We start from the raw sequence: 72,089 nt of genomic DNA, 5'->3' as shown, positions 1-72,089 counted from the left end.
CTTTTTTTCTCTCCTTTCATTGCCTTCCTATAACTGTGACTACACTAATCGTAAGATGTTACAGATTTTATAATTAATAAAATTCACACGGTTTCCTCTTAAAATATTTAATAATTAATACCGTTTTAATATCCTCTCATAATTTTTCTTATTATGAAAGAATACACATGATAATTTAATTACTCATACTAATAGGCATTACGGAAAATATCTTGCAAATAATACAAAATATTAATCTCCTCGTTCTTACAGTTGTAAAATATTTCTTATCGAATTATGTGTATTTCAAAACATTAACAACATCAAATGGGATAAACATAGAAGTACGTACACGGGATGTCACGCGATCTACGAGCGATGTGCTTTAATTAGTGCCGCCGCCGCGATCGTGCCGGATTTGACTGGGCGACGTATTTACGCGCAAGCACGGACGTCGGACGGCGAAGAAAAAAAGAAAAAGAAAAAGAAAAGAAATATTAAAAATAAAGGAAACATCCCGTCAGCCGGCGTGCCAAACGAGTCGCGAGTGCGGCCAGCTCCGTGTAACATGTCCTACGACTTTACAACTTTGTGTAATGCCCGCGTCACCGCAGCGATATTTACGATCGTCCGCGGGATTATAATATCTTATTTCTGCGTGACGCGCCTCGAATACGTATCCGGTTCTCCTAGAGCGCGCATGCGTGGGCTAGCGCAAAATATTTTTCAAATTACGCGCGGTTGTTCTGCCCGCCGCGCCGTGTCGTGCCGCATCGCGCCTGCGAGAGCACGTGCAACGCCTCAAAGGAATCGCTGAACAGGACGATGCTCGTCTGTGGGACGTATCGATTTAACAGTATTGCTATCTTCCTTATTACCTCCGGTAAGGTAATCCGTTGATATCGCGCTGGATTCGAAGGGGGGGGGGAGGGTTTTACAGCAGGGCGGCAAAGGAAAGCGAAGGGGGACGGTAAGGGCGGAGGGAAAAGGAGGGGAGAAGATATCGGCAGGGAGTTAGGATAGGATATTCGAGAATCGAGCGAGACGATCTAGCGTCGTCGTTCACTTGCAAACTTAGATACGCACATACCAGATCCCGAAAGAGAGAGAGAGAGAGGGAGAGATGCTGTCGGAGTGGGCTCGTTATTTACAGCTCACATGAATCACGGATACGCCGAGATAAAGTTTAATGCAACGCTCGAATATTTGTTCACGGATCTCTTGTTTTTTTTCTATAACGAGCACCTTCCACTTAACTCTACTTAACGTAACTGCGTGGTTCATGATCGACGCGTGATCATTCATTGCATGCTACATGATCACGTATGATAGTCGCTGTGAAAGTACAGCATTTCATTAAGATTACACGATTTATTTTGTTTTTATATTTCGCTACGTAGCTTTTCATAACCGCTGTCACTCACAAGACGTAAGTTATTATAAATGCATCGGTATAAACGGCGAGGATAAAATTTTAATTCAAGAAAAAAGACGAATGACGAAAGATCATACTTGAATCCTTTAAATAACGACGACATTTAATAATCATCACTTAAAAATGATCGAACGTCACGATATAATTTTTTTCTTACTCTCTTACTTTAATAAATTTCATACTTGATCTTTAATATCTGAACCCATTTATTTGCCCGTTCTTTTCCCGCTTCCGCATTATTTTTCCCTGCATCACAAAAGAACGTATACGCTCCTCTTCACACGCTCTTCCACTTATAACCTTTATTCCAATAAAACTTCCCCATACTGAAAGTGGAAAGGGGAGAAAGGAGGGCTATACCCTCTGCCATACTCTGGACTGCGTACGGGGCTTCATAGGATGGTCACGGCGAATGGTCCATCCCCCGACACCTATACCCTCATCTTTATTTCTGCCGGCTTTCTGTGAATCCCTCCACCTCTCTTTCTATTCCCTTCTTCTCTTTCTCTATCTACGGCTGACCCTTTGCACGATACAAATAGTAATGCATAACGTAAAACATGGTTGCGATTATCCTGCGATATCACGTTACGAAAGTTTTGAATCCAGTTAATGCACATCATTGTTTGCTTGCTTACTTTTCTTGTTTTCTTTTGAAATGGAATATGATAGATAAAAGAATATAATATATCTATTGACAATCGCTGAAAATTGACTTCCTTAAAACTATGCTAGTCATCTGTAAGAAGGGTTTCAAAACATCGCAGTAGGACAGAACTAGAAAAATAATAGAGATGAAAGAAAATTACGGGTGGGTGAAACACGAGTGAAATTTACGGTTGCAATAACAAAGTTTTTAAAATACTAGTAAAATATTTAAAATACCTCGTAGAATACTTAAATATGTGTGACACAATTGCGGATCAGTAACATAATAAACGGTCTATGTTAATATTTTTTTTATTCTTCCAGGTCGATCTTTATTTTTTGAGGAACATAAAATTAGACTTTCCTCTATTATGTTTATTCAGCACTATCGGGAAGTAGCTATTAATATGTTTGAGCCGAGTTTCTGTCAGACTTTCTAATTTACCGCTTAATTTCTCTTTAATTAAATCTATTATTACTAATTATAAAATTATGTTTGCTCATTCTTTAATTTAGGAATTATTATAAACTAAATTTTATCGTTAATTTTTAATAATTTTAATAATAAACTATATTCGTCAAACATTTTATAAGTAATTTTTTTTATTATTCGTTAACTAGGACATCACGCAAGTTACATGGAAAAAAGATTAATACTTTCTTTGACAATTCTATGTTTATAAGACGATGATACTCGGGTCAATCGTTACCTATTCGTACGTGGCGTTATCTGAAATAGGCAGAGTAAATAACAGAGTTACATGAACTTGGAGCAAACTTGGACTTTACGAAATATACCGAATGAAATCATCGCCGTTGTACTCGCGATAGTGGCACTGAAAACAATTCCGTCGCATTAAGATACGACGTTTTACGTTTTTGCTAAAATGGTGAGACGCGCGGCGGCCGGTCGTCAACTTCTGATTTTAATTAAAGCAGGAAGGAGAACAACTGGAATTGGAACGTCGGATTCCCTTTCTGGTTGAATCGAGGAACGATTACAGTTTCCTCCCTTTTTCCCTCCTGTCTGCTTCGCCTCTTCCCGTCTCACGGATCTCACTTGGTTCTCTTCTCTCTTGCATCTCTCTTTCTCTTCTGCTCTTAAGTTACCTACGCAGACAGAAATATTCGCGGAGAGCCCCGCCTTGTGCCGCCATCATGCTCTCAACTGGCGTGCGATTATTAGCCATCGTAATGCGTATTTTCTAAAGTGACGCCGGCTTTTTTTTCAGGGAGCACTACGAACTCTTACAGAGCAAATTGTTCTCAATTTGCAAGAAACTCCGAAAGCACGGCTTATCTGTATGGAGTGACAATTTGTTGTGAATTCCATTTTACTTGTTAAGATTCGAATTTTCGATAAATGGAATTAATATCGAAACACAAATCGAAAACACGTACTGTGGGCAACGTGAATGCCTAGGCGTAGGTGTATAATACTTGTGGAATATTTGAACAATTTAATTTCTTTCCTTTTTGCCAAAATAGAATTTTTGAATTTCTAGATTAGAATATTACTATGCAATCGTGAAATTCGTTAATAAAATATTAAAAAGGTTCGTTGCGCTTTTGTAAAAGTGTAATGTAAAGATGTAAAGGCAGATTTATATAATATTTATACAATTTGTATGAGTGCCAGAGAGAAAGAGAGTCCAATTTTAATATTAATTTATTCAATTGCTATTTTTCATTATACTTGTTCTTTTTATTATGTCTAGATAGATATTGATCAGCACAGATATAGAGGATTGTTACGCACATACATACATATATGCGCATACATGCCCGGCCGGATTCCTCATGTCCTTTTGCTCATTCATTTTGGCTTCCCACAATCTACCCATAGGCGAAGATTATATTCCTCTTCCAATATGAGCCAACTGAATCGTCCATTCTCCTCCAGGAATCTTCGAAGTAGCTCAACTACACTTCTTGGAGATTTGCATATTTGGGTAGGTTAAATCTAAAAATGGCTCGAAATGTACGAGATTGGGTAAATGCTGAATGGGTTCATGGTAATCTCAGTAAAGAGATCCGCGCCGGAGTATTGTTCTGTAACTGAAAGTGTCATGAGGATCGCTCGTGTATCATTCTAGCAATGACTTTCAATTAAGATCTATGAGGTAATAACGATTTTTATATGAATGTTTTTCGAGACCCAAAACATTAACACTTTAAATATTTTCTTAAATTAAAATAATTATCCTTGTATTTAATTTAAAAAATTAAGTTTAATATAAAATAAATACATTATATATATATATATATATATATATATATATATATATATATATAGTTTTGATCGTAATTCTGCGCTTGTGTAATTATTATTTAAGAAACATGCAATTAAAAAAAAAATTTAGAGTATAATGCGCATATGACACGACTTATTTGTGTGGCAAGATCAGGAAAGCAGGACCGCAGGAATCTGCAGATGCATTTAACCGTTAGACATAGGATTTTCACAATTGTGTGCGTCGCGAAAGTTTCATGGATTTTCACCGATTCAATTTTGTCACGAACGGATTCGCATCGCTAAGAGTACCTCCGTTATTACCAATGTCATGGGAATTTTTACGGTCACTTTGTCCCATCTCCCGCGAATCATCGTTGCTGCAATTTATACTGCATCTCTATTCGCGTTCAGTCGTCGTGAAGATTCCGCCGAGCAGGATCAAACATGGATGGAATCCGATATCGTTCCGGAAATAGTTCACAAACACGACTAAATTTCGAAGGAAACTAGTTGGTAAAATCTTCGCAATTTGCAATCACTCAACGTTAATAAAGTATGTGATTGAAAGATATCTTTTCTATTATATTTTTGTGCAGAAAATATTACTTAGCAATAATATAGTTATTACATATAATTTACGAATGTTGGATTTTTTGATAAAGTTTATCTTGTAAGTAATGTAATTTCAAACTTCATATCATACATGCAGCATATATAGTTTATCAATATCTCTTGATGGAATTTTACTAAAGTTCTGGAATTGTTTGGTAAGATAGAATCGCTTAGCTAAGAAACTTTGGTATTAATTAAAACTCCACGGGAATCATGGCGAATTTGGTTTAATTTACTGGAAAATTCTATTAGAATTTGGAAACGAGCCAGGAAGCCTCAAATTCAAGATTATCAATGGCGGCGTCGCGATTCTACATGGTATAAATTATTATAAAACAAATGCCTATTCCGGCAGGAATTAAATTATCACTTTAAAGTCCAATTCGTTCTCTTCGCGGCCGATCAGATTAACGATCACCGAGTCTCGGATTCTCGTCTAGCGAGAATTTCCGTCGCGAGGTGTTCGACTGTAAATGTCATAGAAGAATTTACGACCGGGCTCCCTGACTTTTGACGATCGTTAAACTGTGCCTCTCGACATTCCAGTCCCATGTATTCTATTTGCTTGTCATTAGCAGGATTATGTTTTTGACTTTTACTGATCAGAAATTCGGCTCTGCCAATATGGACCAATTGGCGATGTATATGATCGCGAATTAGTAATCTTGGCCTCTATTAGGAAAGATTGGCTACTTTATTCATGTTCAATTTATGTCGGGGCTCTGAGATAAATAATTATCTTTTATGCTTTAACGAAAATTTAGAATCACGTCGTATATCAATTTGTCTATAAACCCACCGTATAAAAGTGATTTCAAAAAAGATGCTCAATATATATCCGACAGCCAAGCGATCGTAAGAACGTTTGGTCACAGCTGCGAACAAAAGTTTCCCATTTGCGGAACCGTGCGCGAAACGTGCCGCTGGTAAGTTCCATCGGGAAAACTGCACTGCGTGTGCTACAGGAATGTGGAACATCCGTATGTGTCTCTCTCTCTCTCTCTCGAATCTCTTTTAATTGAACTTCGCGGCAAGCAAGCCGTTTCCACATGTCATTTCACTTGCAAATTAAAACATCTATATAACGCCCGCTCGCGGAAACAAAGGGATAATTACGTTTACGTCACACCCTCTAAGATCATGCAGGGATATCTTGGGGATTGTTTCGGGAAGGCGTATCGGACATATCCTGGCGTTTATCTGTCAGCTGAGACTACGCACCGACGTGTTCGATGTCATCCGTCCCGCTATCCGAGATCTTGATAGAAGTAATGAGGATGGCAGGCGAGAAAGAGAGAGACACGGCTGAGAGAGAGAGAGAGAGAGAGAGAGAGAGATTCGTAGAGATCCTCGAGAAACTTTCGAACTAAATGAGCTCTGTTCAGGCGTATATTTCGCCGACGAGATTCTCCATTTTCCATTCTCGGCTACGCGATAGCAAAAGTTGAAAATGGCTGGCCATTGCGAGCATCCTGCGCGCTTTTAACCAGGCTTCGACCTTCTATTCGCTCTCCCACCCGCTTCTATATATATATATTATATACATATATATAATATATACATGTACACACGCGTATCCACGCTTACGCGATGTACCATCCCCTTCTCTCCGTGCGATACATCCGCGTTTGCGCGCGTGAGCACGAGCGTGTACTCTATGTAAACGAAATGTACGCCAAGTAAAAAGGCGGGCAAATTTTGCAGAGAGAGAGAGAGAGAGAGAGGGGAGAGAGAGAGAGAGAGAGAGAGAGAGAGAGAGAGAGAGAGAGAGAGAGAGAGAGAGAGAGAGGAGAGAGAGAAAGAGAGAGAGAGACACCCCGACACACGCTTTTACCTACCGACTCGATGTAACCCGGTTCATTTCCCGTCCACTTTATATGCAGACGATCTTCCATCTCTTTCTCTCTTTCTTTCCCTCCCTTCGTTACTTCTTCCCTCCTTCCTTCACTCTCTTTCTCTCCCTCTCTATCTTTCCCGCTGTTTCCCTTCCCTTTCTTCTCGGTCTCTTCTTTCTCCTACTGCCTATATGTATTCCCTTGTACTTGAAGCTAACTACGGCGCGAGAGGTGAGCTAGCGCCATCTTCACCCTTCTTGCCCCTTACTATGGAACTCCCGTTCCTTTGTTTAATCTCGCGCTCGAATCTCCACGAGAACGTTAGAGGCTTCTTCCCGACGCTTCCTCTTTGTTCGCCCATTACAATGTTGTTATTATCGCGACCCACAGGTATTTCAGACGCGTCTGAATTGTCTTCTGTGCAATGTCTATTTCGTATCACATCCATTTTTTTTATTAATTTTTTTCTTTGCTTTCCTATTACGTGACATATTACGTTATTCTGATACCTATCTTGATTTTGCGTGTAAACACCTCTCTCTCTCTCTCTCTCTCTCTCTTTCTTTTTTCCCTTTCGAGACCCTTTCTTATATAATTTGCATATTCCCCCATCTCACGATAACTCGTAAGCAAGATAAGACATGTCGCATTTTCCTATTCCTGTCTCTAACTCGAGTCACCGAGACTTAATTCTATTGTTTATCTTTGCGCTCTGCTTGTGCATAAGAGACACAAGACTCTTAAAATATTTCTTCTTTGTATTCAACAGTCTATCATAAATTAACGCTGCCTCGCGCTTATATTTGCAAGAGATATTTATTCTGGTGGGGGATCGTACAGTTAATGGTTTTAACAATTATACACGACCTGCATGTTTTTTTAATGAGCAATAAGAGAGCAATTTCTTCTTAAAGTAACATATTGCGATACATGTTAAAGTATTAAAAATAATCTTATTTTTAATATATACGCAACCCTAAATATGCGTATAAAGTTCAATCATAATTTGTAAAAGCACTATAGCAGTGGAGTCAGTGTTAATTTATCTAAATTAAAATTGATCTAATCATGCATTTGGCTCTCGCTTAGAGAGGTAGTGATGCGAACAGATAAGGAAGAGCGGAAGAAAGAGACAGCCCATTCTTTGGAAAGCCCACCATGTTGCATGCCAGCAGCAGAGTACCATCACACCCGACTACGCTCGAGTTTCTTAATGTAATTTTCCTTTTTTACCTCCATTCGCTTTACGAGCGAAACTTTTACCTCCGTCTCTCTTTTTCCGGAGCTGCGTCTCTCCCGCCTTCCTCGTACCCTCTGCATCGCTCTCATTTTTCCATTGCCGTTTCTCTCTCTCTCTCTCTCTCTCATTCCGTGGCCGATCTCAGAAACATCTTGTTTCTTTCGTTCTTTCTTTCCCTTTCTCTCACTTCTTTTTTAGGCGTTCGGCGGCCGTTCGCACGAGTTTGCAAACTTTCATGATTTCACGTTGCGTCGCTTCCATCCTCTCTTTATGTCTCGCTTGCCCCTTTTTCGTTCCATCATTTAGTTTAGTTTGAATGAAATCCGTGACGTCGTTATGTATCTAATTTATAAATTAAGAAATTGCAACCGAGATAAATCAAAAGCTCGATACTTCATGAATGGACCATGTTGCATTGTTTATTAATATATTGAGAAATATACATTAATTGAAACTTGTTAGAAATATTCTTTAAATATTCTTACTTTGTACAGTAAAACTCATTTTATATAAAAGGGTTTGTGCAATTTTTCAAGTAATTGGCCATTTTAATAAGAGTCAAAATTTATCTCCCATAAAATAAAAATTTATTTTTATAAAAAAAATTAAGCAATTTTCGCATTTTTTTATTTTACAAGGTTCAGAAAAAATATGTATGTCTTTATTATTTAACATGAAAAAAAATTTTCAATATTAAACCGCATATAAAAGATTTCCAGACTGTTGATTCCAGAAACATGTGTACTCGTAAGATTCTCATATGTTTTTATAAATGTATGAGATATAGGTAAGCTGTAATTTGAAGATATAAATTTGTGTAATGTTGAAATATGTAAATATTGAAATAAATATTGAATTTAATTTTATGACAATAAATCTATATGAAATAAATCGGTTATTTAAAATGTAAATAATAGATTTGTAATATGTTACAGTTGATATGTTGTACATAATACTTTATCAAGTGATTTAATATATGAAAGGCTAATTTCTCTTAATTTTGGTTTAAAATCTTCTAAGATTATTGTTATTAAACTATCGGAAACATTGGAAACTGGTTTCTATATTTATCGATTTGATCTGGAACTTTTATGAGCGTGGAACTGCTATAAATATTGTATTAATACGCGGTTCATTAGATGACGTCATTTTACGATATATACTGCAATTTTAGTAAGCAATAACTGAAGGATACATGCTGTTCTTTAACGATAGCAGAACTTTTTAGCCGAATGTAACGTGTATTGCTTTTTGTACATTTAAGTGGTTTTGAAAAAAATAAATTATGTTATTTTTATCTAAAAATGGCAAATTACGTCTAATAAACATTTAAAATGGAAAGAAGAAACAATTGATTTTATATACTGTCACTATAGAAAAATTTATTTTTATATAATTATTGAAATGCAATTATCTAAACAAGTTTGCTAAAAAAATGCAGGAAGAATTTAATTAAATTTGATACAGTGAATAACATATTATTCACTGACAGAATAATATATGATAGAATAATGTATGATTACTACTATAACAACATAGTAAAAAAAAATGATTTGGAATATTATTTTTTAGTAAATGATACTAAAATATTGAAACATTTATTAAAACATTTAATTATAAGACAAGAGATTTGCCGTAACTACGTAATAATAATAATATTTCATACATGCAAATAAAAATTAGTTTGTTCTACAAAGTAATCAAATTATTCTTTCCGACTGAACCAGCACACGACCTATGCTTATTACATTCGCAAGGACGTATCCTTATAGGGTAGTTATATCCGTCAATAAAGATTGCAAAGTGCTGTGCATATATTGCGGCTAATTCGTTCGTTGGATTTTCACCTTGAATACTTCCACTCCTATTCGTCGTTTACCTTCACCATTGCGCGGCAAATGATCGAAATAAACGTCCCGGCGAGGATGGTTAAGCCATGTCTCATGGGCGTTTAATCGCCTCGTCTCGGTCGAATATACGCACTTCATAGCCGCGCTTTTTCACTAATAAGCTTCAAAACTTTTATATTCTCCTCTAACTCTCACCGATTCGAGCAAATCGTTTCATAGACGACAACTCGTGGTAACGTCAAAGTTAATTTTTGCGGGGGATTTTTCCCGGATGGTCCGAGCGTGCTACAACGACCCTTCGTACTTTTTCGCACCCGAGGCTTTTCTGAACGATTGAGTTAAGTGCCTCGACAAAGATAACCAGAGGGTCTAGGTCTACTTCGAGGGGTGAGGCACCTCGAGGATCCCGGTGTAATCCTTATTATTATGAGAATCCCATATTCGAGCCACGATTCGTGGGATATAGCCGCTCCCTAGGTTGGAACGCCCTCCCGGTCGCGTGTGCTAATTGCTGAAATGTTATTTACGATTCTAGCCGTCGCGACGCTCGACTGGCGCACACGTTTCTGGAATGGAAATGCGGTTAACCAATCCTTAGACGTCGAACACGCTTTATGATGCTCCCACTTGAAATCGCGAGACTCGATCCGATGAATATGCCCTACGCAGGCGTGCAACGAATTTACCAGTTCGATATAATATTCATGATGTAATTTCGCTTAGTGTTATTTGATGGGACAATTTACGAGGATATTATATTTCATCCGATTTTTTGAAGCATTGCTTCACCAATACAAAAAAGTTGATTAATCTAAACTAGGCTTGACAATTATTTAATTTTAATATTTATAAACTGAGAAAAAAATATTGTTGATTTGACAAAATTTTCTAACTAAATTAAATTTGGTCTATTTAAGAATTTATACACTGAAAAAAAAATTTGGTTGAATTAACTGGAATGTGAACTAACGGTTCGGATTCTAGTTGAACCTACCAAATTTCCAATTAATTTAACAAAAATTCTTGTTGAATTAATTGGAAATCTTGTAAGATCAACTAGAAATCTGAACCGTTGGTTCAATTCCAGTTAATTCAACAAGACTCTTTTTTTCAGTGTATATTTCAATTAACTATATAAATAGTTGCATTGAAATTTGTGCATTTAAGTTAAATTCTTAAATCGACAAAATTTTAATTTATCTGGGAAATTTTGTCAAATCAACAATATTTTTTTCTTAATGCAGGATAATTATGACTGAGTTTCATCGTGAACTACAAGTAAATAAAATTATAATTTATCTCTTAATCTGATAAAATAGTGAAATTCATATGATACTTACATGTATTGCAAATATTATATATTATTATATTAGTAAATTCTACTCCATTGATCTGAATTAATTTTCGTAATGATTATGTTTGCTCTTCCCGAAGTGGAAAAACCGGAGAATTTTTCATGATAAGTAAAACAAAATCTTTACGAAATTTCCATTTAGCTTCACATAGCTTCCGTTAATTGCTAACTATTCTTTACGACGCTGAGTGCGGTGGTGTTAGTAAAGTCACACGTTTCTGGAATGGGAATGCGGTTCGCTGGTTACCCGGGCGCCGAACACGGTTTATTACGTTTGCATGCGAAATTGTGCATTCTCCGCAGTTCTGAGCCAAGCAATTGGTACTCCAGTTGCGAGTAACAGTTATAACGTCGTTCCACTGACATTCAAATGGCGATATATTCCAAGTATGACGATGAAACGAATAATATTTTAATTTTTACAATGTTAACTACGGGCTACTGATCGGCTGTTTATTCTAGAAACCGGAAGACACGTATATTACAGCAAAAGTTGTGTAGGAGCAGAGATTACTAATGAAATATTTATTTAAAAATTGCAATTCTTGACGAAATATAGAAAACGTATTTTTTTTCTACAAAAATATTTTAAATAAAAGTAAATCACACTAGAAAAGTGCAGAGAAGATTGGCTAAATTATATGAGAGTAATGGCGCTTGAGAAAAGACAGGTAATGACAAGTAAGTGTTTGCAGGTATTATAAGTACCTATTGTTATACCGCTCCTAATTGTACTTACCGCGTCGTAAAAGAAATTGCACGAAGGCCAATTGTTTCTTTGAAGAAATTTCTCTTTTGAAGAAATTTCATTACTATATTGACAGACTCGGAAAGTTTTTGATACCTTTTTTTACAGCGACATTTTTAGTGCAAACTGATTTAAAATATTGTACAAAATTTATTAATATAACGATAATCACTAATATATTGAATAATAATAATAGTGTAAGATTTACAAATCGATACTGTGTACTATTTTGTGCAAGATATTAGTGTCTTCAGTTGCATTACCGTACAGCTAACAAATGTCAGAAGTACTTATCGGAGTACTTTTATATCTGTATATTTTATGTACCTTTTTTGATTATAGACACACATAACGATAATGATGGTAATAATATGATGTAATTCTAAATATGCGGGTAACCCAAAGAAAACAGATATATCTATTATACATACATACATGCATACTGTAATTACAATTGCATACGTATGCACATATGCGATAAAAATTAGCATTGATAAAATTATTCTTAGTTACGTCGTCTATATTTAGTTACATCGTCATCTGAGATCAACGGATATCTTCAAAACGATTTATAGCGCTTCATATATCAAGTGATAACCGCATAAGAAGCCTATTCCGCGACTCGAACATCCGTTAAATTGCAGCTTTATAAAAAAAAGGCAAGGAGAACAGAGATAGTTAAACGCCCGACGGTTGAAGCGATATTATTTACGGCAGTTGTACGAGTGACAAAAGTGGCCGGGATCGTCAATCCGTTCACACATCGATAACCGCGCAAGTCCGGCGGATCGCAAATTACCTGTCATTGCCAAAATGCCCGTCGCAATAAGGATCAACGCGGGAAATTACAAATGCGAAAATTAACATGATCGTAAATGCGGATGACCTCATAAAACGCGTTGTTGGAAGAGATTTATTGAGGTATTCGTGGGTCTCCTCGTAAATCCTCAAATTACATAAGTTACATAAGTAGAATCCCAGCATCTAGAGATCATCACGATCTTGATGCTGGCCTCGATGTTAGCATTCGCATATGGCATGAACATTTAATAACATTCGATTTATAGGATCACGAAGTTACGACATCGCAATTTGCGTAGTTTCAATTTTCTTTAGGAAAGACCCTTAAATGCACTTAGCGAGAGGTGACGTAAAACGTTGACGTAAAGTATTAATTTTGAGAACGATTATGCTGAACGGAGTCGGAGTACAACGGATAAATGTAGAGTAAACTCGACGGCAGTTACGAAAAGTACCGTTTCTGTAATCAACCGAATATAATGCGTTCGGATAAAATAAATCCGTTGCCAAAATGGATCGGCACACGAGCTCGGTCACATGTACTTCGAGTGTTATCGGTTCGTAATGGCGATCTCACCGCTTAGCAAATGCTAAGTTATGTGGTGGAATCTGCATAACGGGAACAACGTTGGGCACGCGAAAAGGCCGTTTCCATTGTTTGCTTAATGTAATATGTATTTATTGTTAAGCAGATGGACGCAACTGATTTATGCCATGACGCGCACGCTACAGTCACGTGCGCTCACGGTGTGGATTGCTCCTGGCGATCCCACTGATACGCACTTTTCCCATGGCAATAACACGTGCACCTCGCTGAATTTTCTGCTTATTTAACATTTTGCATTTTACAATATATATATATATATATGTACATTTGCATCCGCTACATCGATCCGCGGTCGCTCATCCGATTAATTGAAACAGCACGGAAGAAAGAAGGAGAAAAATTTAACGTCGCGGATCGCATGCGAGTAAACTATTAATAAAGTTTACAGTCTTTTAAGATTCTTATCGTAATATGTTTTCCACCGTTACGTACTTCTCGCTTTACCGCGAGAAGATAACACATAGGGGCGATGATATCTCATATAAACTTTACCTTAATGTAATTACGTGCGTTATAATATGGCAAAAGCATTGTTATTAAGAAATCTTACGTTATATTTAGCATTGAATGTGAGTACATTCTGTTGCTGGTCTACAAATAAATTAATGTTTTTTTTTCTATCCAATATCATTATATCCACAATGCGGAAATACATGGCTTAGATTATTGTTCATTACTAATTATATAAACTTATAAAAAAGTGTTCAATTTTAGGATGTAAAAATGTTTTTTTTTAACTAAAAAAAAGGATTAAAAAATGTTAAATTAAAAATTATTTAGATCCAAAAACGGAGGCAAAAATAAAATATTTAATAAAACAAAATTAATATAGACTTTCTTCATGAGTATGTGTGATTAAACAGATTATTGAAATTAATTAATTAATAGAAAAGAGATTAATTTCAGAATTAGGTAACTTTATTTGTGATTGTACGTTATCGATATACCGAATTTATTTACAGCGTACGTTATCTCTCTCTCTTTCTCTTTTCCAAGATTGAAGCTCATAAAAAATACTTGGCAACGTGAGGTAATGAATCGAGAGAATCGCGGCGCGTTTTTTTTTCTACGGTGGAATACGCCCACCTAATTTTGCTGGATCCTGGATTGTCGAATCTCTCCCTGTTTTTCTCTCTCTCTTTCTCCCTTTCCCTTCCTCTCTTTCTCGCTCTTCATCTCTCTAGCTATCCCGTATCCTCTTTACCGTTCATCCGTAAAGGACTCCAAACGATTTTGGCGAAATTGCCGCCGCTGACCAAAAAGTATCTGCCTCCATGATGGCCCACGGTGCCCCCAAACCCGTCCGTGTGTCTTGATTTGAACTGCACCGACGCGACGCGACGGTTCCCCTCTTCTTACCGCTAACTGTGGAAGTCAAAGCTTTCGGTATATTCGCGCGCACGTGTGCGTGATCCGCTCGCAACATTTTGGGAGTGATCTACCGACCAGACGAAGGTATATTTGAGGCGTCCTTCCATCTAAATATACATATAGTACGCGTAAATAAGTAACACGGTGAGCATAATCATAAAAAAAACCTATAATACATAAAGAAAACATTTGATTTCCCCACGAAATTGATACGCGAAGTCATTTACATATAAATGCGACACATTTCTATGATATCTTGAAATTTATTAGCACAGAGACTGCTCGTCCGATGTAATCTCTGATTACTGTTACAACTTACGTATATGTAACATGATCGAGAAAATCGTTCCCCGAGATCTCTCGTCGCGGCCGACGGACGTATTGGTAACGCATATATCCGTGACGACCCGATAAAAAGATTTTCGCCCGTGATATCGAAGAATCGGCGGAACAGCGCGCCGACGACGATCCGAGAGCACTTGCCGTAATATCGATGTCGGCAGCATCAGGCCCAATGGATTGGGTTTAAGCCCGCACGAATGGCCGACCTCCTCCCCTCCTCCGACCGGTAGCGATGGGAGCTATCGCCGGTCGAAAACCATAGGGATCGTCTAACTCAACGGCAGCGGCGGCGGTGGAGGCTGCGCGCGTGTGAACTCGGCGCGCTAAGATGGCCGCGCGTGACGGTGCGTGAGCGCGCGCGTGCGCGCGCATTCACGCGGATCCGCGTGTATACGTGAGGACGCGACTGCGAGACGCGTTCTTAGGGGTCAGTCCGTGCACGGAATGGCGCGGGCATGACGCGCGGCAAGGCGATACTCTTACGCGCGATTCTCCAGCCGGGCTAACCAACATGGCTAAGTATGCGCCGGGCGATATTTGCGCGCGAGCGAGGAGCGTAAATAGCGTAGTATACGACTCGGTTACTGTACGATAATCGAAGTGATTGCGCCGGCATTATCGCTTATTAATAACAGCCGTGAAATTACGGCTTTCCCGTAGGAACAGTTTCTGGACGTTAGCTGTTAGATAAGCCTCCTATCCACTGCGATGGCACTTCTCTCAGCATCGTGAAAATGGAATGGCCATAGCCGATAGATATTACGTAACCAATTATGCATCTCGTCTTTCTGTCGATTATCTGCTCAATTAACAATTTCGCATCTTCTCTCTCTCTCTTTCTTTACTTATATCACTTCGTCTCCCTCCTTTTTCCTTGCGACACGCTGTTAGCTATCAAATTATTGACGACATTTCAGTATTTTAATATAGAATACATGTGTATTTGAGTCATTGTCTCGTGTCAATAGGTTGTCTAACTGAGCAATAGAGGATAGAAGTCATAACGTGTTAGGTTTTCGTTTTTCGTAATGTGATAATTCACAAATACATTAATTGCGTATTATAGATAACAAAAAAATATGCAATTTTTTGTCATGTAAATGATAACGCGAATTTTATTTTACTCTTACATTATATGGCTCAACGAATCAATGTTTTTTCGTTTTCTGTTTAATAAATTAATATAACAGGCTTAATTAGTGGATAATTACGTGTTTTGCGAAATTCAAGCAAGATATTTATGACAAAAATATATTAAATTGATTCTGTACATTCAATAATTGACTCATATATTGTGAGTAAGAGAGGATTCGTATATGTACCAAATAATGCCTAAAGGAAATAAAACAAATTAGGTATGAACAATTTTGTATAAAATATAGAAACTGTTGATTCTTGTCATAGTATTTAAAAATAATTGCTTATATCAATTATTGCTTGTATTAACTACCGTTAATTATTGCGCTTGTTAATTAGTTGAGTTAATGACTTGCCTGGCATTGATATATTCATTTTCTGCTATTATAGTGTATCACAGTCGCAATTACGATGTGAAAAATATTTATAAAGGAATAGGTATGCAGATGTTAATACGCATTGCACAGCGCAAAAAAATACAATGTCAAGTTAATTATAAACCGTGCGTTTGAAATGGAATTCAGAAAACATAGTAAAGAATGAACGGGATATATTAATAATAATAATAATTGCGAGTAAGAAAAAAGGATCGAAAAGATAATGAAATGTCGAGCGTCGCTTGTAGTATGCGGAGTAGCGCACGAAATTATTATTATATACGGATGCACTTAAGCTCGTGACGTTATCAAGGCAACCGGTATCAAAAGAAAAAAGAACTCCGAATACTCCGAATTGAAATATAACTCAATCCAGCCGTAGCCGAAAATTATTCCCCGTTACGGCAGGTCTCACTTAAAAATGAGATGTTTATGCGATATGGATTTTCACGCTAGCTTCATCGTACACCAGCTAATTTAAATTTTCAAAAATCTTACACATACAGGGTATACAAGTATACAGACACGAATGAGTTGTCGAGTGTTGCCCTTTCCTGCGTATCTTCTTTATGCTATCTTGCGTGAGAAGATACAAACGGTAGATAATGAAAAAGCATTAAGAATTTCAAATCCTTACAATTTAAAATTCTTTTATGTCATGTTGGTAGTTTTGATAATATCACAGAACATCTCCAATATAATAATTCATTGTTGTTACTCTTTACATAAATATTCAGTTAATGATAATCTGATAATTATTATAACGATAATATTATTATGATATTGTGATAATGTGTAATTATATTTCAGAAATTAATTCTGAAAAATTAATAATTAACAGAAGTTTCTATTTATCATTTCATATTCTCGCAAAATGAGGTTTAATGAGCAAAATTCGACGTATACGTCTAAGATTAGCTTACTATGTGCTAATCAATAGTTAATACAGAACTTCGTTTCTTGGTTCATTGAAACAGCCAGCCAATTAGATCGTACAAGTTAATCGACTTCGTGAGAGAAATAACATATGAGAGTGTTTGTAACCTTCGTTTTTTTGTGGCAAAAACGCGGAGAGCACAGTCATCGCGTGATTGTCTCGCTTATCATAGTTATTATTACTTGAATAAAATCTCGCAATTAATTTAAGAGACATCAGTTTTTCGTTGGTAATGGCATCGATAACGATGTTCGTTAAAGTTATTTGTATATTGAAACGTTTGTGCGAAGATACTGGTAAGTATATCTAGTACGATGCCGTCGGATATGAGAAGTTTACTGGATGCGAATAATTATGTGAAAGAAGCTTTTTCTGGGATTTTTCTTAATGCGTTATTGAAACGTACAACGATCTAATTACTTTTGTAAAAAAAAAACAAAGAAAACTTAATAGGTGGAATAACAAGCGTTATGAGACCAAACGGGTATTTCATTAAATATCATGAGGTTTATGTACAGAAATTGTCCACATAACATACACGTATACTTTGTCTTCTTTTTTATTTGACTCAGCGTAAACATGCTCTAACAGTAAGTTGACTCTATTTTAGTTTTATTTAAAGTTATTAACGCTATACAAAGAAAACAATCATATATAACAATCGAATTACCTTACACATTATTTCTGGAGAAAAGTATGTACTATATAAGTATGTCGCTGAATGTGTAGTAGCTACGTCGCTAATTAGAGACTATAGCTGGAGACGAGAGTTCATTGGCTATTGATCGATGCACTAACTGCACGATTCACTGAAACATCACCGCGGTCGCCGATGATTGATGTAAATTGCACACTTCTCGCAATACCGCAGGATCGTTTAAACGGATGACAATACGTGAAACGCGTTCCCGTCACGAGGCATCGGTTTGTCCATGCTTCTTAGACAGACTTCAACGGTAGAATGACAGAAGCGCAGCGACGCGACACGCATACCTACTCAAACACTGGCACACCGGTTGACACACGCACTTACAACACAGGATGAGACATGCTAGAGAGGCATTACAGTCAAGGTTCGGCCGGAGCAAAGCTGATTACCCCTTTACGTTGCGTCAAGGCCGCGCTCTATGACCTAAACAGAGGCTCTGTCAGTAGATACGATACGCATCACCTTACATTCTTTATCATAAGAAACATCGAAGCGTTCTATAGTCTCTTCTTTTTGCCTTTCTTGTATTTGTATTTAAAAAAAGGGTACTGTGTAATCTTGAATGCCGGGTGGCGGACAGTAGTTAAAGCCCTTTGCGAGATAAAAACCGAAGGGGGGCTTCTCCTTGGGCTGCATGTACTGAAGGAAGGGTTGCTGTTTGCTACATTTGTTACGGTGGTGTCTTTCAACCTTGACGTGCTTCAATAGTAAAACGCACAGAATAACTCTTTCCCCACTGACCGCTCGTTGGCAATCCGGATTCAAAGGCTTGACCTAAAGTGCGGTTAATGGCGCTGTGAGGCTTTTTTTTTAGTGAATACTGGGGCTTCTTAAAAATGTTTCGGTTGTACCTAAATTACTCACGAATTTTTACTAACATGCCATTGTTCGTAACCGAAAAAAAAAATCTTTACACGTTACAGCAACGTTTCTCATCAATTACAGAGTAAAGATACATATGTGCACAAATAAATAAATTATGAAACAATTGTAATTTTTTTAATATGAATACATAAATGTAGCTTTTTTTGTTTCTAACAAATTTATTTTTATTTTTGTTTTACAGTGGTTTAAGATGTTTGTAGCAAACTTGTATCGTTATTAAAACTGATCGGTTTAATTTAACGACCAATTTATCGTGGTATTATTTCAATTTCAGTTTATTATCGCGTTCCAAGTTCCATAATCAGATATATCAGCGCATAATTTATTGAATTAAAAATGTATATAATTTAATATAGAAATGTTATTGAGAGATCAAAGAGACTAAAAATGACATCTCTTCTACTACTTGTACATTAATTTTAATATAAAAAATTGACTGTAAATACAATTATTTAACTTTTGTAGAGAGATTTGGGAAACTGATTCGTTACAACATGTTACGTAAACTGACTTGTGCATGCGCGTGAAGAAAGTACGAAGAGGAATATTTCATGAAATTCTTTCGCAAATAAGTCGCCGCGCACCGGCAGCGTAAACGCGCAAACATCAACTTCGATAGCTTTATACCGAAACTTGTTTCAAGCAAATCTGCGATATCGATATTTGTCGTAGAAGCCAATGCTTTTTGTAAAAAGATTCGCCTTTTATATATTACGTTGAGATTCCTCGTGCGGCTCGTCTGTCGACATTTTTTTGTGTGTCATAGATTTCCGAATAAGGCACAGCCCAGTAAGTTACGAGCGTTGTACGCGATACTTCGCGGCTCTTTTTCACCTGTAAGATTCATCCGAAGGTCTAATCTGTTTCGTTCGAAAAATTCTCAGGATAGTATCGATTTTTATTATGACAAGACAAGGACGTGGGCTATTCTATGGATTTTTACGTTTTGTTCGAGTCTTTTTACCTGTTGGTTACAGAGAAAAGAGTTAGAAAACATATTTTTCCATTAATATAATATGAATGGAAGACTTTGGAAAAACTGGCCGTTAATTTTGATATCAATAAATCTTTTGGATATATTGCACTTGTGTAAATTAACTCTTTTGTCATATGCATTCTCATGCATTATTAATTCCATACATTTTACATTCCGAATAATTTTTCTTTCTTTTTTTCTTTTGCTCCCCCTTCCTCCTCTCTCTCTCTCTCTCTCTCTCTCTCTCTCTCTCATTCTCTTTCTCTCTCTCTTGGAAAGAAATCTATATATACAAAATTTTAAGTATTATTTAAAATATCATGATGAATTACATTTTTTCTTAATGTTTTTTTTTGAAACGTTGACTATATTGTTATTATTCCACATTGATTGTATTGCTATTTTGTTAGCGCTAATGAGATACGTGCAAGATGTTCAAAGAATGCCGATGTTTCTTAAGCATAATCGCAATCGTCTCGTCCCAATGCCGTGACGCAAGGGGAATTACTTTTCTTACTTCGTACATATCAGAATCGGGGTGACTCTCAAACACACTCCGTTTCACGGCATGATTTATGCCCGGCTGATGGTTTGTGTGTGCAGTCACTGGTTTTATGCGAGCGTTTTAAATGGGAGATAAACATAAAGAGGCCTTTTATGGCGCCATCAAATAAACAACTTGACTCCTTCTGCTTTGCTTCTCTACTTCGGTTTGCTTCGACAGGCTCTGCACGACGGTTTCCTCTCTCTTCAGGATCTTCCGGTGACTTTTGACTCGATGGCACTTGTAAATTGGTTAGGCTCTTTAATTTTACGAGGATAGTGACACACTTGTGCTAAACTATTCATTTCTAATAAAAAACTGATTTTTTTTTCATTAACGCGAACAGATAAATGTGTTCTGATTAGATACTTTCATTATCGTTAACGTTTCTTAAACAAACGAGATATAAGCTAAACGCTAGAGCGAGTTCGGATCGATATTGGATTTGAAGTCAAAGGTCACGGAGTTTGTGATGAGAATTAATGCTAGGTCTTTGTCGAGACGTTTTAAAGTGATACGACATTCAAACGCGAACTGTTCAAGTTTCAAGAAGCGTAGTTTTATCGTATAAAGAACTTTTGATTCTCTTAGCGAGCCATATGAAACCTATTTAAATTAAAGCAATCGCGATGCCGTCTAAGATGCGGGAAAAATGCGCCCATTCGGATTCCAGTGTTATTGCGATAGAAATTAGTGGAGAGTATCACTTACCGATGCTGCGGCGGAGCCAAATTCGGAATCCTGGGATGAGTCGAGAGCGCGCGAGCACACACGTACGTACGCAATGGCGGCCATGACAGGCGCAGGATTCCGGCGTCGCGACGCTTGTCGAGCACGCGGCCCCGAGGTATCGACCACCGTGGGTGCGAGCGGTTGGTCGGCGGAGATCAAGTCGCGAGGAGGTCGGAGGGGACGAGGTGGAAGAACGAGCGGGAGAGGAGGTGGGAAGGTTAGGGGGGTAGCGATAGGCACCACGCCCAACCCCCGGCGATCTCGAACCCCCGGCTTCCTTTTCCAACCCTCCGCAGAGAGACGGGCAGCCAGCCACCCCACAGGGCGCATTATCATATATTTCCCTTTTATATCCCTTTCCGAACTGCACTCTTACTTATCGCTGTCCCTTTTTCGACTTCTACCCTTCTGCTTCGTTTGCCATTGCCAGCTATGATTCTTGTTTTTCATTCGCGCGAGAAACGGTGTCTCGCCTCCCGGTCACTTTATCGAGAAGCAGAGATTATGTAAGGAGTTTGCCGTGGTTTTCGTCGGAAGATTTTTTTGAAGGCCCTGACAGAGCTCCCGAGGTGCCGGATGTTTTCTATCATTCAGCAGTGTCTTATTCCGTTCGATTAAACGACTTTGAGACTCTTCTTCTTCTTCTTCTTCTTCTTTCAACTATATCCACACAATTCCGATCAACGCGTTAACATACACCAAAAACCCTGGGGGACTGGTTTCCATCGTTAGTTAGTAATTATATGGCAAAACGGTGAATTAATAAATTTATTTTTTATTCGTCATCAGGTGTAAATATAAATTTTATATTGTAACAGATTATATAAAAATACGAATCTCTCTCGCGATAAAAATGGCACTCGATTCTTGTAACCGATAGAATGTGCCGCGACACATAACTCCCAACGGTGCAAGATACACATAAAACCTTGCGTTACGAATGGCTTAGCGGCCACAGTCGCCGCGGTATTTTTATCTCCACTATATCCGAAGCGTAATGGCGACATCATGACTAATAATGTGGTGGGTGGTCAACGAACCGAAATTGTGAGCGAAATCAGGTGACTCTTGCATTATCTCACAACAAAATTATAATTATTGCCACTCGAATTCATTTGTTTGTAAATTAGACGAATTGATGTTTAGCACAAATATTTTTTATTTTAATGCCATGTTAAAAAATTTTTTTAATTTGTAAGAAAAATAAGATTTCAAAAACGTATAAAAAAAGACCTATTTTAAAATTAATGTATTTTTACGCTATATCAAGTGTGTATTACAGAAGTTAGTTGGATTAGTCCTTTTATGTCACGAAGGAAAATACGAAGATAAATTTGGGCATCGACAATTTTCGCATAATTTTACCATTATCTTAATTTGTACACTGTACACAAATTAAATAATTTCCCTTTCTCTCTTTGGTACACTTAAGTCGGGAACCGAAAAGTAAAGGAGGTAGATAAGAAATCCAGGCGCAATTATCATTCGAATGCTGCAAGACTGCCTGCCATGAGCCTTCGGTTTTCGTTTTCACGATATTATACGCTCGTACTAAATACTTCTGGCCTGTGTACGCCGTCCGCGTTATCCGAATGGGATTCTATCGTACGTACTTTGGCGGAGAACTTATTTTCTTGTGCCGTTGTTTGTTATCGAATTTAGTATAGTCGCGGCTAAATTTTACTACAATCTCGCGTTTGCGAACATAAGAGAAGCGCGTGGTGCGACGGGCTGATAAAGTCTAAGTTTTCTCTAACAAGTTTGTACCGTGTTGACATGTAACTTTTTAAAGCAAATTATCGACCTCAATTATGCTAATAATCAAATACAATAATTTTCGCTGATGATGCCACGTGCAAGTTACACTTCCCTAAAAATGTTTTCAATTTTCATGCAATTTAACTCACATGCACGCGCATATTTGACAAATGAAAACAAATTTTCTTGTGCGCTTATTGTGTGCTTGAAAATATAATAATAAAATAAATATCTTTATACTTGATTTTAATTAAAAATGTTTCAAAAGTTAGGTACGTGGGATTTGTGTAATTTTGACTCGGTTTTTTTACTCAACTTTTTCATCTTCTCTCACTTCTCTTTATTGGTAGACAATGTCGAAGAATCAATATCTTTTACTTTAAGGATTTTCGAAATATAATAAATACTTACGTTTTAAATTTGCACAATTTTAATCATAATAACATTCGGAATATGAAGCTTAAAGGAATTAATTACTGATTTGGAAGAAACGAATGATTTAAGTACAATAACACGAGAGCACGATCTCTGTAAAGTCACCGGCATGTCGGATGATCCTATACTTTGTTACACATGCTCTGGTCGATGGCAGAAAAGCCATATGCGTGCACGCACGTAGTAAGCCTACGTCATCGTCGCTTTACGACACAAGGCCGTGCAATCGCGAGCGATCATCCGCCGACCGACATCGTAAATCCGATGGGGGTTCTCAACCTTATCGAACGACTATAACTCTGCCACATTAAGTCTCGCCGAATGCACATTGTTAAATTTGTCGTAATTTTTATGCGAGACAAGTTACCTTATGCTTCGCTTGAAAAGCAATTGAATTATCGCAGGGATATGATATGGTTCACATAAAATCTTAATTATACTTATCGCATTTCTTTCATTTATATTGCTGGAGAATTTCAAAGTTCAAAAGTCTTTATTTTAAAAGTACAGTTGTAGTTGTCTCGAGGCAGTCTCACGTCGGAATGTCCGAGCGTCAACTCGTCGAGAGCGAACTTAGAGATGTATAACCTTGCTTCCCAACGGGGATGGGCAAACATAATCAAGCACGACAGCAAATATATACGCGTGACGACAGGTATTTCGAATCGTCGTCAACGATCATCGTCAAGAATTTTCAATATTGTAAAAAAATTGTTTTTGCGTTTTATATTAAAGATACTTGTCGAAAGATAATAATTTAGCTATATTATAAATTTAAAAAACACTTAAAAAAATTATAGCTAAATATACTTTTGTTATTGTATTTTGCCAAATGCAAAGTGCTGCCTTCTCTACATTTGGTGCATCCAATATTTTATATTCTATGTTGTTCCTTACCATATTTCTTTCTACTCGCATGCCGTCAATACGGACACTCACCATAATATCTAGGATTTCCGTAAGGATTCTTATCACGTCGCAATAATAGCAGTTTGCATTCGACTTGGAATTGAAACATAGGATGAGGCAGGATGTAACCGAGACGAAACTGTATATTCTACGTTACATTCACACACCGAACTTCTTCGTCCAGACGTACGTTTGCATTAATACACATATCGTCGATTTCTTTTACACACGTGTATAAATGCAGATACGGGAGAAGAGGAAGTGGGATATAAAATTTTTATTCCGCTAAAACGTTGGAAAATTTTTCAAAAAGATTTAATATGATTAATTTTTAATATTTCTACGACATTTATAGATAAAAAAAAAGCATTTGTTATACTTATAATCGAATTCGTGTGCGCAACGTTTGAAATAAGCATAATGCACCTACAGAGATTCATGCATTCCTCGAAGAAACGCGCTCTACGGTGGCCACTCCGTGCGGTACGGTCAAGAACGGTGCAAACGACCCTCCAAGGCCAACCGCGCAACCCTTCTACGGATCCGAGCAGCGCCTATGCACTTTACTTTATGTCACCCTGAAAGACCGTTTTACTAGTATTCAAGAACTCAGTTTTTCAACGACGCAAAATTTTTCAATCCTTATCTTGATAATACAAATATATTTTTATTTTACACGTCAAAATTTAATTAATAAAATACACGCAAGCGAAACAATTAATATCAATTTTTTTAACCTTAACAATAAGTATATTGTTGTATAACACTCAATTTTCTGGATCTCGCAAATTTCTAATTTTGTAAAATGTATTATTAGAACAAAGTATGTATATTTTTTTACACACGATATAGAAACGTATTATAGACTCATCTCGAAGCATTTTAGTGACGCTAAGATTAAATCGAAATTTAAAGAACGTATGTTCTTTTGTCTTGCTAAAAAAAACAAAGAAATCGCTCGGCCGATTTGAGCGCCGGCGCCTCGACGCGCTATGAACGGCGATTCGGCTTTCGCCATTGACTTTTTACACGAGGCAGTGGCTCGTATAACGCTTTTATTAAGCAGTTAAAGTTTTATGAATGTGTCAGTCGACGGACAGCTACTGCGGGGCGGTTTGCACCGTTGGATGTCTGAGGGACACTGTCGCCACGTGTTTTCGACACGGTGAAAGATGTCACATGCTGATCTGCTATGATCAAACATGGCGTGTTGCGCATTTTATAAATTAAATATCAATAAGTATATCGATACCCTTATAAATATTCATTGGTCTTAGCGTTTTTTCCATCCTTTTTTGTAGAAATTAAATTAATAATAAATATAATATTTATTATAATAGGATTGTGTTTTATGTCTAAATCTATAACATTAGTAGTCTTCTGTCTGAATATAACGGAAATTTTTTAATGGGTCGAAATTAATATCATTACTTATGAGTCACGAGAACTGGAAGACACGTTTATAGCTTCTTTTGGCGTTTATTACCAACAATGAGCATACTGATGTGAACACATACATGTGAAAGTCAATAATTTATATCCTTGATAAATATTAAAGAGTAGCTATGTAAATAAAACATAAAATGTAAAAGCGATTTTTATCTCTTACAATTAGTAAATGTTAAGATTTATATTAAAGTCAAAAAGTTTCAAAATATATATGTCAAAGATATGTGTATAAATAGCTTTAAAAAATATATTGTTTTAATATTGAGCCAATAAAAAATTTGAAAAAGCAAAACACGTTATCTTTGACATAGATTTAATTATGATGCTTTAGAATAAAAGTTAAATATTAAAGATGGCTTATCTTTAAAAATGTATGATTTTTAAGATTTTTATCAAATCAACTTTATATGCAATTTTACATATTTTTTATAAATTTTAAAATTTGTTTTATCGCAATGATATCGTTATCGTCATCTGATTATGTGTGTGCTTTGTGGATAATTGTAGAATGAAGAACGAATTTTTTTACATATATATATTTTTTAAATATATTTTTCATAAAAATTTGTTTATATGATGTATGACGAATGTATTAGAACACTGAGAAGTTAAGCAGAATATATTTTACAGATGGTTTTTTTTCTAACGCCACTCTGGCGACATTTGAGAGAACTATTTATCTCTGAGGGTACACCTTAGATTTTCACGAAAACTATGGGGTACAGGAGTAAGGGAGGATTTTGCCAATCGAATCCTGTTTGATCGACCGGTCTTGTGGAGGAGCTTGAAAATACAGCACAGAAGGGTGCGTATGGAGAAAATAGTTTCTCAACCCCACGCCAGGTGGCGTCAATGTAACTCAACGTTTTCACAATCTTCCACTACTCAGAAATACTTCACTCCTCCCTTTCTGAGTAATTTTTTATTTCTTAATTAGAGATTCAAATTATATATGTTAAAAATATCTAAAATTCTTGTATATAAATATGAAAAAGTATAAATAAGATGCTGTGCGCTCATAAAATAAAATTATACAATATAGGTAGAGGATACACAGTGTCAAACTTAATTTCTAGAATTATAATCATAAAACATATTTTCGCTACCAGTGCATGAAAGATGGCCCTTTTTTTACGTGTCACTTCACACAAAAGGACCAATATTTCGACGCACAGGTAACAAAAAATATTGTATGCAATATGTGCGGATTGTCCACTCGTGTGGGTGAAATTCGCCTTCGGCTCGTGTGTGCTTTCCCGTACTTACGAGCAATTAGCCGATTTACTGCACTAGTTGCATAAATATCTTATATTACATCCCTTGTATTTTCATATATATAGGTTTAAATAGTATAATATTACATCGACACTCATACCTAAACCCATACTCACATTCATCTACTCAACTACACATGAAACCCACCTCACCACTTACACACACACACACACACAATTAAATTAATTATATATTTGATTTATTTGTTTATCATTTATATTTCTTCACAGTAATTTATTTGTAATAACATATTAATTATATATTATTATAATAAAATATAATTAAAGACAGACGTTTTTAAATAAGTCATAAGTAATAGCAAGTCATAGCAAGAAGGACCATTGCTACAGGATTATTGATTTTCACGCAAAGCCATACTTTGCTTAGTTCCGTCTCTGCGCCACTTTCTATTTTCTCATGAACAAAGCAATTATTGAAATATCCTTTTTGCTTAAGATCACTTTAATTTAAATTTGTTTAAATACAATTTTTCTATACACAAAAGAACGTATTTTGCTGACGTATCTGAAAATTTAGTTGGATTCAAATTTGGAAATAATTTTGTTATCAAAATAATTATGTAGAATCTTTAAACATAATGGGCAAGTTCTGACATTCCTAGCAATCGATTTCATTCTACACAATTATGGTAAAACAAATTTTAGATCTGTATCCAGATAAATTTTTTGATAAAATCAGCATAATTCTTTCCATGTAGATTTGGAAAATACTTTGATAAAATGCGGAAGATAATGGAATGACGGCCATATAATTGCAATATTAAACATATCGTTGGTATTAATTACGTAACATTAAACGGACATAAAAATCAAATTTCGCGGAACTTGAAAATGCTTTTGAATTCAGTTACGACCAAACGTGAAGTGATTAATAAAATTTGCAGCATAAGCTCGGCCATTTTACGAACTCCATGGACCAATAAACTTCCCATAAAGCACCTCGCTCAGCCACTGAAAGCGCGCTGTTGTATCTCCACGTTGATATCTATTATCGTGCGGCTTGAAATAAAAATCAAAAAGCCGCCCGAAGCGCAATGTGCGCGACAAGAGCGTGTTTATTTCATTAGATGAGAACTCTCATAAACGGCGTTACAGTATTTCACAGAAGCACCATTTACTTTGATATCATTGTACTAGGCATCGCGATTGTAAAATGAAACAACTTGTACAGTACCTTAACTTTGTCCATCGATTCTTATCACTTTATGAAATAAACAAACAACTGGAGGACAAAATTGGAGATAGAATTACAGTCTATAGGGTACTTTAATTGTTACTATCGTCGCTATTGTTGTAACGGCCGTATGGGCGGATGGCGACGCGCGATAAGGAAACAGAATTTGTTTTTGCGAGTATTTCTCTCATTAAAAGCATACCTGTGGTATCTGCCAGGTTATTTCGAATGATAACTGGAGTGTGACAACCGAACGAAGATATCACGATAAGACTTCATAGAAGCTGAGACTTTTTAAATTGTTTTTTAATGAATTTTTATACTAATTATTTCTTATTAGTTATTTATATTAAATAGTCTTTTACTGACAAAAAAGAATTATTTGATTTAGAGCAATTTAGATATGTTACTAGAGAACTAAATAATATATTAAATAATATTATATCAAGATTTTTTTACTTGTATCTCTTAAGTTGAGCGATAAATTCAATACTAACGGAGACGCTCTCGAGAGAAAAATTGTCGTGATTATCGGATAAAGACTACCGAAAAGAATTGCGCTTCCGAGATCAGAGAACGAACTTTCCGAGGAAGATATAAATTGCGATCAAAATTCGCGATATTAAGAAGGGCGTGAACTTGCGGCAGGATGGAAAAGAGAAGCGACAGGAGAGAGCCAGTGACCGCGTTTAAGGGGGACGGGGGGGGGCGGGAGAAAGAGAGAATCTGAGATGGCCGGACGGGAACGTTCTCTGGAGCAAGAAATCGGGGGGAATGTTGCCCAGTTTAACCGGCAGTCGGCGGTAAAAGTGAAGTGGGGGTGTACCCACGCGCATGCACGCTTCCCGACCGGGCATTTTATGTTTTGATGGTGCAATAAACCGCCGTAAAGCAGCAGTAAAACGCATCGAGTCACAAGTCCGACCGTTTTGCCCCGCTCTCTTCGCGCAAGCTACGCTTCTCAGCCCCTCTCGCTCCCGTACGCCGACTATTTCTCGTTCCCTCTTGCTTCCTCGTTCCTTTCTCAGCAGATGTCGTTAAGAGGCCCGCCCCGTTCGCGGGACTGTCACTGTCACACGCCTGTTCCACTCGCTCGTCCCGCACGTTCCGGACCTTCCGCACGTCATTACGTCACTAACGTCGCGGCTGTCAGACGATCGGTCGGCTGTCACGTGCTTCGTGGTCGAAGGCGCACACGACGTGATTAGCACTTTGTAGTATGCAAAGATGTGTGGTTTACTGCGAAGCGCCAGACAAGAATGACAAAATCACAGTTTTCTCTTACTTTGCGCCCTTTTCACACATTATCGAACCAGATTGCTTGAGAAAGTTCAATGTTTGGTTCTTACTCAACTTGGTTGACGAAATAATCATTGTTGTGATGCGTGACAGCATTTGCTGAGATTTTAAAAAGGAGTAAAACTTATTTTTATCTCTCATCTTATATAATTATATTATTATTTTAGCACGCATTTTGAACTGTTACAATAATTACGTGTAATTAAAAATTGATGTAACATCAAGTTCATTTACGATCAACAGAAATGTAATATTTATTACTTTTGTACTTAAGTCGTCAAATTCCATCACGTAACTATTAGGAGTATACGAATAATTCGAATTTGAATAGTTTGAGAATTTTGAATCGATCATCTATTTTGATTGTTTTATTAATTTATTAAATTTATATTTCCCACGCGACCAATCTTGAATCAGCGTGTACCAATTGTCGTATTAAAAAAAAAGGATCTACAATGTCATTAAAAATACTTTATTACGTTATTCATTTAAGTATCGTACTTGATGTATAGGTTTATCTTATTTGTATAATTATAAGTATAAATTTTCTGTGATATCTATTTAATACTATATTAATAAAATTTATTGATAGTAATTTATGATATAACTTACTTCTATCCAAAATTATGTTCCAACCATTAAAATTATGACTCGCGCGTGCGCGCAATTGGAGCGGTTAAGAAAAACTTTATTCGCAAATTAATGAATATTTTGTCAGCAATATTATATTTTTTAAAATTATGTACTTTTTGTTTATCTATAAAATAAAATATAACTGCAATTCAAAATTTACATCTCAATAATAGAAAATTAAATTAAATTTTTCATAAATTGTCTGTTATAAATTGTTGCATATTGTAATTGTTATACAATAATATTATATATATATTTTTTAAACTAAGTTTGTAATTCTCTAAATGTTGATTTTTGCTAGACAAACTCAGTCGATAAAAGAGATGAGAAAACTTTGACCTTAAAATTCCATATAATTTTGCTTTGTAAAATTAAAAAAATTATTATCTGCTATTTTTAATAATTTTTACTTCGTACTTAATATATTATGCATTTTTGCAAATATATCTGTTTGCAGAGAAATTTCTTGATATTCAAAAAGTTTGAAATTTTAATTACATTAACTTAACAGTTATTGACAGATTAATTATTGGTAATTGTTAGTGACTATTAATATTAATAGTTCATTAAAGTTATTTTATAAATAATGTTTTATAAATATTACTATTTAAGTATATATTTATTTATATAATACATATGATAATTTACAAAAATAGAAGTAAGCATTAAAAATTTGAAACTGCAATTATATATTTATTTACATAATACGTATGATAATTTACAAAAACAGTAGTAAGCATTAAAAATTTAAAACAGCAATTATATAATTTTACATCAAATACATACACAAACACACACACATTTACAAATATCTACAAAGCCTACAAATTTAAGAATTATAAATTTGTGAAATGAGTTTAAATAAAATAAAAGATTAAAACGTGAAAAATTATTATCAAAGTTATTGAAAGTGTGGAACAAATAAAATAATATGAATAAATAAATGAATAGAATGGATAAAAAATATATTATATATTATCAAATAATTATATAAAATAAAATTATGTGATTCTTATACAAAAAGATTATAATTATTTAAAGATGCGATTGTTTGAGGTATTAATTCTTCTTCTGCATAAATTTATATTCAATACAAATCTCTAATCCAATATACATATATCTTGATTCACACACCGATCTAAGTGACTCCTAGGAGATTTTGATATCCCGATCCTTGACGTCGTTTGCCGAGGCAAAAGATATCGGTATACAGCCGAGGATTCGTGAATTGCTTTTATCTTCCCGGAGATGGCGCACTAGGTGCTCTTCCCCAATCACTAGGGCGTCTCCCCGAATGGGTTCCAGGATCAGCACCCACCGACCGCCGCCCAATTTCTTCTTTTTGCTAACCAACCCGCTGTCCTTCTTCTTCGTTCGCCAAAAAGTGTCTTGAGCGGATTCACTGAAGGACTCAACGTGTCCAGTGAGTCTCCGGTAGACCGATATGTACCATGTTTCAGGCGGGAGATCGCTTCTCTTTTTATTTTTTTTATACACCTTTCCACAGATGCACACCCACGTATACATATACAGATTTTTACCTTTCTCCATCTTTCTTGTAACTTCGCGTGCTTGACGTGGCTGCAATTTATATTCCGTAGTGTTCGAGACAGGTACATGCGTGTCTTCGTCGCGGAGGATACCGCATGTGTGCCCACGCTTCTTCTCATGTAGGTGTTGGATTTGTATATGTACATGTTACTCCAATAGCTCTTGTGTCTGTGCCTTATCCAGTTGAGCAAAGACGTTGAGATCCGACAAGCGATCGTTGATATAATTGGACCGGTCAGACTGTACTGGTCAGTTTTCTGGGATTACATTCTTGAAATCTCTTTGTCTCAACTCATCACTCACGATTGTATTCCCATGCCATTGAAGAATGTTGCGCTTTACGAGATTGCGTAAATTAAATAAATTATTTATTAATAATAAAAGAGTCTTTCTAAAAAAAATCTTAATAAAAATAAGAACAAATTATTTAACTTTTTTAAAATTAGTACATGAAATTAGTAATTATTGATAATTCTACAATTTGTTTATTCAACTTGTAAATTTATATGAGGTTAACAAATTAATTATTTACCGTATTATTAAAGTAATTATTAAGATATATGAAACAACATTTTTTTACTATTTAATAATGAACCAAATCAGAACAATAAATCATCATGACATCAAAATAATAATTAAGATAATTCCAAAATAATTATTAAAAATTACTTTTTGGTCAATTATGATTCATTTTTATGTTATTTTGACTTTATTATGACTTTTATTGTCTTATTTGAAAATTTAAAAAAATATATAATATTATTTTAATAAAAAAGATACAGATAAAAAAGAAGATCGATTCTTGTAACTAGATATAAAAACAAAATATAAATATTATATTATGAATTTTTTACATATATACGACACTAAGCTACGTATTTATTTCTATTTAATAACTATAATGGTATTGATTACATAATTAATTATTTAGCAAATATATTCACATAAATGTTTTTTATAGTTTCGGCTATTGATCGTACCGCACATCAAATACAAAGGACTGTCGGCATTTATTTCTATATATGAAAGTCATATTGTATAGCCGACAGATATTTTAGCGACAAGGGGCGTAATGGCGAATACATTTATCTCCGTATATTAAATCCGATATATTACTATTCAAATTATATTTTATAATACAGACAACACACATTATATCACACAATATATCTATATTTTATTTTTTATTTTTTAATATATCAAAATTAATGTTTTTGAATTTGTTTTCAGAAAACAGGATTACTATCCAGCTAATACTTCGTATGGTAAGTACTTAGTATGTACTTGTATTGCTTGCTAACTTTTCATAACATAAATCAGATTGCTTTAATTTATATAATATTCATATGAATTGCACAAATTTATGTGAATACGTCTGTGACAGGTAAGTCTTTTAATACTTCAAAGCTTAAGATAAGTATAATAATTTAAATATTATTATAGAAGATATAGTCAATAGTTCTAACTACTATTGTACTAAGTATATATAATTTTTTAAATTCTCTTAATTATTTTTCTTAATTAAAATCTATACGCGCAATGTCGAAAGGATATTTTTACAAATTCCAGAAAGAAATATTTTACATTTTATGGAATATTTATAAATCCATGATAAAAAGCAACTTTTAAATTTTGATCCTAATTTTTTAAAACAAGATAAATTCCAAAAGTGAATAAGATTCAAAAAGTGAATAATAATTAAAGTAATGCAATAATTATATGATAAATGAGCTCTCCATTAGATAAAAGTGTTTCAAGCGTACGAAGGTTACTAACAAAATGGGGTGTGTAAAATGAGCTGTCCATCGTAAGAAACGCCGGAATCCAGGCTGTAAGTTTACCCGCCCTCTGTACCTTACTACCTTCGCGTGCGATATTCCCGGTACACCTTCTATCACGGTATTCGCCACCGACGTAAGCCGCTCCCTCTCGCAAGCCACATCACCCCTCGCCCGCGTCGCCATTCTCACATAGAAATGCCGCCGCGATATCCCAACCGGGACGAGTTCAGTGGTTTCCAAAAGTCGACGAGTCGACGATTCGACAGTGGCCGAATCGCGCCAGTTTCTGCAATACTTGGCGAAAGCAGCAGCAGCGAGAGAGGGAGAGAGAGGGAGAGAGAGAGAACGAATGAAAAAGAAGGGCAGGAGAAAAGGAAAGACGTTAATCGAATGTTTGACAGAGATTTAAAATTGTGCACGTGCTTTATGGATTGAAAGAGGCAATTAACTAAAGTGCCTTTTCTTATGTTGCATTAGTGAACTATGCAATGACTATTCATGATTCTGTTCTTTTACGAGGAAACATAAAGCGAAGAATGAAATATGTGATGCGAGGTGTTTTTTCACGAAGTGTGTTGCTTTTATAAGTCTTGATGACTCATAATCATACAGTGCGACAAAAAAAGAATAGTCCTGAAGTTGAATTCTTTATTAATGATACTTTTATTGGTTATACATATCTATATGGTCTGATAAATCAAATGTAAAACAAAAATATATAAAAGTAAAAATATACATGTGTATATTTAAATTGTGAAGAAAGTCAATTTAGATAATAAAGAAAATAATAAACTTTCAGATTAAAATTTCATGTAATTGCAATATTTTAAAAAATGGACACATAAAATTCTTGTATACATTATACTTTATCATTGAATAAAATGAAATTTATAGTTGGCTTACAAGTATAAAATGAAAACATGATATATGTGTATAGATCTACTGCTCAAAATATTATAATTGTCATTACACATTACTGAAACGTTAAATAAAAAAAAATATTGAATAGAAATCTGATCAAAGTAATTTTATAAATATTTTATGTAATTAAAAATAATGCCATTTTACGAGGATAAGAAAAATTAATTTAAAAATTGCAAATGGTACACATTGGAGACTTACTTTACTTTAAGATTTAATGATTGTAATTTCTTGTATTAAAGACTTAGAAATAATACAAACCGAACAGGAAACAAATAATGTGAGACAAAAATTCGAAAAAGTGCTGCCTTGATGAAATCCAAAAGAAATAGAAAAAATAATTTCAGAAGGAGGTAGAGTAAAAAATAAAATTAAAAAACTACACTCCAACGAGAGAGAGAAAGAGAGAGAGAGAGAGAGAGAGAGAGAGAGAGAGAGAGAGAGAGAAGGAGAGAGATAAGTGGAGAAACCTAGAGAAGGACAGAAAATACCGTGTGAGACGTTGAAACGGGTATAAGGCAACGTGAAGAGCACGACTGCACTGGCAAGAAGCGAGCGTACAGACCGTCGAACAGACGAGGCACGCCGGGTATACGGCAAGTGAGGAAGCGAGAGGTGCCCGAAGCTCAAGTGAGGCAAGTGAGCACGAGGTATAGCCGAGAGCGAAGATCGGAGCGAGAGGCGAACCGAGGGAGAAAGAGACCCATTCATCTTGGCGCGCCTAGCACGGCTGCGATTGGTCCACCTCTGGTAAGGCTGCCCCAGGATTGGACGACTCTGTTTACCAGCTGGTACCCCGGCGCGCTCCAGACTCGCGGAAGGAGAGGGGGGAACAGAACGGAGAGACAAGCGGCGCCATTATTGTAAGGGGTTACATTTAGCTGGCCGTGGGTTGTAGTACGCGGCGTTCGGGATAGGGGGCTATAGTACCTTCATGCATGGCCCATAAAGGATTCGTCGACTATCCGAGAAGTACGCAAGAAACGGCTTCTAACACCTGACAGGGGCCACGCTCTTCTCTTCTCTCTCCTCGTGCCGTCGCCGGGTTCACCGTCGCCCAATTTCCGAGCTGGGACCACCATTGGGTGGGCCCGGCGAGAAGAAGGACTCGCCGCATTATCATCGATTCTTATATTGATACTCGGATGGATTCATAATCGGAAGCGGCGTGATTACGTCGAGAGAGAGAGAGAGAGAGAGAGAGAGAGAGAAAGAGAGAGAAAGATAGATAGATAGAGAGAGAAAGAGAGAGAGAGAGAGAGAGAGAGAGAGAGAGAGAGAGGGAGCGCATCAGAATCAAATTCGCGAACGCGAAGATCCCGAACGCGTGGTACCGAACGAGAGTCCCGTGAACGAGAGAGGAGGGACATGCCATCATTTGCCATCGCGGACGGTCGGTGATTCGTGGTCAGTCGTCCCCGGTGACCGCATCCCGCCGCGCGCGTTTGGTATTGTTGTTGTGATAATGTGCTGAGTTGCGTAAGTGGCAGTAAAAGTGGACGTTGATTGCTGATAGGGGAAGCGATAGTGGATCCCGGAAAGCAATAAAGCACAAGCGGAAAGGATTTCCAGCGGGGAAGACGACAGAGCAGGGAAGTGCGCGCGTTTATCGAGAGAAGAGAGTGTTTTCTCTCGCTGATCCGCGTGCGAGAGACGGATTACGCGCGCGATGAGGCAGCAACAGCAGCAGCAACAGCAGCAGGAGCAGCAGCAGCAGCAGCAGCAGCACCAGCCTGCGGTGGACGCGTCGCCACGGTGTCGGTGTTGAGACACTCGTCCCGGTCGTCCAGCCCGGGCGTGTCTTCGGCATCGGGTCCACATCGGCACCGACAGGCGATATGAGTACGAAATTCATAATTGATAGTATGCTACCAGCTAAGTACCAACAATTTCACCCTCAACAGTTGTTCTCAAGCGCGACTCCAGGTACCATTCAGGCGTGTACGACGAGTCCGGCTACCGCGAGCCTAGAATCGAGTCTATCCGCGGCTGCAGTTGCGGCCGCGGCAGTCAATTACGCTCAGCAGCACAATTCACCGAGCCCGACGGGTTCGAGTCCCCAGCACTCGGGAAGTTCCGCTTCCACTTCACCGGCGGCACGTACCACATCCAGCATGTATCCGTACGTATCCGCCGCAGCAGCGCATCATCATCATCAGCAGCAGCAAGCGGTCGCGGCCGCCGCGTTCGGCGCAACGGCGTCGAGCATGGTGCCAGGTTTCGGCTCCACGGCCTCCAGCGCTGCCCTGGCCGCCGCCGCCGCCGTGGACGCCGCGACGGCCGGCGACAAATCCTGCCGTTACACAGCTAGTCTCACCGGTAATGTGACACCTGCGTCGGCTGACCCTATGGTTAACTATACCCTAGGCCACCATCATCAGAACGGCGCTACCCCAGGTAGCCTCGTTTCATCCGCCTCAGCGTCCTCGGCCGTCTCGGCCGCTTCGGCCTCCATGGCAGCGGCGGCACAGTTCTACCATCAAGCGGCTGCCGCATCGGCCGTTGTCGATCCTTTGACGTCCTGCCAACAACCCACCACCGGTCAACCTGGCATCTCGGACATACCTCGGTATCCATGGATGTCGATTACCGGTGAGTAACCTCTCTTTCTTAGATTCTATTCATTTTATTTGCCATTTTTACATTTACATTCTTTTAACTTTATATTATGTTGAGAATGCTATGTCGAACGACGGCGCGCGTCAACACTAATCATGGCGCCAGAATCACGGTTTTATTGTCACTATTGCTTGTTCTTTACGAGTGAATGGCTTTTAAAAGTACACTTTTGAAGAATCGTGTTTTATAACACATCTTTTAAATACGTTCTTTGTTTAGCTAATTGATTTTGAATTAATTTTTTTTCTCTATAGAGAATAACTCTTCACAATTATATTATTAAAGAGAGAATTGCTGTAGCTACATTAATTTAAATATTATTCTTACATTTAATGTATATTTTTTATCGTCTATTTCAATTAATTATTTAAATGATTAAATGGCGCATAAATCTATTTTTGTTTTTTGATAATATATAATTTTAATATTCGCTATCTATTTTTTTAAATTGCATGATTGAGAGAATGAATATACAAAGAACTATCGCATGAGATTTTCATGATGTTGACAAGAAATATTATATTTTTATTGAGTAATATAAAAAGTATATAATAAATAATTATCAATTAAAAGAATAATGAAAATTATTATAAAAATAATTATTAATATATTTTTATCACATTACAAATTATAAATAACATATAATATACAAATAATATACAAATTATATATAAAAACTTAAATGTTTTATATTAGATAGAGATTTAATTTGCTAATGGAAGAAATGATTTTTTTTAGATTCCTATAATGTAAAATAACCTGCAAGCTTTACTATCATTACGTTAAAGAGCATAGATCATAATTTGTTTAGGCATGAATGTAAATATTGCATGCTTCTCTAAAAAAAATCTACATTAAGGTTGTAATTTCTTTCTCAATATTTTGTATTTTTTTATATGCGTTTTTGATGAAAATTTATGGCATTAGGAAATTATATACCAACTATTTTATAATTTTATACGTATTAGAAACATGCACGTGCATACACAGAATATTTCTGATATTGAAGTAACTTTTACAACATTTTCTATGAGTGTAAGAATTAAAAGCAATCGTATGAATACAGAACCGGCCTTTTTACGTTCAATATTGATAATAATGAGAAAGATACAAAGATTCTCTTATTTCTAAAATCCATTATTAAAAAATTACATGATACAATAAATTACCAGTTGCGTTGTCATTGCAAATTTAGCAGCACCGACTACAGGAAATAATTTGCATTGTAATTTGAAATGTAACAAGCAATCTTCGAAGAATACACGAACGTAATAGCAACTTTTAAAGAATGCACTACACACGATTCGATTAGAGTCCCTGTTAGAAGTGCTGTTGTTAGCACACGAAACTTGAAGTTATTTCGATGTCGTGCATAATACATCGTACGTGTGCCTTGTCGAAGAGAGCCTTTGTCTGCTGAAAGGTGTTTGCTAGGACAAAGCGCCGACGGTATTTATCGCGTATATTTGCGGCGAACAACGCAGCGGCTGCGGACCAGAGAGCCTGTTGTTGCGTTCTTGACGCTGACTCGCTGACGCGAAAACTGCACATTTTTGCGGTAACGTGAAACGGCATTTCGTTTCTTTTTTTCTCGCGTTTGATATTACTATGACATTGTACCGATGGCGCGCGAAATAACTCTAAGAAGTTTGCATGAAAAGGAGCTCCGTTTACTTCGTCGGAAGTAGGGAATAGAAGCCGGCTTAACTTGTCGATTCGCGGTTTCCCTTGTTGTACGAGTGGCGTGGCGATTTGACGGTCACGCGGTTAGATTTATCCTTCTAGGTACTACGACTTGAAACTTTAGGCATAAATTGCAACAATCGCCGTATTTGTCACATCCAAATGTAGCACCGACTTAGCTGAAATTCACGCGATGAGCGAATTAACCGCGCACTACTACTTTTGAGTTTTAAGTTATTTACCACGTATTTACAATAAAGTTTCTCAGAAATTGGTTGCGCGATCTCGTTCTCTTTCTTTCTCTTTTTCTCCCCCCCCCCTCTTTCTTTCTCTTTCTCTCTCTCTCTCTCTCTCTCTCTCTCTCTTTCTCTCTTTTTCTCTCGTTTGCACAAATGTACTTGCGTTAGCATGTAGTAATATAATACAAGGCATACCCGCAAGGGGCGGGGGATCACGGAATATATTGCGATTAAGTTGTAATCTTTGAATATGCAAATTATTTTCCGAAGCCCGTTTCGCTATCAACACGTTATAATAATATCTGACGTTAACGCGTTAACTTTCCGTTTCGCCAACTCGTGAGGTCTTGCATTATGCCCGCCACGAATCACGATTACAATCGTGTAATTTCTAATACGCGTGGCGATTACGCCGATTGGTGACATGATTTAATTTAATATTTTTCCTCTTTTTACTTTTTGCTTACTTATTTTTTTTAATTGTTGTTACGCGCCTTTGTGAAGAAGTAAACGACGATTGAATTAGTTGGCGGTCATCAGTCTTCGCAATATCAACTCCTGTGCTTCATATTATCTAGAAAGCTAGAGAACATTATCTAGAAAGCTAAATTGCTTTCATAAATTATACGGAGACTATTTCTTTTGTAATTAATTTCTTTGGATTTTTAGAATAATTCAATTTTACGTTCTGATCAGAGTTCAATGTATTACTTCTACTCAATTTTGTAATTGCTAGTTAATTATCAATGAATTAAATTATTAATCGATATCTAATGCTATCACTTTATATTTAAACTTTGTATAATATTTATAGTGCCATTTTTTATTTTGGTAACGTTCTTGCACGTTCTAAGTGAGCAGCAAACTAATTTGACATTATTTTTACTCTTTCGCAGTGAATGGAGCTTTTAATTTTATTTATTTCTAGATTTTTGATATATTTCTAATCTTTTTGAAGGGTTACAATTTTTTGAATACTTTTACTATGTATATTTATTCATGCGTCAATAAGTTTTTTATCTATTTTATGAGTATGTAAAAATAGCTTTATGTCTCTCGTGAAAAAAGATGAATGATTCAATCAACGATATAGCGTGACAATTTTAATTTGCAATGCTCTCTGCAGTTGAATTAAAATCATGTCAATAATATATAAACCTACGTTTTCTCTTTTTCATAATTAATATTATTTTAAATATTGATTAATCTATTGAATTAAATTATTTCTAATTTAATTATAAATAGCAATGATTAGAAATAAAATATTTGTATATATTAATTTCAAAATTATAAAATAAAATATGCTGTAATAAATAGCTTTTCCATAAATTATCTTGTTATTATATTAATAAATATTTGTACACTTCATACAAATTTCATTATATAAATATAACTGATTTCAATATGCATCAACACTTATCTTGACAAGGATATTTTTAAAGGCATTCTTAATATGGAGATTTTTTTATTAACGGCAATTTTGAACATTCTTGTAAATTATTAATAGCGCGCCGACTTTATCTTTTGACATTACTGACCGTCTGTTTAATGTTTTCTTTAAACTAAGATTGTAAGACTTGCGTAATTTCTTTTTTTGGACTTTCTGTCCTCTGTTATTTCAATATTTTGAATTATGTATATACTTTTAAATATTAATACATACCAGTTTGAATCTTAATAATGCGAATTTACAATACGCGTAAGTCATGCTCGGTGTCATGATAGAAGCTTATCTCAAATTCATGCGTAGGTTTGCAGCTCTAAACTACTGCGCATGAAGCTGATTTGTATTATCTCACTTGACATCATAAGAAGGAAGGCAAAACATAATTGCTGAAGTGTACAGTTTTATACGGATATTCTAATAAATCTTTTTTATTTTCCAGATTGGATGAGTCCATTTGACAGAGTGGTGTGCGGTGAGTACGAATTATTGCTACTAATTGGAATGCTTTTACACTATTGCTACTATTATTTGCGTTATGTATATAAACATATGTAAAGTATATTCCATATTTCGGCGACTACTTAATTTGAATACTTAAAAAAATAGATTTTACATTAGAATAATTTTTTTAATGGAAAAATTAAGTTTTATTATACCCATACAGAACAAGATCTATGAACATCCTAGAATATTTTATGAATATCTAAAATGTTCATAGAATATTATAGGATATGTTCATAGAATATCTTGTTCTGTATGGGTAATAAATGACATTATACATCAAGAGGGTTAAAAACTGTAAATAGAGTGATTATATTTATTTTAATTATAAATAGTATAGATGACTATTTGAAAAAACGATCTCTTTTACATTGTACATGTATATAAAATCTTACTATATTTTATTATATACAGAAATTGTTATCGCGAAAGTTCAGCTTTTAATATGATCTATACGTCTCGACGGCTAAAAAGGGCTGGAATGCGAGGGAAACAGCTCTTTTCAAATACAGAGCTTTACAGCACCACATGTTAGTCACATTTCTTTCTTCAGTTTAATGTATAGAGAAGGTACTTGTAGTTGAATGGAGCATTATGGCTGTTTTCTTTCTTCTGAATGCGATGACTTGTCCTTTCAACATTGATCTTATCCAGATACATCACGCATTGTATTTTCGAAATTAAAAGGAGAAATAGTGTCTCTAAAATGTTTTCTTCCTACATGATCGTGCAATTACGATGCTGTCGATTAGTCATACGTTTAGTAAATTGTTAGTCACGTTACACTACGATAAAAAGATGATGTAATCTTGCACATCGTCAAGGTGTCAAGGTCATCGTTTGGATCATTTACGTAAAACGCGCTACCGGGCGCCACACGCTAAGTCCTTACCCTATTCATTTATGTTAGTTGTGCATGCAAGAAGGACATGTATATGGGCAACTACACCTGTCGTCGCCGTGATAATGTTAGCCGCGAATAATCTCCATGACTATCTTTTATACGGCCACTTACGAGCCCACAATAGCGCAGTAAATACCGATTAGATAAAATTAAAACTTCAGCCGACGGCTTTTATCGCGATGGTTTGTTTACATCAGGCGGATCATAATTTCAAATAGGCATTGGCGATCACTGTACGAAGTTTCCAACTGTGCGGACGGAATGCTTAGTTCGGTAGGAAATTACATTCCGATATACTCAAACGGAATATACAATATCTATTTCTGCATACATGCAATCGGTCGATGAATCAGAATACGCGTTCGCCGTTATACGTTTATACGTCCAGCTGTTTCTTACTAATCTGCATGTATTTCAAGTTACGCCACTATGAGCATGTTGAAATCGTGATATTTTATTTACATTGGTTAACAAATTTATTATATTGTACATGAACCAGTAAATATATTGGCAAATGAAATATATTGCGAATAATAGGAAATCATAATTCTGAAGCGATTAAATAATGTAAGCAAAATAATAGGAAGTAGTAAATAAATAAACACATAAAACGAAATATTAAGCATTAAAATCATATTGTTTGAATTATGTTTGCCTAATTAATTTATAATATCAGCAGAGAAACTTACAAATAATATCAGTAGATATTATAAATTAATCAGTCGATATAATTTACATAAACTAAACAAAAAAGCTCTTTTTAATGTGATTAAAGTACTACTATATTTAAATATAAATATTCTCTTAAGAAACTAACCTATTTTTCTAACTTTAATTAACTTTAGTGAAATGTTATTATTATCGTGACGCATCGGTGTATCGACGAATATTTTCTCGTTTCTCACGCGAGAGAAAAGAAATTTACGAGTAGTAGGTAGACGCTTTGTAATGCTGTTTAAAAATATTTCTCGCATGTGTTTTAAATTCAATTCATGTGCTTGTGAACCCTTTTTTTTCACCCGCAGCTGTATCCTTCGTTGTTTTCATTGATTCAGTATATGATTAATACATGAATGTGCTATGCTCCGAGATTTAGAATCGGCTCTTTTCGGACGTGTCCTTTGAGGTTGTTCGTGCATCTTATTAAAATTTGTAACGTTCGGAGATATAGAGTATCCTGTAAACAGTGATAAAAAAAAAGAGAGGCTGGTCAAACAAATTCACCATCTTATTTATTATTCAGCATTATCTTTCTCAAAAAGCAGGCTTCATTCTATTTCTTCTTGTTTTTCATGAAAAATTACTACCTCGCCGATTGTGCTATCGAACTTTATAGGGGATAGAATTAATTGTAATTCGTTGTCCTTCGTATCGTGCGCATAAATAACGAATGCAACACTGCAATGTTATATCTTTTTGCAATATTATGCTGTAGTATTATATTAGCAAACATTAATCAGATTCGATTGTGATAAGTTAAATATTTTTTATTTATATCGATCACTTATCACAACAGATACGACAGAATGGTCCAACATTTTTGTTTATAACGTAACGTAAAAATCTTTTTAAGAACGACGATTACTTTGCGTTTGAGAACGAATCCCAAGCACGCGAAAATTTTCGGAAGTTTCGTGCACATACAGGTGAAATTAAAATTATGCCGGCTAACGCGCTACTGAACGTGGTAACCAAGCGGAACTGTTACATGTTAGCGTGAACGACGTACGAATTTCTAATCTGTCTCTGGTACGCGAATATGCGAACATATTCCGACATTGGGGGTTCAGAGGCCTGCGAACGTCTAGCTAGATTACGGTGTGTACATGGGGACTAGCAGGAGATAATGTATAATTTATAATCAGGCCGATCCGCCGACAACGGCGCACCACTCTACACAAGCAGAGTCCACTGCCCCAAAAGCCGCCAACCCCTCATTAGCATTCGATGATGGCTGCCGCGTCCTGCAGCGTCGGTATTATCCCATTTCATCGCCCCCGCCTCCCCCTACCTGGACCTCTCTTCGTATTCCCCCGCCCCCGATCCCGCCGTCTCTCCCCCGTCTCTCACACGTAAACGTTTCCTCCCTCGCCCGGATCGCATCAGCATCCAGCAGGTATCCGGCATTGGCTAGAAAAAGAATAGCCCCCCCATCGAAATTTTATCCGGAAAATTTCATCCCGAATTCTGTTTTATGCCACGACCCGACGCGCATTTTCCACTTTTCTATTTTACTCATCTTCCCAATGCGCCATTAATATACGTTCCTCGCTGAGCTCTGAACTCCGCGCGGAACGTTGCTGCGGGGAAAAGTGAAGTCTATAAGGTTGACAACATGTACCATTTGTATTTTGAGACGTGCGAAATCGGGGGGGTCGGGTACAAAGCGGATCGTAAAAACTAGACACCGGGGGATGCGGTCGATCGAAAAATTTGAGAGCGCGCGGGGGGGGGAGGGAGGGAGACAACGATCGAGATTTTTACAGTCATCGGAAGTGCGTGACCGCTTTTGACATCTCCCGAGGGAAGCCTGCACGTTTCCAGAGACAGGTCAGAATCGTGTTGTCACAGAGATTATTGAAACTGCAGTTTTATGGGCCTTAAAAGCAGTTTAATTGCCGTTATATAAGTGTTTATACGCTGCCAGGTTTGGCCTCCGCCTGCGCCACCCCAAACGTTTATTTTATGGTCATACGGCAACGGCGCGTACCCCGTTATGTCGCGTGCCGAAGCCATCACACCAGTCAAATCCTCAAGCAGGCCGGTCGATTCCGAATATCGGCGCACGTTTACGCGACGGCCAACCTGAAGCGGTGTCTTACAATGCAAGGTGTTCGGGATCGGCCGACCGAGGATTTGACTGACCTTAACTTTAGGAAGGGAAGAAGTTTACACATTCGTTTACACTTTCACATTTTCTTCCGAAGGAGTAACTTTAATATTACTTGATATTCACTGGCGCGGTAATATAACGTTAATGTGAAAATAATCCTTATTATTATGTGTAGACGATATTGTAATATAAATTCCTGACGATGATCGTTGACGACGATTCGAAATACCTATTGTCACGAGTACATATTTATTGTCGTGCGTGATTATGTTTGCTCTTCCCCGTTGAGAAGCAAAAGTTTATACACCTGTAAGTTCGTTTTCGACGAGCTGACGGTGAGACATTCCGACGTGAGACTGCCTCGGGACAATTACAACTGTAATTTTGAAATAAAGACTTTTTGAACTTCGAGATTCGCCAACATATTGCATATACAACATAAAGAACCACGACGAAGGATATTTTATATACTTCGTGAAAATATTTCTTAAAGGCACTTTAAATATGGAAAAACTAGAAAAAAATATTACAATTTTACAGACACTGAAGTATATTCCCGATGATCGTACATTTATATTTAAATGTATTTTAATTTTCTTCAGTTATTCGCAGTGCTTATCGTATGTCAAAAATTTAAATTTTGAAAAGAATTTAACTTTTAAATACTTGCTTAAATATTCCGCTGTAAGTCCGCACTCTGATACTGGATATAAAATTTAATATATTTCTTTTCTTTATTCTTGTTTTAAATCGGAAAATCATGAGCTTCCTTTATTACTTCTTCTTCGTAACTTTAACTCTTCCCTCAGAATTCCATTTTTTTCCACGCTTAGACTTTCACCTTTTGTCGCGAGTTACCTATTTTTTTCTCTCTACGGTAAAGGCAGTAAATTTTACACGATTCACAGAAAGAGGAAGACAGAGTTAACACAGGAATCAAAGATTCTTTTTCGACGCGTGTAATCACGATGTTGTTTCACGCTGAGTCAAGTGAAAGTAAAGGCTTTGACGATCGTATCTTACACGAAAATCAATCACGTCACGTTTTTCAGTAAAGGACATCGTGCGCATTCATAACCCTTTTTTATTGATTTATTTTTTTATCTTTTTGAATTCATTTAAACTAATACCATATACGAATAATTAAAAAAACATTTTTTTAAATAATTAATTTCAAGTTCTGCATAAGTGTACATTGTCAAATTTTTAAGTGAGGTTCTTTTTCTTTTTGTTGTAATCATTTTCATTTAATTTTGACGTTACATTAAGATTATGTTATGTAAATTGACGTTTAATATTAATATTAATATAATACTATTATATGAAAAAGAATCTTAATATTAATCTATATAATAATTGATGTGCAATCTGTTTTATATATATTATTTACATAATAATCTTCACAAGATTATTAATGTCGGTGGCATTACTTAATTTACTTACTGCAATAGATAATCTTCATTTATATCGTTCAAACTTTATTACTTACAGATATTTAACACTTACAATGTCTAAAAGTCCCAAGAGTTTAAGTTTTATCTTCTTGTGATTAAACAGCAAGAAACAGTTGCTGTGTTAAAAGATAAACATTTTCATCTTAAAGTTAAATTCCAACAAAATGTATATGCGGGTTATAAAGGATGTATGTACCTTTGTTTCCTCCGACGGCATACAGTCACATGCACTTTTAAGGAAAAAGATATTATTTCTTGCATTTTCTCATTTAGTTCAGTTGTACTTTAAGCAAACGGAGTATTTAAAAAATTTATGTTGCATTAAATTATTCAATTTACCGATTATCTACAAATTTTTTAATAGATTTTTTAGATATTTAGAGTCGTTCTTTTAACAAAACATCAACATAGTTATAAATTACAAACTTGATCTTGAACAGATTACAGATTTATAGTTTGAACGTAAATTGTTAAGGTATTAACATCGCGAATACAAAATTTATAGACGAAGCATTTATAGATGAGGTAATAAACGATGAAGCTTAAGAAAAGGATAATCTTAATTGAACAAAGAAAATGTAGATAAAGTAGTTAAATTTAGAACTTTCTGTATATCGCGTTATAGTGGGCGTTCGCGATTGTCATTTATAATATAACTGCAAAGGTCTGAAAAATCGAGATTTGTGCGTTCATGGTCGTATGAGGATATTGCTCGATGCGTCACGTTGGCATGATGATAATTATTCGAAAGGAGAAAAATTTATGAGCTACGATGCAATATCGTTTCTCTATTTCTCACGAGTTACGACGGCCATGCTTGTTTGCATTAATCCGTATATGAAATTGGAACTTTTGTACTATGGACTTTATAGCGCAAAAGTACGTGCAAATATATAGAGGAGCGTTAAAAGTCGTACGTGAAATTTTTTACATGAATATTTTGTATATTACTTTTAAAGGAATACGATACGACGTATTATAAATAACGTTGCTTAGCTAGAAATATACTTTCGGATGTTAATCTTCCGCGATCAATAATGTATAATAAATACGTCAAATTTAACATTATTTATATAACTTTTAGTATAAATATAAAAATTATTTCTTATATTTTGTATTTGTGTTTAAAATGAAATAAAATATGTATATTTTTTCATTTTATTAAAAACTTTTAAGATATTATTAAAGTGATATCTGCAATAAACTTTGTCGTTAACTCGAGTTTGTGAATTTATAAACTGCTTTATATATAACTGCTTTATACAGTAAGCTATTAATAACTACAAATATATTTGAATATTTATAAGTAAAATTTCGATTGTTGTGAAGTATTTTTGAGAAGCAATTAATTTATTTAATTATAAATATATAATAAATGAAGCAAGACCACTAATTTTGAGACAAAGTTTCCTGTTTTTATTTTTGCATAAAAATATGCTCGTTTATGAAACGTTAAAAATTTGTAAAACAATAGATAAACAAAAAATTACGCAAAAGTTATAAATGTATAAAGATTATTTAAATGCAAGAAACTATACGATATTAATAAAGAGATTAAAAGAATTTTTATTTTGTGTTATGTTTGATTTACATATTTTGGAAAAAAACGTACTTATTAAAGGTGAACTTTGGGGAATCGTAATTTTTCTGAATCATTGATCAAAGAATAACCTATCGCTTTAATGGAGTGTGTTATGGCGTCAGATGAAACTCTAAATAGTGATATCATTATCTCCTCGAATGCCGTTGTAATCTCATTAAATGATTTTAAACAAACAGTGCTCGATCGTGCACACTTACCGCTCGGCAGCATCAGCCTTTTAAATTATATATAATCTCGAAGGAAATTCGTAAACTTCAGAATCTTACTCAAAATCTTGGCAAATTTTCATATTTCGTATAGAAGGAATTTGACGGCATATTTATAACGTGTCGCGATATTCAATGCGAGAATTAAGACGACGTTGTTCGGATGCCATTACTCGCATCACTGCCCTCAAAGTATTCCATTATATGAAGCGAAGTGGCGGGGAGGATAAAGAAGCTAGCGGTGGTATTAAGGTGTTTCATATTTTCGCGGGAAAGCCCGACGCTGGGAGAACGTCGTACGCGTAGTTACGGAAATGTACGGCGCTGACATACGGAACGATCTTGTCCGGACGAGAAAACGTGCCCGACGATCTCCGGACGGCGGCGGCGGCGGCGGCGGTGGCGTAAGCCGTACAGTTACATACCCGGCGGGCCGGCTCTCCGTCGTGCGAGCGTGCTCCTCGGGCTTCTCCGCGCCCGCCGCGCCGTGAGGCGCATAACATTCTGACGGGAGAACGGCCCCCGGGCAGGCGCTATATCGTAACAAAATGCGGCCGTTTGCATAACACGACGACGAGCAATTCGGGCAGGTTTGACGGTGCGCGATATAGACCTTTAGCCGCGGATATCCAGGGGAAGGACCGCCGGGTTCGTAGACACTGGGGATACAGGGATGGGGAAAAAAGAGGGACCAGCGAGCGGTGACCGGGGGGCAAGAGCATCCTGGTAGGGGCTCGACGGTATGGGGCGACGCGACGGCCCAGGGGACTTTGCGTAATCTATGTCGCGAGATAGCCAATGGCGAATGGTGTACGCCTTTCCTCTAATGTCACAGGCGCGACGTTGTAATTGCCAGAGATCGACATTTACAAATTGTCGTTTTAGCATGCGGCTAAATACGGCCTGTAGTAAGCCGGTACACTTTGTTTGCCGAACGTGTTATTTATAACGGTGTATATACCTTTGAAGGAGATTGTATGTTTCATCCGATAGGATAGAGTTACTGCTACGAGACGCTAGAGTTCAATCGTTCGTAAGACGATCCGTTACCCCAAGCGATTTGTATATAATCTATGCTTTGAGCTATCCGCGCTTGTGAATGCGGGAACAGTTATCTTCGGCTTTACTATAATAAATATCTCTTACTGTCGCGGTTACTCGTAATTCTGCGATATAATTCCTACTAGGAAATGAATATATCTCTTCTATAGTCGGCAACCTCGAATAAATAGTAAATCATTTTTGCATTGGCGCACAGGCGCGGAGGAACGAACGTTATGTTATTTCTCTTGTATCTTATCTTCCTTTTAGAATACAATCTTTTTTATTTTCTTTGTAATTAAATTTCTATTGAAGATGACGATCGTCATTTTTATTGATAGGGCATTACTTAATAATAGCTCGTACTTTAAAGACTCCGACAGCATTTTTCTGAGACTTCAACGATGGGAGGAATAGGTGGCAAGATATCGTAGAACGATTCGATTTAGATATCACACACGGAGTACTCCGGCATGCTGCTTTACCTCACGTGATGTAGACGCTTATCACGTCTGTTATTTCTCGATAAAAACTAAGGGCTCCATTTCCAGTTTCTTTCGCGTCGGCATGTATCTAACATTCCTCCTCATTCTCGCTCGCGCCCATTGCAAGCTTGAAGTACCCGTGTGTGTGCGTTACGTATCTGTTTGTTATCAAATATTAACATATGCGTCTATACATACATGTTTTTATTTTCTGCATCTACGTTACGTTCATTAGTGGTACATATTCGAAAGCGCTGTACATATTTTCTTTTGCATCTACATCCGTACGCGCACGGTGTACGCTCAATATGATTCCCAAATATTGCGGCGCGCATCCACTACCTCCTCTCGATGTTCGTGTACACATTCACACATTCGCGCACTGCTTTTCCACCATGTGTACAGAAGTTACTTCCGTATCTTGTGCCGAGTCGGCGGTAGCTGCTAAGAGAGAAGAAGAGAAAAGGAGGAGAGATAAGGAGAGAGAACCGGAGGGTGCGCTAGGCTATAACAGGAGCTAGAATCGTTACCAGTGCTAGGAATCGAGTGCGCATGTGCCTGGAGGAATCCCCCTTTGTTCGCGTGATGTGTCCAAGCTGAAGCGGAGGACCCAGGAGGCACTGACGTAGCGCATAGGAAAATGAGAGAGTGTACGTGTGCTGAGCGCGAGGAGGAACGCTCAGTGCTCTCTCGAACGAGTGCGACTTTTTTATCTTACAATTGTACGATTGTCATTGTACGTATATTTCTCTAGCCATGGTTCCCTGGGTTATAGATTACTCGTAGACACTCAACTAAGTACCTCGATTTTGAGAACAAGCTAAACGAGTTCCTATTTCATAAAAAATCTTTAGTAAAGAAATTTGATGGATAGGATCAAAAAAGATTTATTGTATATTCTTAATCGACATTATATGAGTACAGAGATGGTTTAATATCTTCATTTATTCGTTGACTTATTCATTGAATTGCAGTGATTAAATTAAGACACATATGGTAAATAAAACTAAAAGTGTATAAAGAAGAAAGAGCAAGTCGTAATTTGATCATTTTCTCAAGGTCCAACCGAGTAGAACGTAAATGATAATTCATTTCAAGTTGATTTATCAGACTCGATGCAAAACTCTTGTTTCTACGGAAATCACTGAAGTGAAACATAAAGATATACCTGTTGTCATTCGCCACCTGGGTACATTTGATACAAAGGCGAATATTTTTTCTCGACATAAATCAGACCATATTACTTGTATATACTGTATTATGTGCCTTGGATATCTTGGTTATACATGATGTTTGTCTTAGTCTTAATAAAAGTATTATAAGCTATCAGACTCAATAAAGTCAAGGATCTCCGTTATGGTTAGTTAAATTTATCCTAATAAAGGGGAAGGTCAGCGAGAAGTGTTTATTGATTGAGTTGTCATCGATTAAATACATCAGCAATAAGTCCAGTGTTAATAGATCTATTTTTTGTTAATGTATCCTTTAAATTTGAATACAAACGATATATAATGTCTCCGTTATTAATCTATTGAGTATACATTAAAAAATAATGATTTAATAATGTCCGTCATTGATCTCTATTACTATGAAGAATTACTATTTCTATAAAATTATTAAGAGTATAAAGATATAGATGGAGACACATATTAAAGAAACTTTTTTATTAACAATTATACATTCGGTTGCGACTTTTGAAAGTTGAATATTTTACAGTTATAAAATCCAAGATAATCGGAAAATTTGAATGGTTCCTCGATTTTTTAACCGAATATCCAGGTCGAATGACATTAGTGAGAATGGAAAAGGGTGAAAGAGGGTGCGTAAAACTGGCTAATATCGTAAAGCCGCAACGTGGTCTGATTAAACGTTATGAAGATCCTCACATTTCTCACTACGACGATAGGCATATAAATATCGTCCCTTGTGAGGGATGGCTTTGCCTTGAAGATATAAATTTTTCGATTTATGTATATTTTATTTTCGATCAGTAATACATGTTAAATATTATTACGGCATTAACGTATATTTTATTTAATGTTTTGAAATGTTAACTTGTAGTAATAAAAAACGAACAGAATATAACATTTCTAAACATTTCCAAATTGCTTTTTCTTTTGAATATTAACTTTTACTTTTAATATATTTTGATGAAAAAGCATTAGGTGCAGTTGCACATATTTATAATAAAATCTATTCAATTTTTTTTTCATCAAGTTCGAATTGCGTATAATCAGCTCTGCGTCTCTACTTTGCGTTTTAACTCTGCTAATGAGTAATAACCCGCGACATCGCTGTCTTTTCAGACTTATTCTGTGTCTCGTTTTGTATCTTTCGGAAGCCATAGTGGCCCAACGTCGGATGTTCTAAATTGCACGGGCACGACTTTTATTAGCGGAAAGAGACAACCGTGGCATTTGCATGTAATGGCATAGGGGGTGGATTGTAGTGAAGTGTGGTAGCACAGGGAGTGTCGGAAAATATGAGAATGGTCGGAAAGGGCGCTGCAGGGCGTGAGAGAAAGAGAGAGAGAGAGAGAAAGAGAGAGAGGAAGAGGGAAAGAGAGAAATGGTAGGGACGTAAGGCCGTAATTAGAGTCTTAGGGGTTCTATGGGGGTAGCTGTTCGCGCTGTTGCCTTGTCAGAGGCAGGAGTGGGGACCGTTAGTCAGAATGTAGAGGGTAGCAAGCCTTCGTTATGAACCTTAACAGGGGAAGGAATGTTTGCCAACGGCATTCTAATACTTTATTCTTTATTTCAAAATTAAAATTTAATCTCGTTTTGCGTATCGGTCCTCACCTTTCGGATGAGATTGCGTATATTTCAAGCCTGGCGCTTTGCCGACAAGTTTATTTTTAAATCTGCCGCTGCCAACTGCTCTGAGAACTTCCTTGATAAGGCAAATTAATATACGTGTCGCGCAATTAACACGCGCATAATTATTTGAATAATAAAAATTACGCGACCGATTAAAATAAATTCTTGAAACATGGGTTATATACTTTATTTGAATAAAAAAATAATTTAGCAGCAATTTTATAGGTATGATGGTATTAGCTGTGTGGCATTTTCCACACGGGAGGAATTGATATTAGTTACCGGGATTCCTTCACCACACAGATGAGTTAACGATTTTATAGAAGTTGTTGTGACATTTACACACCTCCTTCACGAGCACTCAATTATATTTACGTGCTACCTACACGCTCGTATTACACACGCGACAGTACATGTCATACGAAATTTAGCAATTTAGTAATTCCATAAGTAATCTTATAATAGGAACAGCAATTAACGAAAAATTCTACATTAACACAAATTCAACAGTTCAACTGTTAATATAAATAAAAATAATAAATTCTAATAAATCCTGGTGTCACATTTTTTAGAAAAAGCGTCACATGAAAATTTTGTATGATTTATATACAATGCAATCTTATTCCATAGATATTCCATAAATTGGAACAATTAAAAATGAAATAAATATCGAAACCAATGCGTTAATTTTAGGTAATTAAACAGTTGTCAATCTCCAAAAACGTTTTATCATGTTATTTGAATTATTATTTATTTCTAGTCTTTTTAATTCTTTAATTATTACTTATATTTATCTTTTCCAAATTTTGCGCAAGATGCGAAGTTGTTTTGCTCAGTTTCCAAAAAGCCTTCTATCAGCGTGTGGTACGATCGTTTTGACTTCGGACCGCTCTTATAAATTTTCCTTTCGACTTTACAATTTCGTAAGAGATTAGAGCTCTTATTGCCGTCGCGGCACAGTTGGCCGCCATGTAGATACAACTATGCACACCGTGAAAGGCGCCGCCGCGCCATGCATCTGAGCGCTCACACTCGATCTTGGGGCGGGCGAGTATCTCTAGATATTCTCGCTCGAACACGAGCGTGCTGAGGTGTGCGTGTGGTAGATACATGCCGGATAATGGGAGGCACCCTTATGGATGGCGTTTGGGTTCCACCGGGAACAATGGAGCGGACTTCCCCCTCTTCACCATCCATCCTTGTCGGAGAATCCTTTATTGCCATCCATATATATATATATATATACACATACACACATATAAACGTTATATCTTATATGTATATACATACATGGATATTTATATATAACACACACATATATATCTGGCCCCATCCTACCAAAAACGCTCCCCTCAGCGTACCTGTATACTTCACATATAGTCTCCAACTAGCTGTCCAACCAATCAGGATTTAAGTCTATTGCCGACCGTGACAGACGCTACGCGTGCGCGGGCACCTGTGTATCCAACTTGCAACCACGGTGATTGGTGTTAGTATCATTTTTGTGGCTCGCATCATTTTACGTATACGTATGATTGTTCTCTTGTTTTTTTTTATCTACATGAATTTAACTGTTTGACAAATCTGGACTGCTTGACAAATAACTTGTTGTTTTAGCAAAAATTTGTGTACCATAGTGGATTGTTATATATTTACTCTTTTTTTTTATTAAGCAACTAATACACAACTTAATACACAAAAAATAGAAGAAATTTTGTTCAAACTAAATTTGTAAAAATAAAAATTTACTTTAATTTTAACTCCGGTTATTTGCGTTTATATCAGCATATTATTAATTTCAATTTGGCAATGTTTCAAATGTTCAATTTGGCAATGTTACAAAACAATTAATAGAGATAAAATATTTCACAGTCATCAATAAGTCAGTTTGGAAATTGTACGTTGAGTTTGTTAAATACATACGTGTACGTTTAGAAAGTTTACCATGTGTAACTTTGTCGCAAAGTGTTCTGAGGGGCTCGTATTCCGGCTCTCTTCCATGTGATAACTGGAGAAGCGATAAATCGCTTTCGTGGTGGTTAATGTCAGTGTCAGGTCGGTCGCACCGCAGCCACCGATTGGAGCACGAAGACGCTCCAATTTCTGAATCGGCGAAAATTCTTCGAATTGTCTTGTCAGCATTTATTTTTTCCTTATAAACCGTGATATGTTGATACACTTATATATGAGTGGCATGTATAAAGATTATTTTTTTGTAACTAGAAAAGCAATTCGTAACCTGCAATCGCGAAAAACAATACAGTCGGTTTGATATATAAAAGTTTACAACAAAAATTATGTTATAAATAAATTTATATAAAAATTTTATTTAAAAAAGCTGTTTTAGAAAGTGACAAATGTTTTTAAATTTTCTCTTCTATATGTTTAACAATTTTTGGTTTAATTATTAATGATGTGTTATTTCTTAAAGAATCATTTTAAGAGCTTACACATTTATTTTATATTTATAATTACATTGATAACTAGTGATTTGTTTTAATTACATAATAGATTTATTACTGCGCACTGTTGAATTGAATATATTTACTTGTTATGCAAAAAAATTATATTACAGATTTAAATTTTATTTATAGATGGAATGTTCTTCTTAATTTAGTAATTAATTATTTTACATAGGAAATTTATTGAATAATATTATAAGGAATCATTGCAAAAATTACTACTGTAAAAACAATATCCGATAAGACGGCTGCTTAAAGATTTTAGGACTGGAAAGTGACAGTCTCTTCAAGTAGACCGGACAGTCATTCATTCCGACTGGGACAAAATAGCTGGTAAAGACTGCTGCGCCGTAATAGCGGCAATAGGGCCAAGTCGTCGTAAATCTAAAGAGGCGATTAAATGTCAACCGCGCGCCTTGTGCGCGTCTTCATGCGATTTTGGTTCTTCTCACTGAGCAGCGACATGTGGTCGAAAACAATAACCCTTTTTTTTTATTTGCTTCAGTTGTTTCATTCGGCCTTCATTCATGCAAAGGAAAAAAATTCTCAGAATTATCGAGAGATCGATTTATGGTATCTATAAAGAATTTTTTCTTTGATGAAAATTATATTATTGAATTATATAAATTCTTACTATAATATGAAATTAACAATTTATACGTTAGAAAACAACAATTTTTTAATTAATCGATTGCGTTATCTTAAAAAAATATTTTATCTTATTAGTTATTAGTTCTTTATTAAAACAATGTATTTTTATAAGATAATATATATGTAGTAGTGATAATTTTATTGTGTTCCTCCACGGATTATAATCTTACAATTTTATCAATTCTAAATTCTTATATACTAATTTACCTATTAAAATCATATATTTGTAATAAATGAATGTACGAAACAAAATTTAAATTTAGAAATCGTAATAAAAACGTTCTCTCTCTCGTAAAGAAAAATTTCTGAAAGCTTTTCCGGGTACGAAAAAAAGCGGGACGCTAAGAGGGATACTTGGATGATGAAATTTATGATGCAGAAATAATATTCCGTAATGACTGGCTAATTTGATTCCGAGGTTGGGGTCTGGTTAGATAATCGCCTGAATCTCTTACTTTGTAATGATATATTGGCAATAGAGATTAATTTCAAGTGGAAAAGCAATGTATCATTGATACATCGGAATAAGAAGCGTTTTGGCAACAATTTGCCAAGAATCTATTTGAATTGTAAAATTGTCCAATTATAAATATCAAAGGCTAGCGTAATCGAAACGCGTTTTATTTAAATTGGTCTTTAAATTAGAGTAGATTTAATCGCAGCCTCTTTCGCGTACCGCTCACAATAATTATCTGCGAACAGCAGCCCGCATAAAATTTACATAGCGCACTTTCCACGTATCGTGTATACATATTGGCTGTCTGGCAATAAGCATCGGAGATATGATTTTTTTTTGTTATGGCCGCGGAAAAAAAGCTCTGCGTTATCGGTTACGGAATAGAAATTATAACATAGTCTGCGTGAATTCCCCACGTGCAACATTTCGCGAACGGTAACGTAGATTTCCCCGACCTCCCGATCTTCCAGATTCCAGCCATTTCGAACTTTTCGCGGCGACTTATGTCCCCGATAACCGCATCGGCAACAGCATCGTCGAGGCTCGTGAACCGGGCTCGTGGAAGGCGCGGTTTTAATGAACGTCAGATAGAACAACGGGTGTATCTACCGTCTGGCGTAGCTGAATAATCGGCAAACGGCCTTGAAATACAGTCTAACCGGATACCTGGCGACTGGGCGAGACGTGGGCAAGAAAAGTGCGAGGATTAGCCGCATAAATCGCACCCGGGAGTTGGAATCGCGACGGAACGGACGGCGGAGTTATCGTGGGCATTTTTCCTCCTTGGCACTTTCTATCCCTCTTGTTCCTTTACATATCTCAGCCACTCTCCTTTTCTCTCTCTCTCTCTCTCGCGGCTGTTTCTTTCACATTCCACCTCTATTCCCTCCCCTTCTCTTAACGTGCCTCCTACCCGGTCCTCTCCAACTCTATCGTTCTGGCAGAGGCTGCAGTGACCCGAGACGGCGATCAAACGAGTCGTGGGTCGTGGCTACGCCGTATCTCCTCTCTCGTCCCGCTACTTCTCTCCCCTGCTCGTTCTCCTTCATCTGGCAAACTGTCTACATTTTTCACCGGCTCGAGATTTTATTTGCCCGCAGCGCCGCGAAATTAAGCCGTTTTGAGATATTTATGAATGGATCGCTGAGGGGCTCACGCATGGTCCCTCCGGCGGTCGAACAAAGAGGGGTTAGGCTGTAACGCGACATATCTAGACGCGAGGGTTCGCGATTTGCAGGTGCTGTCAAGACTGGACAGTGTGCTGGCGACATGGCGAAATCTGTCTAACGCTTCTTCGGCATCGTTTGGATTTTTTATATGTATACTTTTTAGTAACGTATTGTCGTATATCATCATACTACATTTGCTGAAAAATTTTTTGTGGTAATGATAATGAATAAGTTAGAGTCCAACTAATCCTCAGATGGCATCTATATCATACTTCAAAGTGATTTAATGATGGTACATAGCTCATTAATAAGTTACTACGTTCTTAGCTCGCACTTGATCGAGGGAATAATACAGCCACAGTGTCGAGATTTAAATAATGCCGATTCATTTACATAATGATGACAATAATGATCGCGCTAAATGAATCGCTTCGTAGACGCGAAAGCATTTGGGGGTCATCTGGCGATATCGAATACGACTGTTCAGTGTATAATTTAACAGACCTAAAAATACAGATTTTGCTTGTAGGTTTAAGAGAGGCTATAATCACATCTTATCTTCGTTTAGCTAATTCAATGAAAGAAACTGAAAAGATTTGATTAATTAAAAAAGTGTTCGTTATTTTTGAATGCAAAGTAAAGTGTGAGTGCTTGGGTGGCTATATTAAAAAAAAAAAGTGGCGCAAGTTCATTTGATAAAATCTAGATGCGTGGTGGTACGGACATAGCCTGACAAACTTCCACAATATCCACGATTGTTCCCTAAGCCCCGAGCTGCATGCTAAAGCAGACCTAAAGCAGATATTAAACTTAGTATATGACCGTAATTAGACACAGGCCTGTGCCATCCATAATGGCGTATTTCTGTGCGCGCGTCCCATCGTGTCGCCCTTCGTAGAGTGGCAATGGACCACTGGCAATTGACTATAATTTATTTGTCCCTGAATCATTTACGACAAGACGCTAATTAACACTCTTCGAGGTTTCAGAGATAAGCGATATCTATCTTTTACATTTCATGCATGGAGTTTTCGGTCTTTTAACAATTTAACGATAAGGTCAAAGTGAAAAGAGTCGTTGAAGATTTTCATTATTCTTGTGTACGTAGAGGAAATTATTGAAATTGCGTTAAATATCTATATTACGATTTCTAAAGGTATTTTGCATTTTTATTTCAGAAAAGTGACATTTTTGTTAATCTCATCGCGAACGAATATCCGCTTCGTGGCTTCTGGTAAGCCTCCACCCCAGCGCGCAACTTTATTTCTCGCCGGATAAATTCCGGCACAGCGGCATTAGTTTTCTCTCCGTCGAAATTATTGATAATACTCGCACACCGGCACTTCGCCGATGAGCCATATTTATGGCGAATGGAGTGGGCGCAATCAAGTTCACCCGTCTTCTTCCAAGACCGACGTGACGGGGGCCCTCCTAGAGTCGGTGGAGAGAGGATGCAACCAAGAATTTTCTGGCTGCTGTGCTAGGCTTGCTCCTGCGTGATATGCCGCCAGGAGGATGGAATGGTCTCCCCTCTGGTTGCCAAGGTAACCTATGTCCCACCCTTCGGGGGTTCGGTAACCACCCCGGTGGCTGCAACGGACGTACGTGTGCCAAACTGACGCACACGGCCGCGCTAAAAGCGGTGTTGATTCGCACCAATACAGACGCGGCTGGTTCCACCACACTTACGTAAAAAGCGGAATTCGTGAGTGTGGTCGCTGATTCAGGTACGCGCGTACACCGACGCGGGCTTGTGGACCGCACTGGCGAGAACGGCCATGCTGAATTCAATATCAGCATTCTCTGCATTCTCCAAGAGTTTTCTGCTCGGCCCGGAGCGATACGTATTTGATGGGTCATCCTGCATCAGGAATTGCGCACGTGCGTGTCATTCGAGTGCCCGTGTATCGTTATGACGGAAGACAGAAAGATACGGCACCACTCGCTTAAATCTGTTGTAGGATAATGCCCCCTTTGCCATTTGTTAATCCACCTTCTCGGCATACGATTCCGCAAGATCTGAGCAAATCACGTCGGCTCTATCTACTCATAATTTTATCATAATTTCATCATAAATAGCGATCGCTTTCTAATTAATCCCATGAATACATTATTGTCCTTTCACGAAATGATTTATGCTTTAGTTTTATTTATTCATGAATGTGAATGTGTGATATCTATAATAATAAATTCTTCTTGACTACAAATTTATTATAAAATTTATGGTTAACTTTTAACGAAAATGTAACATATTATTTTTTTACAGTTTCTTTAATTTTTGATAGTAAAATCTCTTTCATTAAATCGCAAAGCTTCGATAAAAAGAAATCTACATCTTACGTTGTTATTAAATCGAAGCAAATATTTTTATTCATAATTTATGTTATTCTCAATGCATCTGTGACTAATTGCTGCAAATACATCCTCTCGAGTTTTAACCAATATAATAATTAATTTTCTCACTTTTTATCGTGTCGATACGATCTTCGCATTCTCGTAAAATAATCGGAAAGAAAAGTCTTGCTATCTTTTATTGGTCAGTAGCACGCATTTGCTTCATCACGAGGCAGTAATATGGCCACTCAGCGTCGCTCCGCGAATGATGGTATTATGGCTGTCCACTCTTTGCACTAAGAAACCGGTTTCTTAGCGATCCTCAGAAAAGAGATGCGCCTCGCCTGTGGCGACAACTGAAAGTGAAATTACTTTTGCATTGATTACGAAAATGTGCTCGACATTCCGCAATGACATTATAGTGTAAAAAAAGATCGTTTCGTAACTGTAATAGTTAAATGTATTTCAATAATTTTTATTTATTAATAAATTCTTTGAGTATTTTACATTGGAGAGAGATTTTCATTGCTGTTACTGTCTTAAATTATAGCCAACTCGTGTTGTCGTAGAAACTGTTTTGAAGTCGATATTCATCCCGCAGCATCGCGCAAACTTTTTTACCTGCGCACCGGCATTTCGATTTGTATCTTTAAAACCCGTAAAAAAATTTAAAGTCGCCTGTATCCTTGTTTATGACATCAACTCCTGGAGAAAGTTAAACGAGTGAAGTAGCACTAGAAAGGGTTCATTGTGAGTAACTTTCCTTGAGAGCTTCCTGAGAACTTTCTATTTTTATTTATCCTTTTTTTTACGTGTTTAACCCTCGCAATAAGCAGTAGGTTGAACGAACATTTTTTTTTTTCTTTTCAAAGAGAGCGAAAGTAAGGAGAGAGTTAAGATTTGTGAAGATATGTGAAAAGCACCTGAGATTATCGGTTAGAAACATAGAAGTGTATTCTGAGATGAAACTTTTTCGTCATTAGTAAAACAAAATTGACGCTAAAAAAAAATCAAAGAAATGCACACAATATAAATTTTTATTATAGAATGTTATAGAAATATGGAATATATGTATTTCTCGTTCTTTTAATATATTTGCACTTTTAAACTTATTAACATATTTTAATATTTTAGTAATACGAAGAAAGCTTTTAGATTAAACATTTTTAATATTTTTTAATTTAAAATTTTAAACTTGCATAAGATTATTTGCATATTAACGTTACAGTTTGTCATGAAAAGTGTAGTTTGGAGACTATTGAGTGGTCTTAAAAATGAGATTTCTTAACATTTTCAGGTCCGAATGGCTGTCCGAGGCGTAGAGGTCGACAAACGTACACACGGTTCCAAACATTGGAATTAGAAAAAGAATTTCACTTTAATCATTATCTGACGCGACGACGACGAATAGAGATCGCTCATGCACTCTGCCTAACGGAACGACAGATCAAGATCTGGTTCCAGAATCGGCGAATGAAGCTGAAAAAGGAGCTAAGGGCGGTCAAAGAGATCAATGAGCAAGCCAGACGCGAGCGCGAGGAGCAAGATATGATGAAGAAGCAGCAGGCGGAGAAGCAGGCCAAGTTGCAGCAGGAGCAGCAGAGCGCCGCCCTTCAGCATCAGCAGCAGCATCACGTAAGCGGCCTGGAAAAAACGCAAAGCGATCTTCTGAAGGCAGTCAGTAAGGTACCCACATAGGATACCTTACTGAGCCGACTCTCTTTCTTTTAAGGAAGACACAAGAGACTGGAGCGGCCTGGACGAAGACTCCGAAGCGAAGTAGTTGGTAAGGTCGATCACGTAGAAGATCCTGAGTTTTCTTCCTCTCATCTTCGCACGCGAGAAACAGGTACGAAACATCTGATGCAAAGATTTTTGCGATCTTCCTCAAGTCGGTGAGCCAGTGCTTGCAAGTTGAAGACCTTGTGGATGCGGTCATCGGTCTTTTTTTTTTGTCAAGTGGGAAGATAGCGAGAATTTAAGAAGCCTGGAAGATACAGACCGCGATCTTTTCTGGACGACTGAAAAAAGGTACGACGAATGCCTTGCTGAGTCGGTTCTCTCTTTCGTTTTTTTTTTTTTTTTTTTAAAGCAAGAAAGAAAACTAAGTAGATGTTACTATAGTAAAAACTCGAAGCATAGAAAATGAACGCACCCCACCCCAGCTACGTACTTACTTGGCTAGTCCCCGAAGGGCGACATGCGAAACCGCCTCGCACGGGGGCTCAGCCTGTGACTGATTCCTAGAACGTATAATGTATATTGTTAATCGGGTGCTACACAATGAGCCATCGCGATTATCAAGCGATGAACGTACGAATTGGCGCGATACTGCCATGGAGAGCCAATAATTACGTCAAGGCGGTGAGTAGACTAGTTAAATGGGCCGAAATTGAGGAATTAACGGTTGTACGGGCCGAGAGAAACATTAACGACGACATTTCGATTAATTGATCGAACCCCAAGGGAAGGAAGTAATTAAATCAAACTGCACACACGAGCGAACACCGGCATCCAATTGGACAAAAACCAGCGAGCGAGATAAGAGTTTAGCTAATCTTCGATTCATCACTTACCTTGTACATGCGAATTTTCGTTGATTAGCTAAATCTCCCTTGTACGATGTATCAATCGTTCCGAAGGAAGATATACGGTGACGCGCTTACGAAAAAAAAGAGAAAAAAAACGGTTTCATCATTTTCGATGTGGAAATGTTTTATCTTCAACGTCACGCGAACGCTTCCTTCGTACGATCATTACGCGAAATTACAAGAGGCATAAAATTAGCGACGTTTTTGTTGGAACAACGAACGTGTCTCTCGCGCGATTGCGGACTTCCTTATAACTCTGGTATTCCTTTTAAATATCGGTCTACAATTAAAAATATGGGCGTACAAAACTATTTTTCCCTACGTTGCTTTTTTCGATGAAAAATAATTAATGTATCCCTTTCTATTAGAAAGCCCTTATGAAGCCCTTTCTATTAGAAGCAAAAATAATTCGATATTTGCGCGTTTACTTTTTGAACGGATTAGATTTAGCTAAATGTTATTTATGTCAATTTTGTATTAAAATTTATGTAATTAAATTAGTAATTAGCCATCGAAATAAATTAGATATTTTAATTAGTTGAGGGTAACCAAGTTTTATCTACATATGGGTTTTATAAAGAAAAATTACATCTTGCATGAAGAAATAGATTTGTTTTACAAGTTATGTGGTAATGTATGCCATAAAATAACTTTTTCTTTGAAAACAAAACTCATTTGGTACGCTCGATTCCGCACAAAGAAAAACCTATACTCACGGATATAGGAAAAACATACTTTCTATTCCGACACGTCAACTTAGACAGATCGCAAAAAATAAAACTTTTCGTTAATAAAATATAGTAAATTATTTTAGACACAATAAAAATTTAGGGTATTTATTTTTTTACCAGCGTGAGTAAAAGTAGTATCCTATCGTGAGCAATAAAGCATCGTTGAATTCGCGATTTTCGAAGTATAAATAATGTTGTAATGGAAAGACATAAACGATATTCAGACATTGAGGAATGAGGAAACGTGCCGTGAGTATATAAACATTGATTTTCTCAAGAATATATCTTTCTGAATGTTGTTTCTCGAAAGCGTGATATAGATCGTATAAATAACTGTACAATATGCTTGGCAACCACATTTTGTCAAGACTCTGACAAATAGTAATTGTCTCGATTATCCTGCCGTGTCGATAAACGAAATAAAATTACACACACATACACAAGTGCACATAATATACAGTTAATCTACTTATAATTCGCGAGAGCGCTTTAATCATTGACCTAAAATATATCATGCTAAATTTCATACACATAATTTGTTTATAACGCTCAATCTAGGTTATTATAATTTGCACATTTTTTAATTATTCTTTTCTGCCGTATATTGGAGATTATAGACAAACGTAAATGCTTACGAATATGCACATTAATTTTGATGAAAATGAGGAACAAACGCGGGAGAAAGTATGCTAAATATGGATACACGCTCGTATATACGTACGAGAAACACGAGCCACATTACCGGACGAGTATCTCACTCTTAGTACATTAAATACGTAATTTGGTGTCAGGGTAGACTTTTCCATAGATATATAGAACCCGTTGTTGGTATTACTTACTTAGAGTTCGTAAAAAAAAGAAAGAGATAAACATGAAAGAAATAACCGATAAATAAATTATTGCCTAATTATTTTTTTCTCCACCCTAGTTAGTGCGATCAATGCATGGATCTTGATTCCTTATCACAGAAATCTTGATCGATTTTTAATTAATATAGCTTTCTACTCTTAATTTAGTAACTAATACAAAATCGAAAATGAACATATTGTTGTTGAATGCTGAACAACACGATATATTTTATTCTTTAATCATTTTTATTGATTTCATAATTATTAAATATATAAAAGAGAATAAATGAATATATTTGTTAAAGGGATAAAATTTTAATCTGAAGATATGCTTACATTTTTAGATTAAATTTTATCAATTAATATATTTATGAAATAGAAAATACGTAAAATCCGACAAGAGTCACACGTTTTTGGATTAAAATCAGGATCTTATTGCATGGATCGCCTAATAACTATAATGACGTAAAATATATTGTACACAATACCATATTATATATTATTAAAAATAATAAGTATATATTATATATACATATATATATATATATGGACAAAAGAGAAAATGAAAATCTGTTGTATCGCGCATCAAGGTAGAATTTTTTTCTGATGCGATAAGATCTTAGGATACATTTAAACAAGTACGTAAAATGAGGGGAAAAATACCTTGTTAATCTAATTGAATGAAAAAAATAGCATAATAACGGCGAGCAGCTCCAAATAGACGTCCGTAATCAAAGCAAAAAAACACTTAAGCAAATGGAAGAAGAAATGTATTCGTATTAATACTCTACCGCTAATTTTATCTAAACTAAAAAAGTAATGCTATAAATAATATTCCCATACGTAATGTAATGATTAAGCTGCGCGTGTGAGTCCGCACGTACGATGTACTCACGTATCTCCTCACATAGCGAAGTACCTACTTACATACCGTAATCGTAATAGTGTTTTAACATGTAATGTGCAAAATGAAAAAGAATGAAGTAGAACATAATATATGCGTGTGTAAGATTAAACAGTTTTGCAGAAATTAGATTTCAGTAAGGTAGCGAGAGCACTCGCAGAAATATGGTCTCATTTACAAGAGATGTTACAAGCGCTCAATGTAATTTATTAAAATATTCGCGATTAAAATATTCGCGGAACATACTTCAAATTATTAATTCAATTTAAAAAATTATACTATTTTCTAAGGCTTTAATGGTGTATTTCTTGATAATAATAGTGATATGATGTATTTTGAAAGTAATAATTATTAATGGGCAATGTGATGTTAATCAAATTTAATTAATTAAATTAATTTGCTAATTTATATAAAGTGTTGTAGTTAACTAATGGATTCTCTTTCTCAATCTAATTTTTAAATATATATTTCTATTAAATTTAACTGCAAATCCACGATAAATAACGAATTTATAACATTAAATGTTTAATTTACAATCATAATAGTAAAGTTATATTTTAATTTTTGACATATCTACGTTCAAGTAAGAATACAAATGTTTTCGACCGAAAGAATTCTTAATCAAAAATACATCCTTTTATTGTACATCAATATGACCACCATATGTCGAGCCATATTTCATGCTTGTGCTCGACTTACGCATATAGATACACAAAAAACATTATGGAACAACACAACACATATTTATATATCAGTTTCACTCCACGTAATCTGTTATCGTGTTAAGAGTACACAACGTAATTATTGTATATTTCGTGGCCGTAGTCCAATTTTTCGGTTGTTCTGTCGGAATGTCAAAAAAGAAAAGTACGATCGCGCCTACTCCGGCTCATTGTATACGGAACAAAAAAGAGAGAAGTAATATCGTGGAATCGGAAAATAAGAGGGACGCACGTGACGCGGTTAGCCCCGAGAATCGGTGTATCTATTTGTAGAAAAGCTTTTTAGACACATGACTCTATTTACGAGCTATATTATTATTATCATTATTATTATTATTATTATTATTATTATTATTATCATTATCATCATCATCACTATTAATTATTATTTTTATTGTGTTTTAAAAATTTACCCGTCAAGTTCACCATATTGCTTTTGAATCTACAAGGCGGGCGAGAACATTAGTTTTATTGTATTATTATTAAATATGAGTTATTATCATTATTATTATTTAGTTATGTTTTGAACGTTATTTCTACAGACATCGTTAATTATTAAGTGACGTGGCAGCAGCAAGTACTGCGACGATGGCGGCGCCGATACGTCCGACAAATTAGAGATATACGTAATGCGTAATAATAATAATTATTAAACTTATAGTCCGAAGAATTTGTACAGTACGGGGGCGATGAGATTTATGGCGGCCGTGTTAGTTTCTATTTACGATATATATTTAAGTCCTTAATTCTAGCGAGACGGTGTATGGCGGAATAAAGGGGATGGCATTGACGTATGGAGTCGCGTTGGTTTTAGCGCAGACGTCAAACATCGACCGTAGTGTTGGACTTGAGAAACGGATCAACGATGAGGATTAATCATTTTTTTAATACGTCATTACGCATTTCCTTCAAAAAGTCTCGAATCAAAAACCTGGTCTTAACGATGTCGGTCAATCATCATGCAACTGCATTTTTTTTATTAGAGAAAAGATTTAAAAAAAATTAATTTGAATCGTTGATTGATTATAAACAATGTCGGCATGGAATTTTTACGAGCGTTACAACTGCTCAGTTTATACTTTTACAATGAGTATACGAGTAACTTTAAAAGAAGAAACGATCAACTTGTTTGGAAATTGGCATTACAGGTATACAAATAAGAGAACACTCTCAGAAAGTATGCCGTCACGGATTTAATTCGTGATCTTCTGAATTACGCGAATTAGTCTGCATCCGATGTATCCTAATCAATGAGATCCCTTCTCGAATCTTTCGCATGGGTCGGAAGTGTAGAGATATAAGGCGGAAATTTTAGAGTAAAAATTGTGCGGGCGCCGTCCACATATGAAGCTTTCTCTTGGCTTATATCTAAGCTAGCTGCAGCAACTCTATATGGTTATAGAATATTATTCCAAATAACTGACGCGTAATCATATCATATAACATTCATAATGCTTCCCCATCCTCTTCCCTCTTTTCTCCTTACTCCTATGATCTGTCCTTCTTTGCCTCCTCCCTCTCCTCTACCTCCCTCTTCACCTTTCTTCCGCTTCTACCTCTCTGTCATTTATATACTCACTCTAATCTTACCATTATCGTAGATGTGTACTATATCGAATTGATAGTACCGATTAGGTATAATTACTGAAACATTAAAAAAAGAAACTACATAATATGTTAGTAGTACAACATTGCCCGACTTGCCAAACTCGCATACACGTCTTTCTTGAATTCGCGTGGCCGCGGCCGGTTCTTCGACGTTAAAGCAAAAATATTTATTGAAGCAAACTCCCCTCCAACCTCCACCTCCCAACCCCCGCGCGAGGACTTCTCTTATCCGAATTAATAAATATAGAATGAACACTAGAGTGTGGCTCAAACATTGATTAAATGATGTAGTAACATTTAATGTGCGCGTATGAGTAGCGAAAGAGATTTTGCTTGGGAATGAAAAGGATCGTGTGGTCATGCGAAAGTAATGATAGGACAGAATGAGAGAGAAAGAGAGAAAGAGAAAAAAAGAGTGTGTTTGTGTATGTTTGTATGTGTAAGAGAGAGGGAGAGAGAGAGAGAGAGAAAGAGAGAGCGTGAAATATTCAGCAAAAATCACATCGTATTATTTGTAAGCAAATGCGAATTTCTATTGGCAAAATTGAAATTGATTATATCTATTCTTCGCGATATATAAGCGCCATGTATTGGTTGAAAGAAGAAAAAAAGATATTTATGAAACAAGTAGCCGAATCCGTCTGGCAGAACGTAGGATTGATATGAGAAAAAATTGTTTGTTATATTTTCTTTATCTATAGATGTCATTGTTTATTTATGAGCTGTTTATTTTACGTATTTTTTTCGTATATTTGTTTTTGTTAATGTGAAAAGAAAGGTACTGAATTTTTTTTAATGATAGCATAGTGTGAATATATCGCTTATCGTCTCTATTGTTTTGATGCGTATTTTTTATATAGATATATTATGTAGATTTTTAATATTTTGTATTTGAAGACGATGATATTGTTGCGTACTGCAATTTCTAAACTCAACAGATACTAATGATTTCATAATCACTTAAATATCTCGCGAATGCCGAACAAGGAAGCTAATTCTAGTTTTCTTTTTTTGAACGGAATGCTGATGATCAGTACGGAACAATCTCGTTGTTCTTCGCGCAGCTGGTTGTATTATACTTATTGCATTTGTCCATTCGATCTGTGTGTACTAGTGTAACATGTTGCCCGACTAACGTGAACATAACGTGAACTGGGCACTTGAGGTTGGAATCGACTGTGAGTATGCAAAAATTAACTGTTGAACAGATTGGAATTTAAATAACATCAAACAATGTTGAACATATTTAATATGTTTCGTTCGCAAGAATATGTTGACTGTCTTTGTTGTTAGTTTTTGGTAATTGTTTGCCGTTGACGTTGCTCACAACTGATTCCGTAAGGTGATAAGCTAATCAGTTTTATATATATACATTAAATGTTTTATTTTTTGTTGTGGCAGCTTTTTTACGTCTCGAATTTTTTATAATCTTCCTGTGACAGTGCGTCCTGCATATATGTATTATAATTTTCTTTCTCGCTTGTTATACTCTGACGAAACATGAAGATATCTGATGTAAAATGCTTTTGTTCGTCTTGACAGAGCAAAGGATCTTTTCATTTTTCTGTTGGAAATCATGCGTGAAAAGTTTACGTAAGAACGTATGTCACGACGATATTTCGTTGCTCTTTTTGTCACCTTAAACGCTTTGATTAAAAAAAATTCTCGGAGTTGTTGACATAAATTCAAGAGTTATGTCTAATGGACACTTGTTTCCCTTTCCCTGCCCGATTGTTTAATTGAATGTTATTTATTGTTTATATATGATAACAATGTTGCATTTTTTATACAACGAAAGCAGTAAGACCGGGCCTGTGCACATTTTTATCAATATTGTAGCAATCGAATTATGAAAGTATTCGTTTCCGAGATTCTGCGTAATTTCTTTGCTTAAAGTTAAAGTCTATTCAATGCATTTTCTTCCTATTCTCTTTCGTGATGTCGCGCAATAATACTGCGAAACTTTGTAAGTAAAAGAAGTTAATTATCAATTTTAATTTAACTTGAGTCTCTTTTTACCGATATATATACTCTCATATCTACTAAAATGATTCAAGTGCAGAATTTAATTTGTTAATTTTGTGTCTATTGCGAATGGATGGAAAGCCGTACATTATTTCAACAATTCTCGATGTAAATATTAAACAACACCATAACGTTAACATCGCCCAGTGAATGAAGAGCCGCAAGAGAAAATTAATTAAGACGAATGAATCCGCGGGTCTTAACGTATCGATGATACCCAATTAACGTAATAATGTAACGATAAGCGAGCGTAGCTGTCCTTCAATACCTACCTACCTACCTACTTACCACGTTAAGTAATAGGAGTAACGGAATAATGGAGTCTCATGTCTATTGACTATTAATGATTAGTATTATACCGTGCGAGAGCTGGTGATGAGATTGACGACGATGATGATAACGATGATGATGGTTAGCGAGGCGGTAATTCATTGACAATGAATGTAAATGTATCCATTTTCAAAACTTGATGTAGAATTATATTCGTAAGCTATCTATGATATTACAAACGAAATAAAAACATATAGTAAATTATATGGATGCTTGTTTTATTCCTGTAATAAAATTCTGACCATTATATTGTCTTGCATTTTCTTTTTTTTTGCCTTTTTTTATATTTATAATGAAACGTGACTTAAACCAATCCATATGAAAACTATTACAAAAAATCATTGTTTTGCAAAAGTGAATGATTTTAATAGATTTAGATCTTGACGAGTAAATATATACAAGAATGGTCTAAATGTATTGTATTCATGATAAGGGAAATAGAAATATGATAATCAGTTGTATAATAATTAAGAATGTTTTAATTTTCTTCATTATTTCCCTATCTTGTTATTGTTTATACTATCCAGTGGAACATTGGATTATTATAATTAAAATATATAGCTGTACTTTTTTATTGCAAAGATTCGTATTTATAATAGCTTTTTGTACGAAATGAAGCATTTAAATTTTGGACAGTTTTTGTTCCAATTCTCTTATCAAAAAAACCACTTTGTCCCAATTCTCTTATAAAAAAAAAAGAGACAGACGAAGATGGTATAAAAAAATCACCGAGTTAACTTCTTTCTTACTAGCAAAAGTTTACCTTTTGATGACAGGGTGAGAACGATAAGCTTTTGTTTCTATCTTCTTTTAGATTTCCATCCCTACATCTCATCGAATTTTCGCCACTTTTACGCTTACAAGGGTGGAACATTGAAATGGAGGCATCGAGTGGTCGCGTATGGCTGCGGATATTCGGAAATAACCGTATCGGTTTATGCGTCACGGTCCCCTAGGCCCTCTTCCTATTTGCCGATTACCCATTTCTCTTGCAATCCGTTTATATTTGGTATATCGCACCATTTTGCTTTGTATCGCGCACCTTTCGTCTTGAAAATGATCGTCTTTATATCCTAAAATGCTATTCTAGGATGAAAAGAAAGTCATAACACATCATTAGTAATAACGTACCGTAACTTCATAAGAAGACATTTGACATAAAAAGAAAAATTTCACTACATATAGAAATTTATTTAAACGATACGGTTGTGTGTGTATTTTTTCTTGCAATGACTTAAAAAGTGTAACACTATCGCGATATTAATCAAGACGACAAATTAAAAGACGACAATTGAATGCCGAGAAAAAAATATTTGTGACTAGAAACGAATGATAAATAATGATAATTTATGAATAACTATGATTGAGAGCTTTATTTTTATAGTTATTACTACATATCGTTAGTAACGACATGTACAATGTATTAAAATAACATAAAAATTCTTGCTATTAGTATAATTTAAATATAGTTGACATAAAAAATGATTATAAATTACCTTTTTTTTAGTATTACAATTGTATTCAAATTATTAATTGTAACAATTTTTTTATTAACGCGTTGTATATTATTATTAATGTGATAATATTAATAATTTCAAACAATGGAGTTTCTAAACAAAATTATTTTAACATTTAGTTACAAATACAAAATACTTTGAGATGTTGATTAATTTTGCTGTCATTCGTAGTGCGGAATTTTCCAATATTTAGAAAAAAACTTTTTGTTTAATATTACATTATTGATCACTTTTCTACATGGCCATATGAATTCAAAGTTGATGTCAGCAAGTATTTCCGTTAATTTTACCACGAAAACCAGTTGTACGCGGCGCGACATTCCCCTAATGTTACGCGGAATCGTCCTGATCCGCTTTATAGAATCTTATTCTCCATGGTAGGCGGAGAGCTAGAATCCGGTATTGTCCGATTGACGAATGAAACAGATCCTGTGTGGCGAAACCCGTCCCGGTCTCTTTGTCCTTGCCTGGTGTTTCCGGAGGGTCCAGGACGCTTTCCCCGCGCGCCATTGGCAATCCGCGAAGGCTCGTACGCGCGGCGCATATGGAATATTAATTCGCGGGGTTAAGGTTACCAACGGCATCGCGTACATACGGATGGTCATGTATATCTGCACGTCGCGCGCATATATCTACGTCGCTTCGAATGTATGTCTTCTCGCACACGGCGCGCAGCGCACCATCCTCCATCCCGTTTCTCTCTGCCCTTTACTTATTGGTTTCGTTGGCCCCTGGCGCTGGGGAGGTAGGAAAGTGGCGCGGACCGGGTACAAGATCCGAAGGATCGTGCTGCCTACGCGGAGAAAGAAACGGCCGTAGGGCCGACGTCCCTCGGGGACTTTAACTGAAACGTATAAATGGATGAAGGCGCGGAAGTGGTGACCCTCTCGTCTGAATACAACGACGCTATTGTTCTCCGTAGATCACAACTAAGTATCCCAGAGGCATGTCGTTAACGGTGCGCTCCGCGTCCCTCGTACGTGATGCAATTTGTGCGTGACGTAAAAATTGGATGAAATTTCAAGGAAAGAAAAAGTTACGTACGAGAGGAAGAATTAAACGTGACCGTTTCTTGAAAAATGTAATTCTTCAACGCGTAGTCGACTCGGTGAATAATTTGTTTTTAAATTTGTGTTTTGAAAAAATTTCTCTTCTCGAATTTTATTTTATCACTTTTCATCATTTTTTTTTTTATAGCAAATGTATCAAGTTCCTTAAATTAAAGACCGAAATACCGAGAAACGTTTGGCAGTAACGAATCAGCCGGTTACGTTAAAACATCGTGGCGCTGACGAAAACAACAAAAGGGACATGTACCATGCTCTTCACATCTCAGTCGTTATACACCG

General features: G+C 36.2%; 1 protein-coding gene across 2 annotated transcripts; it reads left to right on the top strand.

Moving 5' to 3' along the window:
* The first annotated feature begins 34,973 nt into the window (after positions 1-34,973).
* On the top strand, positions 34,974-64,315 carry LOC105835044 (homeobox protein abdominal-A homolog). 2 transcript variants are annotated; one of them, XM_028190084.2, is made up of 4 exons: positions 34,974-37,152; positions 40,988-41,020; positions 60,762-61,099; positions 61,197-64,315. In XM_028190084.2, exons 1-4 carry the CDS (start codon positions 36,399-36,401, stop codon positions 61,245-61,247), a joined length of 1,176 nt encoding a protein of 391 aa, XP_028045885.1. In that variant the 5' UTR covers positions 34,974-36,398; the 3' UTR covers positions 61,248-64,315. The 2 variants fall into 2 exon arrangements, with proteins under 2 accessions (XP_028045885.1, XP_036140731.1); XM_036284838.1 differs by having other exon boundaries at positions 60,762-64,315.
* The last annotated feature ends 7,774 nt before the right edge of the window (positions 64,316-72,089 follow it).

Source organism: Monomorium pharaonis, chromosome 3 (genome assembly GCF_013373865.1).
Source record: "Monomorium pharaonis isolate MP-MQ-018 chromosome 3, ASM1337386v2, whole genome shotgun sequence".
NCBI lineage: Eukaryota > Metazoa > Arthropoda > Insecta > Hymenoptera > Formicidae > Monomorium > Monomorium pharaonis.
This window is presented reverse-complemented; position numbering and strand designations above follow the sequence as displayed.

Coding starts and splice junctions, on each gene's coding strand:
- LOC105835044 (XM_036284838.1), top strand. CDS start 36,399: ATGAGTACGAAATTCATAATTGATAGTATGCTACCAGCTAAGTACCAA. Junction 37,153..40,987: donor TCCATGGATGTCGATTACCG/GTGAGTAACCTC, acceptor TTTATTTTCCAG/ATTGGATGAGTCCATTTGAC. Junction 41,021..60,761: donor ATTTGACAGAGTGGTGTGCG/GTGAGTACGAAT, acceptor TAACATTTTCAG/GTCCGAATGGCTGTCCGAGG.